The 72089-nt window shown below is 38.5% G+C and overlaps 2 protein-coding genes across 3 annotated transcripts; one reads left to right on the forward strand and one right to left on the reverse strand.

The window, feature by feature from the left end:
- Nucleotides 1-8193: 8193 nt before the first annotated feature.
- Nucleotides 8194-12826, reverse strand: LOC148845704 (cation/H(+) antiporter 15-like). The gene is made up of 3 exons (XM_088953459.1): nucleotides 12346-12826; nucleotides 11233-12237; nucleotides 8194-9668 (listed from the first exon to the last, which is right to left on the reverse strand). Exons 1-3 carry the CDS (start codon nucleotides 12580-12582, stop codon nucleotides 8508-8510), a joined length of 2403 nt encoding a protein of 800 aa, XP_088809585.1. The 5' UTR covers nucleotides 12583-12826; the 3' UTR covers nucleotides 8194-8507.
- A 2140-nt stretch (nucleotides 12827-14966) lies between these two features.
- Nucleotides 14967-57532, forward strand: LOC148845705 (serine carboxypeptidase 1-like). 2 transcript variants are annotated; one of them, XM_088953666.1, is made up of 14 exons: nucleotides 14967-15771; nucleotides 15866-16011; nucleotides 16906-16982; nucleotides 17167-17289; nucleotides 17610-17712; nucleotides 17796-17833; nucleotides 17917-18018; nucleotides 18182-18262; nucleotides 18374-18616; nucleotides 22805-22870; nucleotides 23008-23126; nucleotides 56110-56223; nucleotides 56495-56540; nucleotides 57209-57532. In XM_088953666.1, exons 1-14 carry the CDS (start codon nucleotides 15635-15637, stop codon nucleotides 57290-57292), a joined length of 1479 nt encoding a protein of 492 aa, XP_088809792.1. In that variant the 5' UTR covers nucleotides 14967-15634; the 3' UTR covers nucleotides 57293-57532. The 2 variants fall into 2 exon arrangements, with proteins under 2 accessions (XP_088809792.1, XP_088809793.1); XM_088953667.1 differs by lacking the exons at nucleotides 56110-56223; nucleotides 56495-56540; nucleotides 57209-57532 and adding an exon at nucleotides 31747-32039.
- The last annotated feature ends 14557 nt before the right edge of the window (nucleotides 57533-72089 follow it).

Genomic DNA, 72089 nt, shown 5'->3' on the forward strand with positions numbered 1-72089 from the left:
CTTTGTCGGACAAAGGTAATGATCGGGGATGCACTATCTTTGATGGAAATCAAACTGTCGACAATTGATTTCAATCGTTGGAATTTTGTTTTGCAAAATTTATATATATGATATATACTTATATATGGTTTCAAAACGTTTGCAAATGGTTTTAATTCCCGTAATCCATGTGAGTAGAGAGTGCATCACTGTTCCTTGCATCCGAGGGAGATGTCCTCTCTTGTCAGGCAGTGGTTGATCATTATGGGCTAAGAGGTTAAGTGTAATGCCATTTAGGATAATACTTTATGGGCCAATCTTGCATCTGCCTACAGTCCCTGGGTTTTTATACAATGGTTTGGCCCAGGGACCACTTAGTGTAAGTGTTGGGCCCCATAGGGTCCATGTGATGGGCTCAAGGGGTTCATTGGGCTTTCCATTGAATTCGGCTAGGCCTTCTAACAGAGGCTGGGCTGAATCCATGTGATTGATGTTTAGACCAATGCTTGGGTCCCACGCCATACAAAGAAACCCAATTGGGCAGCAAGTTGGAAGACTATTGAGCACTTAATAAATATTGGGCCTAAAGCCCATTTCGATCTGGGCAGATTTGATCAATCACTTAAAGGGGCGGATCTGAGATTAGGTTAAGCCCAAAAGTTGATCTAATCGGCAGATATATTAAGAGGAATCCTAATCCAAATACAGATTTGGATAAGGGCAAATCCTAATATGATTAGGAGGCTTCTTAATCACCAAGAAACAGGAGGAAACCCTAATTTTGAATTACTTGAATTCGAACCCTAGGTTTTTTAGTAGAACACTCTTTGCATTCTTGAGATAGGATTTCAGATAACCCTAGAGAAGAAAATAGCAGTTCGTCACCTTATTCTCTATTATTCTCCTCCAGCAGCCGCCACCACCTTTTCTGCCAGTTCGAGTTCTCAGTTAGAGAAGATCAAGAAAGGTTCTTGATTGTTCATGTGGTGCTCATAGTCTTCCATCGAGTTCTTTAGAAGAACCTGGTTCGTGGGACGAACACTGCTGGTTCGGCTCCATCATCACTGTGTCATCTTCAGTGGGAGCTGATATTGGGATCTTCTTTGGGCGTGAACACCAACGTTGGGAGATACTGCTTCTCCGGATCAGGTATAATCCCTCTCTTCTCTTTTGATTCAAATATGGTTTGGTTTGGTTCAAGTGGGATCATTGAATTTTGATTCTGAAATCAGGGAATACGCTTCCCAGTTGGAAGAAAAGTAGGAAACATTTGAATTTCGCCCACCCATTCCGCAACCCTTTTGGTGTCCATACGATGGATCCTACCATTCTTTCACAAACAAATAATAATAATAATCATAGTTGTAGTGCCCATAACCATAAATTGAATTTCTTGACTTTAAGCTTTATCAAATGTTTTAAGAATTGTATTGACCAGTAGTTTAGATTGATCCTCCTTTGATCTCAATTATTTGCTTTTTGTACTTGAAAACTTTCTTCCAATGAATGCTAATGGTCTTACACAATGCAGCACTTTCTTTTTTCATCCTCCTTTGATCTCAATTATTTGCTTTTTGTACTTGAAAACTTTCTTCCAATGAATACTAATGGTCTTGCACAATGCAACACTTTCATTTTTCATCCTCCTATGATCTCAATTATTTGCTTTTTGTACTTTAAAACTTTCTTCCAATGAATGCTAATGGTCTTACACAATGCAGCACTTTCTTTTTTCAACGATAGTTCTACTTAATCTCCTACTTGACTAGAGAGGTTACAGCCCTAATCTCCCTTTTTCAACAATCTTCTCTCATGCAATGATAGGTTCGATGGTGGTAGAATCGAATGGGGATTCTCCACACAGAAGATTGTTAAAAGGGAGGAAACCTATCTAACCTACTTCATGGGTAGTTCCCCCTGTCAAGGAACTTCCTCAACACTAGCCAATGAAAATTATACACATACCTACATTAGCTCAATAACACCTCAGTCTCTCTCTTATTCTTATCATTCAATTTAAATTTTAAATTAGAGTTAAAGAATGACAAAGAAAGTGTGAGATTACTGCACACCTCAATGTAGCCTAATTGTGTTATTGTGCTTGTCTATTACTATAATGTGCACAAGATAGACAAGTTTGATATTGCAATAGCTAGAAAACTTAATGATTGACATGTGATATTATATTGTATCAATTTTATAAAAGAAATAATAATTCCCATGTTTCTAACATGGATTCTAAACACATTAGGGGGCAACCCTTTAGTCATTGCATCTGTAATCATAAATTCAATTCTTATATGCTCGGCAAATGATTTTCTGCTCTTGCTCTTTGTTCCTTATTACTAAAGTATTTTAAGTCAATATACTTAGTTTGGCTACTAATTTTGTTATTCTTCAAAAAGAATAGTTGCAAAATTGTCAAAGAACAACTTTATTGGATTATCCACATAGTTGAGCACTAAGGTGTCAAGTCTTGTAATGAAATTCTTCAACCAAATTGCATTATGCCATGGAATCATAACATCCTATGAATTTTGCTTTCATCATGAAGGATGCTCTAATATTTTGTTTGGTATTTTTCCACAACATGACTCTTTCCTCAAGCAAAAAATATACCTTAATGTCGAACTTTTGTTGTTGAGGCACTCAGCAAAATCTGAGTCCATATAACCCAACAACTCTAGTTTGTCTACCTTTTTATAAGTAAGTGGTCCTTAGTTCATTGAAAATATTTGATGACCTTTTTGGTTGTTCTCAATGTTGTTAACTTCTTGGACTATGATGAGGCTCTTGTGCATACTTGTACATAAATGAGGCTCTTGATTAAAGATGCATATATAGGGAACTTTTTCCATGTCTTTCTTTTCATATTGGTTTTTTTTGGTATTCCATACCATGCACCATTAATAACTTCCCCCTTGACCCCTTTTTTCTCCAAGTGTTGGTTGGAACAAACTAGCTAACACACTAATGAGCTAGGTTTGTAGGTAGGTATTTATGCTCAGTTTGCCTCCTTTAGTAATGGGTACTACACTTGGCGTGCAATTTGAACCTCTACAAGATCCTTTTTTTTTGTAGAATCTACAAGATCCTATTAATGTATGCCCTTTAGGATAATCGCAATGTCTTGCAAACTCTACCTCTATGGATCCTGATGCCCAAGACATAGGATGCTTCTCCCATGTATTTCATGTCAAGTTGTTCGGTAAGGAATCCTTTCGTTTGATTAAGTAGGCCAATATTTTTATTAGCTATAAGTATGCCATCCACATATAACACTAGCAAAATGAAGTTGTTCCCACTAACCTTAAGGTATATACACTAGTTAATAACATTTTCTTTCAATCCAAATGATGTTATAATATTGTGAAATTTAAAATACTATTAACGATAGGCATACTTCAAGTCATATATTGACTTGTTTAATTTACAAACTAAATGTTCATCATTTCCTTTGGTTGTGAAACCCTTTAGTTGATCCATTTATATCTCCTCTCAAGATCCCCATTCAAAAAGGTTGTTTTACATTCATCTGATGTAGTTCCATATCATAGTATGCCACTAAAACCATTATGGTTCATAATGAATCATTCTTTAAAACTAGAGAGAAGGTTTCATTATAATTCATCCCTTTCTCTATGTTATATCCTTTTGCCACAAGTCTAGCTTTGTAGGGATGCAAACAAATTGAATCGGGGTGGATTCGAATTCGATTCAATAAAAAAAAAATCAAACGATTCAAATTCAAATTCGAATCCGTCAAATTTTGTATTCAATGGTTCGAATTTGACTCAAACCTTTTCATCGAATATCTGATACAGATCCGGTTCGATTCAATTGAGCATTTTCAAATCAATATGCATTATCGACAATTTAACACACTTCTAAGCATAAATTTAACCTGTAAATTTTCACCAATTTAACTTACACTTAAAACCTGTAACATTTCAGTAATTTAACCTCTTAATTATCAACAATTTAACATGGACATCTAACACAAATTTAACATGAAAATTTCATTATTTCAATAATTTAGCCTATGGATTTTCAACAAATTAACCTTTGAATTATCAGCAATTTAAGATAAACTTCTAGCACCAAAAAAACAATTTAATATTCATACACAAAAAAAAAACAAATACACTCATACAAAAACCTAAATGGATAAACAAAATCTGACTCAAACAAACCTAAATGGCTAAACCTATTCCACATGATAAAGCTCATAGAAAAGGGAATGAAAAAAAAATGAAGATGGGGGAAGAAAGATTACTGGCGGCGTTGTTGAGTCGTGAGTGGCTGAATGTGAGGCAATCGACAACTAGCAATGGTCATGATTGAACCAAACGGGCGAATGACAAATCGACAAGTCATAACCTACAACCAGTCACCGGTGATGGCAGCAGGCAGCAACACAGTGTCATGCGGCGGCTAGGGTTCTTCGCCTTCTTCTCACTTTCACTCTTTTAGTTGTTTAGAAGTTAGAAGAAAGGAAGAGTCTATGGAATTCAGACTCCAATTTTTAGTTAATAGAAGATGGGGGAAGAAAGATTACTAGTAGCGTTGTTGAGTTGTGAATGGATGAATGCATGGCAATCGGTGACTAGCAATGGTCAAGATTGAACCAAACAAGTGAACGGCAAGTCGCACCTACAACCGATCATCGGCGATGGCGGTAGGCAGCAACACAATGTCGTGCGAAGGCTAGGGTTCTTTGCCTTCTTCTCACTTTCACTCTTTCATCTGTTTAGAAATTAAAGAGAGAGGAAGAGTCTAGGGTATTCAGACTCCACTTTTTTTGTTAATAGAAGATGAAGAAAGATTACCAGTGGCGTTGTTGAGTTGAATGGATGAATGCGAGGCAACTGGTGATTAGCAATGGTCAAGATTGAACTAAACGGGCGAACAACAAGTTGCAACCAATGACTGGTCACCAGTGATGGTGGTACGCAGCAACATAGTGTTGCGCAACGGCTAGGGTTCTTCGCCTTCTTCTCACTTTCACTCTTTTAGCTATTTAGAAGTTAGAAGAGAGGAAGAGTCTAGGGTATTTGGACTCCACTTTTTAGTTTTTATTTTTGTTAGATAGGATCTCATTTTTAAATTTACAATTTTAGACCTATTTTATTAATTAAACTACATTATATTATTTTAAAACAAAATATTAAAATGGGGTATAAATGCCATCTTATAATAATTATAAAAATAATATATATATATATATATATATATATATATATATGAAGGGTTGGATTGGATCAGATCTTTTTGGATCAAATCAAGGGGTTATTTGAATTCGGTATGAATTCCAAACGGATCCAATTTTGTGATCCGGTTTGATTCGAAAGTCCGAAGAGGGGGTATCTAAATCCGCTAATTTCGGATCGGATTGGATCAGAATCTGATCCATTTGCATCCCTATAGCTTTGTTCCTCTCTACTATACGAGTAGGGTTCCGCTTAGTTTTGAATGCCCATTTACATGAAATTGCACTTTTGTCTACTGACAACAATACAAATTCATAGACTCCATTTGTAGGCATGGAGTCTAGCTCATTCTTCATTGGCTTCTAGCCAAAGCACAAAGTTTGAACCATCCATGGCTTCTTGAAAATGTGGTGCTTCTCCTTATTCTAGAAGATCTACAAGGAGGTACCGAATCTTCAGGTTTAAAAATGCCTTCTTAAACCTCATTAATAGCCTCAAATTAGTTTTGATTTTTAGCTATCTCAATGAGTGTTACTTCCCCATGACTGGAGAGTTGTTGTTCCACTTTTCATACAAGTAAGATATAATCTATACATGCAATAGCACTTGTCCCACTTGGTTGAGCTTTAGGAAATTCTCACCCACTTTCCTCATGATCCCCTAGAAATTTAGAATTTTTGGCTTTTACCATCCTTAAGGCATTATTAGGATAGCAAAACATATATCCTTTTGACTTTTTGAAATATCCTATAAAGTATCCACTTATGGTTTTCCCAACTGTGGGTTGTATAACCTTTCTTCGGCTTTATAACCCCATATGGGTACATGTTTTAGATTGGGTTCAAATTCAATTAGGATTGATTTGAGTTTGGTTCTAATTAAGCTCAAATCGAGTTTGAACCTTGGGGTATGCTCAATTAGTTATTCAAGCTTGAGCTCGACCAATAAAAAGTTTGGCTCGATTAACACATTCATACATACATATTTTTATATTTTATATAATATACGAATATACTATATATTATAAAAAATTATATATATACAATATACAAATATATTTAATTTCGAGCTTTTGAGCCAAACTTGAGCTCATTAAATATTTAATCAAACCGAGCTCGAGCCAAAAAATATAGTTCGAGTCAAACTCAAACCTAGTAGTATTTTAGTCAAGCCGGGCCAAGACATGCCAAAGTTTAGCTCGACTCAGCAAAATTGCAAAAAAAAAAAAAAAGGAGATAGCATCAGGTTTTGCCGAAGACAATTGGGCTTCAGGGCCTTCCAACTTTTGTCATTCGAGTCTCAACTTCTATCTACCATAGCAGCCATCCAAGCTTTTCATCTCTTGCTTTCTCTTTTATTTCCCTATGTCTCTTTTTTATTTTCATATTTTCAGGTGTTTTTTTTTTTTGCTTTTCATTTGTTCTTATTCTAGTCTTTTGAGTTTTCTTTTCTTTTTTGCGCACAAGTAATAGCAAAAGGGTTTTTTCTTGTCTAATATGATTTCTAGATTTAGGATTTTTAGTATTTATAGAATTAGTCAAATTCGAATATTTAATATTTTAAATGAATTCAAATTCAATTTACATTTTTGAATATTTGATGGATATTGAATCAAATTCGAATCAGCTACTCTTTAATCGGAATCAAATACGAATATTATATGATTCAATTCAAACTCACTTTATTTACAGGACTATCTAGTAGGGGTGTTAACAGTATTTGAAAATCTGATTTCAAATTCGAGATTCAATATAATTGAATTGAATTCAAATAATTTAAATATCATAGTCGGTCGAATTCGGATATGACCTTATTCTATTCAATAAATATCTAAATTCAATTGATTATTTAATTATTATATATGATATATAACATATTTAAATATTTTATATAATTTATAAATATATTGCAATTAAATTATATAAACAATTCATATATTTATATTTTTATATAAATAAAATATTTATTTTATATACTTATTAATTACCTAAAATAATTAATCGATCAAATTGAATCAAATTAAATATTTGAATATTTAATGAAATTCGAATTTGAATGTTGCTTTTCAATATTTGTCGGATATCAAATTTTCTAATTGGATTTGAATTAGAATATTGTCTAATTTGGTTCGAATTTGATCGGTTTACATCCTATGCACTTTGGGTTTTAACAAAGTAAGGCCCACCTAGTTCAAGTACGATGAGTTCCTATTTAATTATCAATGTTTTATTAGTCAGTATTTAATAATTTAATAATTATCAATGTTTTATTAGTTACTATTTAATATTTTCTTTATCAACATTTCTAATAGTTAGTATTTAATAAATTAATTATCAACATTCTATTTACATTTTTCAGTTAATTAACACTATTGTTTTCCTATTAAAAGAAAAATTACAGTAAAATAGAAAAAATAAGATACAATGAATAATAGTTAACCAAATTATTGGTATCTATAAAAATACCAACTATCAATGAAGTATCATATAAATTATAGTTAATAATTTGAATAATCAATTTAAATTTAAAAATCTTTGTAATTAAAAAATTAAGTAACATTAATTATAATTTAAAAATCACTATTATTGACCACTACAGTAAATATTGGATATATAAGAAAGGATATATCTGCTGAATTGAATTCATTGCAAGCAAGGATTGGAGTTCTGGATCTGCTGGCCACGCGCATCCAGCTACATATCAAGAATATCGGTGTTTTAAAGTATAATCAATGCGTCATTCCTGATGTGAGTGGCCTGCAATGTGTAGTGGTCAGTTTTCTAGATCTTGTATTTGCACACTGTATATACTTGTATTTTCACACTCTTTCCAAACTAAACAGCACAAGGATTTCAAAAACACACACCTAATTAAGAAAGGGATTCTAAAAATCACTAGTGTAGCACCTCATGATTTCAATTCTGTGCAAATCAATGCAATGGAACTTTTCCTTCTAAAGCCCACCAATGCTTGAATTGTTCTCTCTCATTTAACAAACACATGCACCAAGGATTAATGGAATTAATTCTGCTGAAGGGCCAATTCCATTTTCACCCCCCTTGAATTCCATCTATGAAACACAACTTCATAGCTTTACAAACCCTTGTTTCTTGCCTGTTTTTTCTTTCCATGGCTGAATTCATCATCATCTATCTGTACCTATCCTATCCTATAGGGGGAATTGAAGGATATATCAAACTGAAACAAAAAGGAAGAAAATTTGTACAGCGCTAATTAACTGGAATATATAGTAAAGTATACATACATATCTCTGTACATCTCTTCCCTGGATCGACCAGAATAATTAAATGTTGTGCTTCATCCTACTAGTAATCCATTGTTTCTCAAGTTCAACGATTCTTGAGATCCAATCATGCCCCACACCCGGGTCTGTTGTTGCACCACCAAGACAGAAGACCCACCCTTGAAATCTGGGCTAGCAAGTACATCACCAATTCTCCCTATCTCTGGGCACTCACTCCATTCTCCAAGCCCTGGCATATTCTGCCACTCTGCATGGTGTCTCCCCACCATAACCAGGTCGTAGCAGTTCTCCATGGATCGAATAATATTGATTATCTTTGCTCCATCTTTGACTAATTCCTCTGAGAACACAAGCCTCTCACTAAGCGCAGCGTTGTGTTTCAATTCATTCAACATTTCATTATCAAGGTTCCTGCTTCTGGCACTGCTATAGATGATATGATCAGATGCAGAGAATCTAAGCACCGTGAGCCTTGTCCGTGGGTTTTCCGCCATACGCTCGGCGTATGCCAGTGCTTCTCGGTCGTCGGCGCCTCCGAAGAACAGCACGGCGACATGGTATGGTGTGTCGGACATGGGCTTAGACTGTCTCAGGTAGGAGCGATTAATGAGCAACCCCACGGAGCAGGGAGCCTTGTCAAGCACATTGCAGTTCAAGTTCCTTAGCACACAGGATGACTGCACCGACCGCTCGTAGAACCATTGCTTGTGGAAGGGCATGATTATCAGAGACGTTTTCTTCTCTAAGGCAAGCGAGCATACATCATCATGCATTGTCAAGTAGGGTGCAATCCCCACGTAGGAATGTACACTCACCATGTCTAGGTTGTTTTGCTCAAAGGATTTGAAGTCTTTGAAGATGCGCTCGGAGGGGCTAGACCTTGAGGCCTCCTTCTTGCGCGGCCGGTAGGCGACGAGCAGGGACGAGGCGCGGCCGATGAGCTTGACAAGGTGGAGAACATAGACACCTATGGGGCTTTCCTTGGTTGGATTGGAGGCCTCAAGGAGGTTGATGATGGCGCGAACATTTTCATGACAATGGACGCAGGCAAGTATTCGGAGTTCTGCATCGCGTTCGTTGTGCAGGATGGTCCTTCTCTTGTAGGCTGTGTATCTCTTGGAAGGGTCATAGAGAAACCCTACAAGGGGTGACACGACCCCTGTTATAAGCACCACTGAAATAATCAAAATGGCGAAAGATTGATCGCTTAATACCTGCAAATGATCAACATATATGTCTAAATATTAATTAATTAGAGACATATAGTATTCCAAAAGCTACAGAAGATGTTAGCTTAAATTTGTAGCTCTTGTTTGTTTCATTGTATAAGGGAAGCGAAATGTTTTTTCTATTTGAAAAATTTCGGTTATCTTTCAGCCCCTTTCAGATGGTGACCGATGCAGATGCGCCCCGCCCAAAGAATTGATTATTTATCTCCTCTTTTCATTTGTTGGAGTAAAATTACAGACTGATGTAATGGCCGGATGAAGAAGTGAGATAATCTCATGCACAATTAGCTTTCTCTTGGTACGTACACAATTTTTTTTTAGCACAGGGAAACAAACAAACTGATTGATGGAAACACTTTTGAACCTCCGTTTTGAGTGTTAAATCTACAGTTAATTAACGGTGATTGACTTCTACATACTGATCCTGATCCTGCTCATGAGGCTCTACCTGGGGAACTTTTTATTTTGAAGAAGAGAAAGAAGGAAACAGTCAAGGAGAGAGTCAACTAATCTCATGCACAATTAGCTTTCCCTTGGTACCCATTTATTTTGAGTACAAGGAAACAAGCAAACTGATTTGTGGAAAGTGGAAACACTTTGAACCTAAGGGATTCCAAAACCAATTTGGACGGATTGGATGGACCAACAAGATATATTGGATTGGACCTGGTCTGTCCATAACAAATTTATATTGGATTGGGTTGGATTAAGCTAATATCTGATGTATAAGATAAGAATATGTGTGCCAATGGATTGGGTTAGGGTTGAAATCAATCTAAATCAAAATGAGTTTAAACAGATTGGACGGTCTAGACATTGAATTAGACCGATCCAAATTGGTCCAAAACATTTATTGGATTGGATTAGACCTGGTCCATTTATAATGGACTCACATTGGACCGGATCTGACCAATTGACACCCCTATATGAACCTCCATTAGTTTTGAGTGTCAAATGTACTGTTAGTGGTAATTAACTTCTACATATCAAATGTTCCTGCAGAAGCTCTATCTGGGGTACCATTTAATTATTTTGAAGAAGAGAAAAAAAAGGAAAAAATCAAAAGGAGAAAGGAGTGAGCTAATCTCATGCGCAACTAGCTAGCTTTCCCTTGGTTTACCAAAACCAAAAAAAAAAAAAAAAAAGAAAAAAGAAAACTTTCCCTTGGTACCCATTTTGTTTTGAGCACAAGGAAACAACTAAACTGATTTATGGAAGCACTTTTGAACCTTCATTTTGACTTTGAGGCTGCGGTTGGAAGCGGTGTAAAATATTATTGAAGTAAAAGTCCATCAATGACGTTTCATACCGAACCGCTTGAAAATGTGAATCATTGAGCATAGAAAAATATAGTTTTTACATCGACGATGTAAAACCTTATGACAAGTGATGTTTTACATTGATTTACGATATAAAATTCCACTCCATTCAAATGCCGATAAATCTGAATCAGAGTGAAATTTTATATCGATCTTGATTTACATTCCACACTGGGTACTACTTATTTTGAAGAAGAGAAAGAATGAGAGGGGGAGAAGAGTGAGCTTACTTTAACGTCCATCCACGCATTAAATATGGCGACTTCAACTATGCCCTTGGAGTTCATAATGAGAGCAAGTGAGAAAGCATCACGAAACGGCATCTTGTAGTAGAGAGGAGGCAATATGGTTCCTATGATCTTTCCCACAAACGCCACAAACACTATCGACTGTATGATCCACATATTCTTCAGCTTCTTTATGGCATAAACATTAGTCCTCAACCCACAAATGGTGAAGAACATGGGCACAAGCAGCACCGACACAAAGCAATCCAGCTTCTCTGCTAATGCATCTCCGAGGGGAGGTCCGTTCGGTATAACCAGGCCTAGCAGGAAGGACGTCAACAAAGCATGCTGTCCGATGAACTCTCCGATGTATCCAAACCCCATCACAGCGGTAAGAAACGCAAATATGTAGATCTCTTTCACAGTTTTCCCTTCTGGGGTGTTTCGGATTGTCCACAGCGCTACCGGGCGGATGGCAAACAGAATCACCAGAATCAACGTCACGTTGGATAACACCGAGTAGATCGATGTGGATACAGACTTGGTGGTGGCGATCCTTTCCGCAAACCTGAATGTCCTGAACGTCCAGCTGCATATGTCACAGATGATCGAAGAAGACGTAGCTATGCGACCCACCTCGGAGTTGTGGATGTTGAGCTCTGCGAGGAAGATGGCAATAACTGGGAAGGGAGACATGGAGAGAGTTGCTGCAATGTGAGTAAGCAACAGTTGTAAATCATCGTCCATGGCTATGAAAACCTTGAGGATCAAAGCTGTACTCCCGGCCATTGCGTAAGGAACCAGGAAACCTAATATGCCTATGGCAAAGGCCAGTCTTCCTGATCTCAGTACTCTGCCTGGGTCCATTTTGATTCCGATTTGGAAGATGAAGAGCACGAAGCCGAAAACTGAGAGGGTGTCGAGAACGGTTTTGCCCACCGTCGGGAACAACGCTTCTGCAAACCCCGGGCTTTTCCCAAGAACTGAAGGACCTAATATTATACCACCCTGCCGGATAGGAAACCATCGATCACCACAGATACAACAAATAATTAATTCAAAGCGGAACAGAAATGAAAGCTTGACTATAATCATGTTGAGGAGGAGGGAGCTTACGAGTATCTGAGAAACGATCATGGGTTGTCCCAGAGGCTTGAGTATGATGTAAATGCCGTGACTTATTGTTGAAATTAGAGAGAGCTGCGTCATTAGGAGAGGTGTTGAGAAATGCAGAGGGTTATCACCTAGCCATATGCCTCTTGATGTAATCCTATCGGAAAAATGACACACATATTTCTCAGCAAATTCTTCGTTTCTTGGGTCGTCGTCGCCACCAGAAATTGATTTCTCCATGGCTGATCGAATTCCAAGTTATCTTTTCATCGTCAGATAGTTCAGAAGGAAAAGCCAAAAGGGGATACAGAGGAGGGAGACAGAGGCAAACAGAGAGAGAGAGAGAGAATCACAGGATTGAGAGGTGGATGGACATGCGAGAGAATTGGGAAGGACAGCTGCAACTAGGGACATATGGACGACATTGGAGAGTGGAGCCAATGGAGGAGGAGAAAGGAGAGAAGCCTCCCACGCAAATTCTCTCAACCAAGACATTCGGTTTCTCGTATAATATTTAGAGTACTTAGCCAAATATCAGATATTGTAATAAAACTAAGGCTCATACAAATATGAACAATACGACTACATACAAAACTAGTCTAACGTCAATACAATACAAATAAAAATATAAGGTTTTGCACTCTAAGTATTTGTATTGTATTCGTACTCCTTTCCAACTTGAGTCTAACGTCAATTAAGAATGCGAAATTCCAGTTTGTAAGTTAAGCCATATTGATAAACCAAGCAGTGCAAAATTCCACAAATTTGAAAATCCACAACTCACTCAACACAAACATCATCATTGGGTGGATGTTAGAAAGTTACTTAGGCTCAGTTTGGAAAGAGTACAACAAATATGTACAATACAATTACGTATAAAATAATACAAAATACAAGGTTTTGCCTTTTACATACCCCTTCCAAACTGAGCCTTAATGTTGTTTTGCCCTCTACATACTCCTTCCAAGCTGAGCCTTAATGTTACCACGAGGGTTGAGGAACTGCTAAGTGTACCCTGGTTTTCAAACTATTTAGATATATCTTGTAAGATACCAGCCTTATCACACAAAGAGGCCCTCTGTACGTTAAAAGTAAACTTTTAGGGCAGTTTATATTGATTACAAGTATATGTATTTTGTATATGGCAATTTTAGATAATGATGATGATGATAATAATATTATGTTTTCAAAAATTATTAATAAATTCTTTTATATTTTTGTGTATAAAACTAATTTTTATTGGTTATTCTTATTTTTGTTTGATGTGATGAATGTATGATATTAGAGATGTGTCCAAATATTTTCTACATTAAGAATTGCAGATCTTGCTCAAAAAGTTAAGACATTGATCCACTGCCAATAGAAAAATAATTTCGTTTCTTGTTTGGTTTTAAATTTTGTATTTTATTTGTATAATCAGTCAAAAAATTCTTCTTTAATTATTACATTCGTTTTTCTTTAATATGGTATATGTGAAATGTTATAGATATGCCCACATGTTTTTTTACACAAATTATGTTTTTTTTTTGTAATTTATTTTATGTTTTTATCTTTTTTTTCCAATTTTATTTTTTAATTATGACATTAAGGGATGACATATTTGACATGAAAGGTTGAATTGTTGACCTATCGTCAAATTGGAAAATAGTTTCATAGGTTAATTTTAAATTCTGTGTTTCATTTTCAGCATCAATAAAAAAAATTCTTGTTTATCATACTTGTTTTTATTTCTTTTTTGTACTTTTTATTCGATGACTATATACCGTTAGAGATGTGCCCAAATTTCTATAAAATAGGGAAAGCCGCAATTGCATTTTTTGTGTCAATTTTAAATTTCATATTTATGATACTTATTTTTCTTTAATATAATTTATATAAAATATTAGTGAATTTCTGCATGTTTTATTTTTTGTATTTTTATCTTTTTTTTTATGGTTTGTTATTTAATTCTAATATCAAGAGTAGACATATTTGACCTAAAAGGTTGATCTATTGACTTGTTACTATATAGAAAAACAATTTCATTTTTAGGTCAATTTTAAATTTCGTATTTCATTTCCAATATCAGTAAAAGCAATTATTATTTATTACACTTATTCTTCTTTAATATGATTATTAATATAAAATATTAGAGATGTGCTCAAGTTTATTTATATATATTTTACTTTCTTGTATTTATTTATATTTTAAACAATTTATTATTTAATTATGATTTCTTGGGTTGATCAATTTGACCGAGATGGTTGAATTGCTTAATCGCATAAGAAACATTCTTGCATGGTCCTCCTACAAATATGATATCATTGCAAAAACTTTGCTCACATAGCATTGAAAATATTTTACGTATATGTAAGCTAAATTCATGGAAGATGCTCCCCATTATCCGATTGGATTCCCATGTTCAGAGTGTAAGTAGTAGTTTTGCTTAGAGAGCATTGTTTGGTAGTGATTCTCAATGGCCAATTATTTTGTATTGGAGTTATTATTCAAGTCCCCATGTTTGAAATTAAAAATTAGGAAATCATAAAAAAGGTGAGTACTGATTTCAAAAATCGATTTTTTGTCGATTTCCTAAAAATCATCAAAATAACAGAAATTCCAACGCCAATCACTACCAAACAATTGTACAGGAATGTAGTGATTTTGAAGAAATCATCATGGATGACCAACATACCATAAAACGGAATTGTACAGGAATGTAGTGCCCTGATTTCATGGCACTTTTATCCTCAGATGTGAGAATTGCAGAGATCGATGGACACTACTTCCCTAGCTTCCAAAGTAAGAGCATCGATGTGGACGTTATCCAATAAGAGAAAAAAAGAAAAAAAAAAAAATAAAGCAACTCAGTGCTCTATTTTCCTGTTCTGTTTCAAATAAATTCCGCATGACGTTTGTTTCATTATAATTATGTTATCCCACGCCGTCCTTGTGGATACTTTTCCACACTTTACCTTTGCACGCAAGACGCACCAAATTGGAGCGGATGACTGGATGAGGACCCAAACCCCATTATCAGCACTGAAGGTGCTTTGTTTCTGTTGCTTCAAAGTTCAGACTTCAGAGTGGTGCTCTGCAGCTTTGTTTTGGTCGGAAATTGCCTCTGAGGGTTCATTGATGACCTTAAATCTCTTGATCTTTCACATCAAATTGCCTCTTCTTCACTTTTCAGCAACCATCTGCTGAACCGATCATCGGTCATCGGTCTGTATCTACATAAACTGTCTATATTCTCTGAACCACCAATTATGCAGTAGTTTTGTTTTTTCCCCTCTTTGACTCGGCCACGGCTATGGATAAAGTCTTCCTCTGTCTTTTGTTAGCTCAGACGTTTGTGAGGTTTGCATTCATTAATGCAGCTCCTGAAAGTGCTCTCATCTTAGATCTTCCTGGTTTTAGCGGCACTTTTCCTTCCAAGCACTATTCTGGGTATGAGCACATTACTTCACCTGTTTTGTTTTATTGAGTTTGAAATTACTTATGTGTTTTGTTTTTTTGAGTTTGTCTGACCTGGGTTTTGAAGGTATATAACAATTGATGAGAGTCATGGCAAAAATCTGTTCTACTACTTTGTCGTTTCGGAAAGGAATCCATCTGAGGACCCTGTTGTTTTGTGGCTTAATGGTGGACCGGGTTGCTCTAGCTTTGATGGATTTATTTATGAACACGGTAATCATTATTTTACAGTCTTATTGTTTTCTAGTAATTGTTGAAGCTGTACCACTGTTTATCTGTCAAATGTGAAGGAGTTTGATGCCAAATAAGCAATTCCTCTGTCCATCGAGTCATTCATATTCCTAAGTTTTTGAAGGCTGTTCTGTTGATTCAGGAAAATTGGTGAAACTCCCTTTTACTGTTTAAGTCTTCATAGTTTGATGATGACACATGAAGAAAACAAATTTCTGATTGCAATTATTTATTTGCGAATAAGCTATATTTGGTTTTGCTTTTGGGCTGCGTAATCCAAATCTCATTTCGCATAGCTGAGGCATGCTGAGAATTTCCTTAAACTGGAACCTGGAAATTATTTGGCTGGTTTGGTTTACCCACCTGATTATGTTCTTTTAGGCTCAGTTTGGAAAGAGTACAAATGCAAATATGTGTAGTGTAAATACATACAAAATACATGGTTTTGCACTCTACATACAAGGTTCAAAATTTCGTCACGTATCGGCCGATACGTATCATATTGGGGCCCCTCCAATACGCCCCTACACAAGATGTTTCAGGGTCCCATCTATTTCAGTGGGTAGACGAGCCTTAAACCAATCCCCCCTGAACAAGTTTCGAAGAAAAAAACTAAAAAAAAGAAGAGCGAGCCAAGGTACAGCCCAATATGCCTCTACCGGCGTACCGGGCTGTATCAATATTTTGAACCTTGTCTACATATATGTATTTGTACTCATTCCAAACTGAGACTTAGAGGTGGGGAATTGAAAACTTATCTCTTCTCCTTTTATTTTACTTATCCTGTGGTCAAGTGCCAAGCATTTACTGGGTGAATCGAGGTTGTTGGATTGTGAACAGATCTGACTTGCAACAGTCTATGCTCCAATTTTGCAGGGCCATTCAATTTTGAAGCAGGAAGTACTCCTAGAAGTCTTCCAAAACTCCATCTCAATCCATACAGCTGGTCAAAGGTTTAAAAATTTTGTATTTATTGGGACTAATCTCATTGTTATCTTGTTTCATGAAACTGTCAGATATTGGAAAGTGCTCCATGCTTGGTTTTGATGATATGGAAAGAGAAGAACCCATCTTTTAGGAAAATTTCCCCTATGTAACAATTCAAGCCTTTTTTTTCTTCTCATGGATGAATTTCAGGTTTCCAATATTATATATTTGGAATCTCCTGCTGGTGTTGGATTCTCTTACTCAAAGAATGAGTCTGACTACAAAACAGGAGACCTAAAGACTGCATCTGATACACACACATTTCTCCTCAAGGTACTATGCTAGCACAATGGTGAAGCTTTAGTAACAAAGATGAATGTGTTGTGCCCTTGGGGTGGAGGGGGGGGGGGTAGATAGTGTCCATATTCTTCAAAATTTATAAAAATAGTTGACAAAATATAGATATTAGAAATAATGGGTGGTTGATTTTGTAAACACTTTTTACTGATATAAATCATACATAGCCTTGTCATTGTATCCTATATGGTTTGAGCATGTCAAATGCTTCTATCCATACGCATATTTCACACCTTTACTGCATATTAACATGGTGTATGTCTAAAATGTACTAATTTCTCCAACTTGGTCTGCAGTGGTTTGGACAATACCCAGAATTCCTCTCTAACCCATTTTTTATTGCTGGTGAATCATATGCTGGAGTTTATGTGCCAACTCTTGCTTCTGAAGTTGTGAAAGGTATGTTGTGCTTTTAAGCTGATTTTGTGAACTGCTTACATTTTAGAATAGAAACTTCTTGCATAACTTTGTCACTCTTGCAGGAATTAACAGTGGATCAGAGCCCATTCTCAACTTCAAGGTATGGCGTTCTTGCCCACCACACATCTTAGTTTGTAATTTAACGATGGCTTAGTCACCTTGATTGGGTTTCATTTGATACAGGGTTACATGGTGGGAAATGGGGTTTGCGATAGTGAATTTGATGGAAACGCTCTTGTACCATTTGCACATGGGATGGGCCTAATCTCAGATGATTTGTATAAGGTGGGTTGAACAACCATTTCAGTCTACTATCAGTATATGCTTTTCTGTTCACCTTCAGAACTATATTTAACCTATTAAAGTAGTTTATGGTGAAGTTCCTTGTTCAAACTTTATATCCTTCTTTTAAAGTATTATTAGATCATTCCTGGTAAAATTTTTGCAGGAAGCAACAGATGCCTGTCAAGGAAACTACTGGGATCAGGTTAATGCAAGCTGTCAAGACAAGCTTGATGAAATTGACAAGGTAAGGTGTCCAAGTTTACAGTTGTGAAAAATCTTCCATGAGCTCAAAACTCCATTTTCTTTCCTTGAGTGTTAAGGGTTTTTAATGGCATAATTCCTCATTTACATCCAGGATATTGGTGATTTAAACATCTACGACATCCTTGAGCCCTGTTATCACAGCCCAGAGACAACAGATAATGCAGCTGGTAACATCAGGTTACCATCTAGCTTCAGGAAATTAGGTGAGACTGAGATACCTCTTGCTGTGAGGAAAAGGATGTTTGGTCGTGCTTGGCCACTTAGAGCTCCTGTGAGAGATGGTTATGTTCCAACATGGCCGCAACTGATGAACAGTGGAAGTGTTCCATGCACTGTAAGCTTCTCAAACTAAATTCCTCTTGGTTTCTTGAACATTTATGAGACTGTAGTTCTTCCAAATCACTAGAATGTAGTCAAAATTAAGAAGGGGATCCCAAGATATAAATGGTGTTCTTCACTTCTGCCTTATTCTTTTAGTTATTTAGCACAACATTGCAAGTAAAAAACATGTAGTTGATGCACTTGATGCATGCTTTTATAAGAGTTGTAAGAATCCATAAAGTGCTAAACCAGATTATCGAACTTTTACTTCACTTACCATTTGCAATTTATTCTGCAGCATATATACAATTGTCATTATTGAAGTTAATTTTGCTAGTTGTCTTTTTTTTTTCTTTTCTTTTTGTTAGCGTAGGGGTATTTCTGTCTTTATACCTTGATTGATGTTGCTGATCTGTAATGTTGTGTTGAAACATGTGCTCTTAACTTAAGTAAGGGCACATAGGTCTTTTCAGCTATGTTTTAATAATAATATAAATACTTATTGGCCGACTGGGAGAAGTCAAGTTGACTCTTTCAGTTCGAACCAGCATTCTCTCTTCTCTCTTTCTTTCTCTCTTTCTTTATCACTCTTTCTTCTTCTACATAACTGAACTCAGTCAAGCCGAATTCTAAGGCAAACCTGAATTATAACATGGTATCAGAGCAAGGTTAAATCTGCCTAAATTTCTGCTTGCCTAGGGTTCATTCTCTGCGCACCCTATCTAGGGTTTTCTTCTTTTTTTTTTTTTTTTTTTTTTTTTTTTTCTGTGTTCGATTGGAGATAAGGGAAAAGGGCTGAAAAGGAGTGATCACCCTCTTCCTTTAGGGGGTCTCTATGCCTCCAGTCAGGTCGTATGTGGTTGGTTGCTGTGATTTCTGAGACCGCTCTCTCCTAGTAGAGGAAGAATAGAGGGCCAAAGTATGGGATTAACCTGTGCCCTTGGGGATAGAGGTAGCGAGATCCAAGTATGGGATTAACCTGTGCCAGAGGAAGTATGTGCTTGATTTGCTAGAAGAAACAGGCTTGTTGGGTGCCAAACCAGCTGAAACACCCATGGACACAAATACCAAGCTAAGCAGTGATATGGGTGAAGTGTTTGAAGACCCTGACAGATACCGACGACTTCTGGGCAAATTGAACTACCTAACCATTACCAGACCAGGCATCTCATTTGCAGTTAGTGTGGTAAGCCAGTTCATGCAAAAACCTTTGATTCCTCATTGGAATGCAGTTCTGAGAATTGTGAAGTATCTAAAAGGGGCCCCGGGTCGCGGTTTGATATACAAGAGTGGGGGAAAACTTGAAATAGAAGGGTATTCTGATGCTGATTGGGCCGGTTCTATGTTTGATAGGCAGTCTACTACAGGCTATTGCACGTTTCTGGGAGGTAACCTGGTGACATGGAAAAGTAAGAAGCAGACGGTTGTGGCAAGAAGTGGTGCAGAAGCAGAATATAGGGCTATGGCGCGTACCGCTTGTGAATTAGTGTGGCTAAGGAACCTTCTACAGGAAGTAGGGTACAACATTAACACCAATGAAGATCTATTGTGATAATTAGGCTGCAGTTCATATCTCCTCTAATCTAGTGTTTCATGAAAGAACCAAGCACATTGAGGTTGACTGTCACTTTGTGAGGGAGAAGGTGTTGAATGGAGAACTAGACACTACACATGTTAATACAGGAAATCAGTGGGCTGACTTATTTACAAAAGGCTTGAGTCGGGGAAGAGTGGACTACATATGTAACAAGCTGGGAGTATATGATATATACTCACCAGCTTGAGGGGGAGTGTTAGCGTAGGGGTATTTCTGTCTTTATACCTTGATTGATGTTGCTGATTTGTAATGTTGTGTTGAAACATGTGCTCTTAACTTAAGTAAGGGCACATAGGTCTTTTCAGCTATGTTTTAATAATAATATAAATACTTACTGGCCGACTGGGAGAAGTCAAGTTGACTCTTTCAGTTCGAACCAGCATTCTCTCTTCTTTCTTTCTCTCTTTCTCTCTTTCTTTATCACTCTTTCTTCTTCTACATAACTGAATTCAGTCAGGCCGAACTCTAAGGCAAACCTGAATTATAACACTTTTCTTTTACTTTTTTTTTTCTGAAAAATACTTTACAATTACTATTTTTATCTTTAAGACACTTTCCCATGCCATTATTTAATGTTTCAATACTTGGAATCTCATTTGACAAGCATCCATATTATCTTTTCAATCAATGGAAAAGCTATCTTTTGTTTGTACCTGATGCAAGGCTGGTATGACAAGGGATAAGACTAAAGGGTAATGATGGGCTTGGTTTAGGGATGATTTTAAAACTAAAGAAAGGATTTATAAGGGGTTACAAAGGTTTTGGTTCAAAGCACTAAAAATTGTTTTGCATAGGATGCTTGAAAAGAGAAAATTCAAAAAGTTATTGTAGGGATAGATTTTTTTTTAATGAAACATTGTGGTGATGTTTAAAATGATGGGATTGCATTGATTGATTTAACTTGAAGGCATTCTGGGTAGGTTTTGAAGAAGAAAGGACAAAAAGATTCCATTCATGAGAGAAAGTGCTACATTTTCAAAAACTAGGGTTCTGGATGGAGTGTTGGGATGAACTTTTGTAGGTTGAAAGGAGATGAAGAAGGCCTATAAAGAGGCAACCTAATGTGAGAGCACTTGAAGATGGTCTGGCACAAAATAACATAGATGACTGGAATGAGAAAATTTGGGATTTGATGCAACAGAAGAGAAACATAGTTAAATCGATTTTCCTTTGGGATGTCTAATGAACTCCTTTGGTGAAGAATTTGGGGGTTGTTGAGAATCAGGGAAAACCTAGCTGAATCAATATCATTCACCACTCTCAGCAGAAGTTATAATAACTCAAATAAACTTAATTCTTTGACACCTAAAGCATTCTATACATATTTATAGACTATAGATCAATAAAAGTCCTAATAGAACTAAGAAACAAAAAATTACATAAGTGCTACCATCCTGCTTTGACTCAAAGAAGTAACCCCCCCAAACCAATGTTGCATGGACCAGTTTTTTCAACCATTGTTGACCCAGCCATCTGGACTGGTGACCCGTTCACAATACTTGTTTGGGTCAACATCTAACTGCTATTTTACAAAAGACCATTGACTTGAACAATACCTAAGTGGTTGAATCGTTGACCCATCCATCTGGTTACTGGGTTCTTGTATTAGATTTTTTTTTTTTTTGAATTTTTATGTTGATGACATCATGGGTTGTTGACCTGTTGGCCTAGAGAGGAGAAAGGTTCAAGTTCCAGGTGGGATTTTAAAATAATAGCATGGACACAGACGTGGATCAGAGTTGTACATGTGTCTCTGATTCAGCAGGATGAGAAACAAGGACTCACAGACAGTCAGACTATAAAAAAGTATAAACTATTAAAATAGTTCATATTTACCATTACATATCTATAGAAAAAGGATTAGAAGTTTATCTATGTTGCTTAATATTGAGAATAAGCTAGTTTTTGATAATGGGTATTTATCATGTTTTGTTTATGGTCTGTTATTTCTTTATAGTTCTTTTATCTCTAAAGGGAAGGATCTTTTTAACTGCTCATATGAATAGAGGAAGAGGCAGCTGATTGCTACTTGTTATGCTTTTCTCTCTACATCCATTATCTCTTTCTCTTCCTCTCTTTGATCTCTTCTGTTTCTCTTCTTCTATATATAGCTCACAGCCATGCATCTGTACAGCCTGCCGGTATCATCTTATGGATATTATAACATCAGCCCTCAAGAAAGTTCTCCAAAACACCTAATAAAAGATCTCCCTGCTCTGATACCAACTTGTGAATCACTTCAAGTTAAGAAGTAAAATCGAAGAAGAGAAGAATAAGAGAGTAAGAAAGGAGAAAAGACAAAATAAGAGGAAGATTTGGGGCAACAAAAGTATGGCCATATGCTCCATAACCATGACTAAGCAGAGGGTTAAAATTAGACAAGATGAAAAGACAATAATGACCTTGATTACATTCTAGAACATCTTTCAACAGTATTGCTGGTGAACCAGATAACTCTACATCCCTATTACATTCTTGAGTCTATGATTAACTTATCTGTGGTCACTTGATTATCTTGTTGAGTAAAATAATTATTGGATTTGTTTATTTACCCTCTATATTTTCTTAAAACTAGCCATTTAATCAATTACTGGGAAAATGTAGGATGATGAAGTTGCAACTTCATGGCTAAACAAGGAAGAAGTCAGGAAAGCAATTCATGCTGAAGAGGTGGATTTAAATACTAATTTATCTCCATTCTGTTATGTCATATGCACTTCAATCTTAAAGCAGTCGATCTGTCCAGTTATCAAATATTGCCTATTTACATCGGTGATTGGTGATTTCATTTTTTTTTTTTGGCAAAGGCGTTGGTGGTTACTTGGGAGTTATGTGCATATAAGATCAACTACTATCATGATGCTGGAAGCATGATCAAGTATCACAGAAGCCTCACTTCCCAGGGATATCGGGCTCTTATATTCAGGTATCCTGTCAAGAAAACCCAGTTGTTTTTTGATCAGTAAAGAAGGATAAATTATATTAAAATGAAAAAAAGAGATTACAGCCAGTAGGAGAACACAAACACAACAATCGGAAAGAATTACAAAACTGCCCAGAATAGATTTTGTCTACACTCCTTGTTTTATTAGTGAGTCAGCCATTCCATTTGCAGTCCTTCTAATCCAAGTGAAAGTGTAATTGAGCTCCCTTGCTAAACTTTCAATCTCTCGCAAGGAATGTCTATAAATCCAGGGAGTGTTACCTCTGAAACAGGACCAAGAAATCACCAGTTTTGAATCTCCCTCAACCTCCAAATTTTTAAAATCTGCTTGTTTGGCTAGTTTTAATCCCTGCAAAAGAACATGAAACTCAGCCTTTATGGAGTCACCTGCCCCTATAGGCCCTGAATACATGCCAGAACTTTGTTTGTTGAGTCTCTGAACACACCCCCTATACCTGCAAATCCCGTATTCCCTATGGAATTGCCATCAAAGTTCAACTTTAACTTATTTGCAGCAGGGGGTTTCCATTCCATCACCATCTTTTCTTTCCTCTTAGTTGAACATGCCACTTCTTTCCAAGCCCGCAGGATATCAGCCACAGGGAAGCTTTGGAACAGCTCAAGTGTTTTTATCCAATGGGAAACTTTTATCTTTACAACTTCCACCAACTCTTCTTTTGGTCTGCACTTGCCATTGAATATTCTTGCATTCCTTTCCTCCTAAATCGTCCATGCCACAGCTTCCCTCACTGATTTCCACATTGTTCTTCCCCTCTTTGTCGGCTGCCTTAGGAAGTTTGGGTTGAAGAGGCTCACTACATCCTGTGGGGAGCTCCACCCGCAACCAAACAGAGAGTAAATAGACTTCCAAACAAAAAGCAATAAGGACAAGTGAGAGAGGGATTCACCATTTGCAAAACAAAGAAAGCACACATGAGGGGAGAGGCACATATGAGGCCTCTTTTGAAGCATATCACAGACTAGAAAAGCTGAATTGAGGTTATCAAAAAGGCTTAATAAGCTTTCACACTCATTATCCCTTAGACCTCTCCTAAACCCAAAGTCACAACTCACAATGGATTGAGATAAGGCGATGAAACTTGAGATAGGTCTCTTCTTATAGTCAGAAATCAAGTAAAGATCGGGGAAAAGAGAATAAAAAGGAGAGTCACCCCACCAAAGGTCTTCCCAAAACAGAACCCTGGAACCTCAACCCACATCATATCAAATGAAGTTAAGAAAAGTTGGATATACCTCTTGAATTGCTTTCCAAGGAGAGTTCAAGGTAGATGTCGGAGTGACCTTTGCATCCTAGCCATTATCCCTTAGCCCATGAGTGCTTTCAATAACATTGCGTCATAGCCTGTTTCTTTCCAATAGAAACCTCCAAAGCCATTTTCCTAGCAACGAAAAATTCCTGTGAATTAAATTCCCCCACCCTAAACCTCCCTCTTCTTTTGTCTTGCAAACTTGTTCCCACTTTACTAGATGGTCTCTCTTTTCATCCTCAGGCTCCTAGAGAAAGTCCCACATAAGCTTCTCTAACTCCCTTGCTACCCTCACCGGGACTCTAAAAGTGGACAAGAAATAAATTGGGACGTTCGCTAATGTTGCTCTAATTAAGGTTATCCTTCCACCAATGGATAAGTAATTTCTCTTCCACAGCCAATTTCTTCATAAATCTCTCCACCACTGGTTTCCAGAAAACCTTTGATCTAGGGTTTCCACCCAAGGGTAAACCTGGGTACTCTAAAGGCTATTGTTTGATCTCACACCCCAACATCTTTGCTATCACCCTTAGACTTTCATCATCCAGATTTATTCCTGCTACAGAACTCTTTCCCCAATTTATCTTCAAAGTGGAGACTAATTCAAAGGAACTAATGACTTCTTGCAGATTTGAAGTAGATTCAAGGTTGCCTTCCTCACAAAATAAGATGGTATCATCAATGAACTACAAATGAGTTACAACAACCTCCAAGCTTCCTACCCTCTAGTCTTTAAACATATTATTCTGATCTGCCTTCAAAATCATCTTGGTTAGGACGTCTGCAATTAATGCAAAAAGGAAAGGAGAAAGGTGGTCCCCTTGCCTCAATCCCCTTTTTGCTGGAAAGTAGTCTCTTGCCACACCATTAATCAGTATCAAATACTAGGAATGGCAGTGGGACGGGGATCATGTTCCCCGTCCTCGACCCCGACTCTGAAATTAACCCCCATCCCCGTCCCTGATCCCCGTCGGGGATAAAATTTGTCCTCCATCCCCAATCCCCCCCGATGGGGATGGGTTCCCTGTGAGGACCCAAATCCCCAAAATGTTTTTAGATAACAGTATTTTTTTTAAATAAATTTACTTTAAATAAATAAAAAAATTAATTTATAAATAATGTTTTAAATATGTTTTGATATATATATATATATATATAATATAAATAAATAATATATATATAATCGGGGTCAGGGTGGGATAGTGACCTCAATCCCCATCCCCGACCCCGACTGGGGATTCCTATTAATCTCCGTCCATGTCCCCGCCCAGCCAAAGCAATCCCCATCCCTAGCCCCATCGGGTCGGGGAAGTCGGGTCCCCATTAGGGATGGGGAAAATTGCCATCCCTATCGAATACTGTATAGACCTTAGACAACCCTTCATCCACTTCCTCTACCTCTCCCGTAACCGCTAACCAAATTGTTTTTTATTGTTAGTTTTATTTTAATACACACTACCAATATTTCCTTGCTAGCAACAATATCTTCCATCTTAATGGCTCTAGGTCTATGCATGAATGCTAGCTTACTTATCCCAAATAATTTAAGCTTGTACTAGAGCTGAAGGAGAACATCCAGTTGGAATATATAAATGGTTATCTTATGAGTTAACCATGTTACTAGATGAAATCGTAGTTGTCAAGGCAACACCTAGGTGACACACTAACACCTAGGCAACAAGGTGCCCTTGGAGGCTCACCTCGCCTAATTGCCAAGTAGTTTTGTGCATTGTGTTATAACATACTATATTCTTAATTTTTTGATATTATAATTATAAAATGGATATTATTAAACTAAAAAATTCATTTTGTGCATTTATATACTGATTTCTTTTTATTATTTTCTAATTTGTTAGGGTTTAATCAACAAAAATATTGCTAAATGTTGCGTTTAACCCTCAAAGACTTCAGAACCTGAACCAATAAGTATGGAAGAACTTAAATTTTGTCTAATCAACACATTATCTTCTTTTCCTATAACAAAATAGGGGTTCAACATCTATATTTTTTTTTTGAATTTTCTTTTCTTTCTTCCTTTTCTTATGATTATGTTGATTTTCTGTTCTTTAACATGAAGTTTATACTTTTCTTATGAAAATTATGGATAATCATTGAGGAAATATAGTTATGAAACCTAGGGAACTACCCTAAGATAAATGTTTTTTTGCTTAAAAAAATCCATCGCATAGGTGATGTCTGGTGCCCGCCTAGGCAACTAGGTGATAAGGCACCCCCCTGTTGCCTAGCCTTGCCTTGGTGCCTTGAAAACTATGGATGGAATCTATTCCAGATGCCGTACCATGCTTTGGGAAGAAGAATTCTGAGCCAAATATCTATATGGGCAATAACTAGACTTTTAAGAAGTATAACAATTGTTGTAATGTGTAGCGGCCTAGTGGGGGCATTTCTGCCTTTTCCCATTGTATTTGTTATAAGCTGTCGCGCTAAGTATAAATACTAACTTAGGTGCTGCCAGCCACTGATTTGAATAGGTTTTCTTTTCTCCTCTCTCTTTTTCCTTTCTCTCTTCTCTCTTCTTGTTCTATCGAACTACATGGTATCAGAGCACTGATCTGGGTGCAGCCTTCTCAAATCGTGTTTTCTTTCCTTTTTTTGAAATCTTCTTTTGATTGAGGACTCCATCACATTCTTCATTTGGGCGCAACCTTCAGCCCTTGTTTTTTTTCTTTCTTCTCTCTTGGTCACTGTACCAAGAAGAAGGGTATGGTGGCAGCTGAATGCAGTAAAGGTTCTCTCTAGATCTGTGGTGGCAACCAAATGTAGTAAGGTGTTTTTCTGGGTTTGTGGTGGCAGCCGAGTGCCTTTGTTTTCTGAGGTTTCTCTATGTTTTGTTGGTTGTGGAAGCAAGGTATGTACTTTACATTCATGCGTAAACATTTGACCACTGTGAATGTCACAGTTTGAGGTTGTAGGGGCTGGTTGTCTCCTCCTCTTATAAACTGAAGTGTTTCAGCTAAGAGTTATTGACCTACAGTCCTGTTGAACCTATATTTTGGAGCCTTCTTATTTTTCAGAAGAAAAAATCCTCTATCTCATATTGGTTTTTTGAAAACACAGCAGTAAATTTTTTTGTGGAAATAGCTGAGAGGGTACTCGGGTATCTGAAGAAATATCCAGGAATTGGGTTACTTTTCAAGAAAAATGGTCATATGAAAGTGGAAGTCTACACAGATGCAAATTGGGCTGGAGCAGTTGATGATAGGAAATCAACTAGTGGATATTGTACTTTTGTCGGTGGAAACTTGGTCACTTGGAAAAGCAAAAAACAAAGTGTAGTAGTTAGATCTAGTGCTGAGGCCGAGTATAGGGCCATGGCACATGAAGTTGCTGAAGTACTATGGGTAAAGAATTTGATTGGAGAGTTGGGCCTCTCTATTAATGGCCCAATGTCTCTCTACTATGGCAACAAGGTAGCCATTAATATTGTAGCCAATCTAGTTCTTCATGACAGGGCCAAGCATATTGAAGTTAACGAGCATTTCACAAGGGAGAAACTTGGAAAGGGGGAAGTTTGTACTCTTTACATCAGTTCCAAGGAACAACTAGCTGATGTTCTTACAAAGGGTCTTTACCATTTGTGACATAATGAACTGTGTGACAAGCTTGGCATGATTGACATATATGTTCCAACTTGAGGGGGAGTGTTGTAATGTGTAGCGGCTTAGTAGGGTCATATCTGCCTTTTCCCATTGTATTTGTTATCAGCTATCACCCTAAGTATAAATATTAACTTAGGTGCCGCCAGCCACTGATTTGAATAGATTTTCTTTTCTCCTCTCTCTTTCTCCTTTCTTCCTTCTCTTCTTCTCTCTTTTGTTTTCTTGTTCTATTGAACTACAACAACTTCATTATTTTTATTAAAATCAATTAAGGTTCTGAATATGCAGTTTAAATTATGCTTGATATCTTAATCTTCAAATTTAACACCTGATTAAACAATTGTAGGCCCTATAAGGAGTTCAGAAAGAGGCGTTCTATGCATAAGCTTGCTTCTATGACATGAAATGCATATCTAGACATTATAGAATACCATATATGAATAATTAGCAATTATTATGTGATAATGAGAAAACAAAGTTGTGGACTAATGTCTGGCCTCTTGACTACAAGTCTACAAGAGAAGGAAAGAACCTACCATCTATTTGTGTAGATAAAAGCTTCAATACAGTAACTTGTAAAAAGTTAAAAGAGATTTCAGGGATCATTTTCATGGGAATTTGGAATTACTAACTGATTTTCAAAACCAAATCAAGGTGCAATAGGCTGTATTCTTTGTCTATGTAATTATACTTCCCTTGGCCAGATGCTTTTTGACTCTTCAAATACATGAAAGTCCTGCTCAAGCTTCATAAATAAATTTCTCAATAAATTAATGCAGATCTATTAGTAGGTGCTAAGAAGCTGCTCTTCTGTTTAGAAAGCTTATCTATCTTTTAGAAATCCATACTGGAATTCTGTTGAGTAATTTCAGACTATAATTGGTCATTAGTGGAAGGGGAATAATGTGCTCTCGACAGTTTTCAGACTGACCACACATTGTAGGTTTTTGGTTTTAGGTATTTGCACTAAAAAATGGATACATTTTATTCTTCAAGACTTGCAAGTTCCTTTAGGTTGTTATAGATTGAAAGAAGATACTTTAGAATGATATAGTGTCAGCAAAGCTGATCTACTAGTATTTAAACTTGAGAAGTTATGTAAATACCCCTATTGGCATATATCTCAGAATTTCCATACTACCCCTCAAGTGGAGCATAGATATCTATCATGTCAACTTGCTTAATAAAAGATCAAGGAAGTTTTTCTTTTGTCCAGTTTTGTTGTGGACAGAAAATGTGGGTTTTTTGTAGGTAAGGCATTAAGTAGTGTCAATGAACCAGTTTTGGGTTGGATTCTGTCCAAATCAAAATCAATTTGGACGGATTGGAGGGACTGGGACCATTCCAGGCATAATGGTCCAAAGTATTTATTTTGGATTGGATTGAACCTGGTCCATCCACAATGGATTTATATTGGAGGTTGAATTGAAGATAAGAATATAGGTGTCAATGGACCAGGTTTAGGTTGGAACTGTTGAAATAATTTAGTTATTTGTGTTAGGGTCTGTTTGTCTAGTTAAAACATTTTTTATTTTCTGTTATTTCTGTTATTGTACTCACTTACAGCAGGGGCACAAGAGTCTTTTCCCTTCTTATTTCTGCCGCCCTATAAAGCCACCAACACATGTTCCATTGCTCCAAACCTTTTCTTCTTCCTTCTTATTTTCTCTCTTCTTCCCATCTCTTCTCTACTTACTCATATTTCAATCGGATTTATTGCCAAGATGGTATCAGAGTAAGGCTGTTGAATCTGGGCGACCAAGTTTTTTCTCTTCAAGTTGCTGAATCTGGGCGGAACAGGGGACCGAATCTGGGCTGATCAAATCAGATCTGCCACTGGTACAACCCTAAAGTTTTCTTTCTTCTTTTATTTCTTTCCTTGGTCGTGTACCAAGTGGAGAACAAATGAATCCAAACCTCTGAATGTCGATAGACTTTTGTGAGGGTTATACCTTTTTTTTTTATTTGTTAGATCGTGTGATCTTGTACTTGTGAAGAAGTGACTGTAGGTCATAGATGACCTGTTTTCTCTGCTCATTAGTCTGATTTCATGTGTGTTAGGATTTCTCTTATTGATTAATGTTGTGGTGGAACTTACTGGAAAACCAGTAGGCTGGGACTGTTCTTCATGCAGATCTGAAAATTAGTCTCGTCATAGTTCTTCTTTGAAAATTGGTGTTGTTTTTTGTGCTCAGGTTAAGTCTAGAACTGAATTGTTGTGTGTGGAGCTTTTGTCGATATAAGGAGGGATCCTAAGTTGAGAGTTTAGATAAAAAAACCGTGTTTACCATGTCGTCTGAGAATTCTGCTACTTCAGAGATTTCAGGGAGCCACAATGGAGTGAGTGGGGGAATGGATATGAATTTCCCCATGGCTGTTATTTCCTTTGATGGTCTGAACTACCTTGAGTGGTCTAGGGGAATAAAGCTCTACATCACTGCTAGGGGGAAAATAGGATACATCAATGGGAGAGTGAAGGAACTGAAGAACGGAAGTGCTGAATATGATAGGTGAAACCAAGAGAATAGTATGGTGATGCCATGCTGCCACAGGTAAGGAAGACTTTTATGTGGGTTGAAACTGCTTGTGAGATATGGGAACAAGCAAAGTCCACCTATTAAGAGCAGAGACACTTTGCCAAGATATACCAATTGCAAGCTGAATCCACTACTTTCAAGCAGGGGGAGAGGAGTCTCTCGATGTACTATTCTGATTTGACATCGATATGGAAAGAATTTGATCACTACCAGAATGTGAATTGGAAGTGTGATGAAGATGTAAAGGCGTATAAGTCACTTGTATCTCATCAACGGGTCTTTGCCTTCCTCCTAGGGCTGAATTCTTCATATGAGTCTATCAGGGTGCAGATCTTGGGTAGTAAAGATTTGCCATCAGTTCAGGAGGTGTATGCCTTAGTGCAGTTAGAAGAGAGTAGAAGAAGTGTGATGAATTGTGTAGAGGGGGAGTCGGTTTCCCTAACTGTTCGGGGAAATTCAGATACAAATGTCAGAGGTGCTTTTAAGAAAGGTGACACTCTCAGAAGAGAACAGATGATAAGAATAAACTTTGGTGCACTCACCGCCAGAAGACAAGACACACTAGAGATACATGTTGGGATCTCCATGGAAAACCTAATTAGGCATAGGATTTGGGTAAGAAGTCAACACCTGATCAGGGCAAGAAACCAAGTCAGTAGAATTAGAAAAAGTATAACTCAGCTAATATGGCATCTCCAGAGACTAGTCCATTGGTAACTCAAGAGAGGCATCCCAGTTCTGATCCCAAAGAAGAAATAGCAACTCCTGTCGTGACCATTTGGAATTGTATGATAGGACTCTCCGCCAGATGGATTCTGGTCCTACTCCCTCTACCTCTTTTGCGTCTACATCAGGTAACACTGCCACTGCCTTCCATATGTCATCTCATACCACTGATTCTCCTTGGGTTATTGACTCCGGAGCTTCAAACCACATGACCGGTAAGTCAAATTTATTTCAGACATATAACCTTCTCTCTGGGAGAGATAAGGTGAGACTTGTTGATGGTTCTTTCTCTACCATAGCTGGCCAAGGTACCATACCTCTCCCACTCGGCCTTACCCTTTTTAATGTACTGCATGTTCTGAAATTACCTATAAATTTGTTGTCCATTAGTAGTATAACTCTCTCCTTGAATTGTTCAATCACTTTTTTTCCGTCTTCATGTGTGTTTCAGGATTTGGCCTCGGGGAAGACAATTGGTAGAGGAAGCATGGTGGATGGTCTCTACGTGTTGGAGAATAAAGCTGGTTTTGTGGCTACAGAGTCCATGAGTTTGTCCAGTGAGAGTCAAGCCTATTTATGGCATAGTCGTCTTGGTCATCTTTCTTTTGAGTCATTAAAAGTTATGTTCCCAAAGTTGTTTGAGTCCTTGTCAGTGAGTCAGTTACAATGTCTGACTTGTCAATTGAGTAAACATTGTAGAAGTTCTTTACCTTTGAGAAATAAAAGATCTGAATTTCCATTTCATATTGTTTATTCTGATGTTTGGGGCCCTGTTACTCTGCCCACTGAGGTTGGATATAAGTACTTCATTACCTTGACAGATGATTACTCTAGATACACTTGGGTTTACCCTATGCGATATAGAGATGAAGTGCCAAAAATTGTGAAAGTCTTTCAACGCATGGTGTTCACTCAGTTCCAAACCGAAATCCATATCTTCCAGTCGGACAATGCGAAGGAATACTTCCATAGTGATCTCATTGAATTTTTTGCTTCGAGTGGATCACTTCAACGAAGCTCTTGTGCCAGGACACCCCAACAAAACGGTGTTGTTGAACGAAAGAACCATCACCTTCTCGAAGTAGCTCGTGGCTTATTAATTCATATGAATGTGCCAAAACGTTTTTGGATGGATGCAATTTTGTGTGCTACATATATTATCAACCGTATGCCATCTCGGTTACTAGAGTATAAGGCCCACATCAGCTTTTTTTTCCTACAGCTCCGTTGTCCATCATTCCGTGTCTTTCAACGTCGCGATAAAAGCCAGCAGAGTTCAAGTGCCGTGGAATTTGACACTATGCAATCAACATCATCGGATTCGCCAGAGGCAGATCTGTTTATCAGCCAGGTACACTTGCTCCTATTGATATGCTTGTTCCTCTCAATGTTGATTCCCCTGTCATCAATGATCTTGATGCTTCTATTGTTAAGAGAAAGGGTGTTAGATCTTGTACCACTAATCATCTTATCTCTAATTTTGTGTCCTATGATCACATTTCACCTTCATTCCGTGCATTCCTCTCTTCTGTGGACAGTGTCCCCGTTCCTAAGAATGTGGCATAAGCTTTATCTAAACCTAAATGGATAGATGCAATGCAGGAAGAAGTTGATGCATTACACAAAAATGACACTTGGGAGTTGGTGGATCTTCTTGAAGGGAAGGAACCAGTAGCAAGATGAACTCTATCAGGATTCTTCTTTCATTGGTAGCAAATCTTGACTGGGAACTTCACCAATTGGACATAAAAAATGCTTTCTTGAATGGTGACTTGGAAGAGGAAGTGTACATGACCTAACCTCCAGGTTTTTGTGCCAAAAGCAGTGAACAAAAGGTGTGCAGGTTAAAAAAATCTTTATATGAGTTGAAACAATCACCTCGGGCTTGGTTTAGTAAGTTCCACTTAGCAGTTCAATAGATGGGGTTCAAACAATGCCAGTTAGATCACACTCTATTTGTGAAAAAAGGTGAAGGGAAAATTGCAGCTCTAATTGTGTATGCGGATGACTTAGTGATCACAGGAAATTAGGAGGCTGAAATACGGAGACTAAAAAAATTCTTAGCCACTCAATTTGAGGTGAAAGATCTAGGCCCCTTACATTATTTCCTTGGAATTGGAGTTGCCCACTACCACAATGGCATCTTTATTTCCTAACGGAAATATGTACTAGATCTACTAGAAGATACAGGCAAGTTGGGGGTAAAACCAATTGACTCACCAATTTAATCTAATCATCAGCTGGGAAACAATCAGGGAGAGTTTTTGAAAGATGTGAAGAAGTTCCAGAAACTCGTAGGGAGACTCTTGTATTTGTCTATGACCAGGCCTGATATTGCTTATGCAATGGGTGTCCTTAGTTAGTTCATGCACAATCCTAGGACAACTCACTTTGAAGCTGTAGAGAGGATCCTTAGATACCTTAAGAAGATTCCCGGAGCTGGTTTGCTGTTCTAGAAATATGGACACTTAAAGGTGGAAGTATATACTGATGCTGATTGGGCAGGAGCAGTTGATGACTGAAAGTCTACCAGTGGGTATTGTGCCTTTGTAGGAGGAAACCTGGTCACATGGAAAAGTAAAAAACAAAGTGTGGTGGCTAGATCTAGTGCTGAAGTAGAATATAGAGCGATGTCTCATGGGGTTGCTGAAATCATGTGGATAAGAAATTTGTTAGGTGAACTGGGTTTTGTAGTGAGCAATCCTATGTCACTCTACTATGACAATAAAGCTACCATCAATATTGCTGCTAATCTAGTCCTGCATGATAGGACGAAACACATTGAAGTGGACAAGCATTTTATTAGAGAGAAACTTGTAAATGGAGAAGTGTGTACTCTATATGTCAGCTCAGAAGAACAACTTGCAGATATTTTCACCAAAGGTCTTCATCATGTGCGGCACAATTATTTGTGTGGCAAGTTGGGCATGATTGACATCTATGCTCCAACTTGAGGGGGAGTGTTGAAATAATTTAGTTATTTGTGTTAGGGTCTGTTTGGCTAGTTAAAGCATTTTTTATTTTTTGTTATTTCTGTTATTGTACTCACTTACAGCAGGGGCACAAGAGTCTTTTCCCTTCTTATTTTTGCCACCCTATATAATATAATAGAAGCTGGCGCCACCAGCACTGTTCCATTGCTCCAAACCTTATCTTCTTCCTTTCTTTCTTCCTTTCTCTCTTCTTCCCTTCTCTTCTCTACTCCCTCATATTTCAATCGGATTTATTGCCAAGAGGAACAAATCTCAATTGAAATCAATTTGAACAAATTGGATGGTCCTGACATTGAATTGGACTGGTCCAAAATGGTCTGGAGTATTCACTGGATTGGATTGGCCCTGGTCCATCTGTAATGGACTCATATTGGACCAAATCCAGTGCAATTGACACCCCTAGGGCCATGTTTTTTGCAGAATCCATATAGTATTACAAGAAGGGTGGAGCCAAGAAGAAAGTCTTTTGACTGGTATAGGGATTTGGAAGTTTGTATGCAATCTGTTATGAAACCACCTAACCTGCAAACTGAAGTAAAAAGAGAGGGAAAGAATTCCACAAGTCAAGGCCAAGTTTTTACCGAACTCAAAGATGTAAATCAATCCTCAAAAATTAGGTGTAAATTTGAAAATTAGAGAGAAAAAGGAAGAAGAAAAGTAAGAGCAGCATTACAAGAGAAGAAGATGGTGAAAAGAGGAGGAAGAAGAAGAAAGGTTCAAATTATTCTTCCCTTTCTTCTCTAATCCTTTTTATTAAGAATTAATGTTAAAGTAATTACAAGCATGCCCTTAAGTGGGCGGCCAGCTAGGCAGTAACATAAAGAGATCAAACAAAAAAGAAATAACAGGCCCATTAAGAGAGGCCCATTAGCTAACAAGAAAACGAAAAGATATTACAAGAGAAGATACTAGGACCCATTCGGCCTAGTCTCTTTAACTCCCCCTAAAGCTGAGCATAGATGTCAGTCATGCCCAACTTGCTTATATAGTGTGTCATTTTCCCTCTCGGAACTCCCTTGGTTAAGATATTAGCCAATTGTTCGTCTTTTGATGATTTATGGAGAGAGAGAGAGAGAGAGAGGTACGATTGAGAGAAAAAGCTCATACTGGCTGTTGCCAGTCTTCTATTTATATTAACTTAATGAAGGAATAGAAATTACAAATGCCCCTGGTGGCATACCCTAGAACCAAGATAATAAGAAAAAAAACAAGTAACTAACTGACAGTATCCTAAGAAATCAGCCTACTAACAACAACTATAAAGTAACAATTAAATAGGCCTTACAACACTCCGCCTCAAGTTGGGCTGAATATGTCTATCATGCCCAGCTTGTCACATAACTCATTGTGCCGCGAGCATGGAAGCCTCTTTGTGAGAATATCAACAAGTTGTTCCTTGGAGTAAACATAAAGAATGCAAATTTCCCTTTTTTTCCAATTTTTCCCTTATTAAGTGTTTGTCCACCTCAATGTGCTTGGTCCTCTCATGTAGGACAGGGTTGCTGGCGATGTTTATTGCAGCCTTGTTGTCACAGTAAAGGGACATAGGACTATGAACAACAACTCCAAGCTCCCCTAGAAGATTCTTTAGCCAAAGGACTTCAGCCACCCCATGTGCCATAACTCTATATTCAGCTTCAGCGCTTGACCTTGCTACCACACTTTGTTTCTTGCTTTTCCAGGTCACCAGATTTCCTCCCACAAATGTGCAATACCCACTAGTGGACTTTCTGTCATCTACAGCTCCTGCCCAATCAACATCTGTAAAGACTTCCACCTTTAGGTGATTGTGTTTACTGAATAGTAGGCCTGTTCCTGGATATTTCTTCAAGTATCTAAGAACTCTCTCTGCTTCCTCCATGTGTGGTTTCTTAGGAGAGTGCATAAATTGTCTTAGGACCCCAACGGAATAGGCAATGTCTGGACGGGCCATGGACAAATAAATCAGCTTTTCCACTAACCTTTGGAACTGTTTCACATCTTTCAGAGGTTCACCAACAGTCACCTAACTTGTGGTCCGCATCCATAGGAGTATCTACCGGCCTTGCACCTAATTTGCTTGTATCCCGTAATAGATCAAGGGTGTATTTCCTTTGAGAGACAAAGATACCCTTTTCTAAGTGAGCAACTTCAATCCCAAGGAAATACTTCAGGGGGCCTAGATCTTTCACTTCAAATTTAGATGCAAGGAATTGTTTCAAGTTTTGTATCTCTGAGCTCCAACTTCCTATAATGGTGATATCATCCACATATACTATCAATACAGCAACCTGTTCCTGGCATCTCTTCACAAAGAGTGTATGATCAGACTGACATTGTTTGAAGCTCATCTGTTGAACTGCCATGTGAAACTTACTGAACCAGGCTCTAGGAGACTGTTTTAAGCCATAAAGAGACTTTCGCAGCTTGCACACCTTATTTTCACTCCCCTTGCCACAGAATCCAAGGGGTTGAACCATGTATACTTCCTCCTCTAAGTCACCATTCAGAAAAGCATTCTTTATGTCCAGTTGATGCAATTCCCAGTCAAGATTAGCAACTAAGGACAAGAGAACCCTAATTGAGTTCATCTTAGCCACTGGGGCAAAAGTCTCATCATAGTCAACCCCATATACTTGTGTGTATCCTTTGGCTACTAATCTTGCTTTATACCTTTCAACTGTTCCATCTACCTTGTACTTAACCGTGAACACCCATTTACACCCCACAGGGTCTTTCCCCTTTGGAAGATCCATCAATTCCCAAGTCTGATTTTTGTGAAGAGCATTAATCTCCTCCTTCATGGCATTTGTCCATTCAGGGCATTTTAAGACTTCTGCAACATTTATGGGAACAGGGATGCGATCAACTGCAGATAGGAAGGCACGGTATGAGGGGGAAATGTGATCATAGGAGACAAAATGGGCAATGGGGTGTTTGGTAGTGCATGACCTGACGCCCTTTCGTTGGGCAATAGGAATGTCAAGGTCATCCACAGTAGGAGCAGGGTTAGGGGGTGGACTTACTTCCTGGGAGTCTAATGGTGTCGGTTGCTCAGTGTTTGGCTGCTCCATATCTCTATCACACCGTTGATCTCTATGACGTGTACGTTGGAAGACACAGAAGGGAGTAAGGTCCGGAATAGAAGGAAGAGATACCTGAACCTGCTTCTCCTCTTCCACACTACAACTCTCCCCCTGAGGAGAAGAAGGGAAGAATGGCTCAGACTCAAAGAATGACACATCCATAGACACAAAAAACTTACGACTAATTGGATCAAAGCACCGATACCCTTTTTGAGAGGAAGGATACCCCAGAAAGACACAAGGAATGGACCGAGGATCTAACTTACCTCGGGATGGAGACAAATCATGGACAAAGGCACGACAACCAAAGACTCTCATGGGGATGGAAAATAAAGGAGACTGAGGGTACAATAACAGATGAGGGGCCATGTAGTTCAGCACTTTGGAGGGCATGCGATTGATGACATAAGCGGCTACAAGTATAGCATCTACCCAAAACCTTTTTGGAACATTCATGTGTAACATCATCTCACGAGCTACCTCAAGGTGTCTGTTTTTCCTTTCTGCAACACCATTTTGTTGTGGTGTTTTAGCGCATGAGCTCCTATGAATAGATCCGTGGGAGGCAAAGAACTCATTGAGCTCCCCATGGAAGTATTCCTTTGCATTGTCGGATTGGAAGATCTGTATTTCAACATGGAATTGCATAAACACCATCCTTTGGAAGTCTTTCACTACTATCTTTGGAACTTCGTCTCTACTACGCATAGGATTTACCCATGTATAGCGAGAGTAATCATTGATCAATGTGATAAAGTACTTCAATCCGCCCTCAAAGATTAAATTGGTAGGCCCCCATACATCAGAATACACAACATGAAAAGGAACATTTGATCTTTTATTACTTGAGTGAAAAGTTGTTCTACATTGTTTGCTCAACTGATACATTTGACACATGAACTCTGACACTGAACGTGACTTAAATAAAACTGGAAACAAAGACTTTATTATTTCGAAAGAAGCATGACCTAAACAACTATGCCACAAAAAATTTGACTCTTATTTGACTGACTATGTGACTCTGAGGATGACACCGAGAGACCAGCTTTGTTGTCGAGAATGTAGAGACCATCCATTAGGCTTCCTCTATCAATCGTCTTCCTAGAAGTTAGGTCCTGAAAAACACGAGTCAGCAAAAAAGGTCACACTGCAGTTCAAGGAGCTTGTAATGCTACTAATTGAAAGCAAATTTATAGGAAGTTGAGGGACATGCAATACACAATTCAAGTTAAGGCCATGGGGAAGAGATATTGATCCTTGGCCTGCAATGAAGAAAAAGAACCATCTGCAAGTCTCACTCTATCCCTTCCTGACAAAGGGCTATAAGACTGAAACAAGTTCGGCTTACCGGTCATGTGGTTGGAGGCCCCTGAGTCAATGATCCAAGGGGAATCCGTGGGAGTGACATGGAATGCAGAAGTCGTATTACCTGAAGTAGATGCAAATGAAGTAGAGGGAGTACCAGTGACTGCGTTGTCCATTTGTTGCAAAGCTCTACCATAAGATTCCAGGTGCTCTCTGAAGGAATTCATTATATCTTCCTTGGGGTCAGACTTATTAGGGTGGTCCCGGGTACTACCGGCAACCTGAGTATCTTGGGTTGCCACATGTGCTGTGCTCATTTTCTTTTGACCTTGACCTTTACCCTGTTCTTGATTCTTTGCTGCCCACTTGGGTTTCCTGTGGATGTCCCAACAAGTGTCACGTGTATGTCGTGAATACCGACAGTGGGTACAGAACAACTTATCTTTATCATCAGTCTTCTTAGTGTCACTTTTCTTTCCCACGGAGTTATTATTCATCGCAGCCAAAGCAACTTGTTGCTCCCCCTCAGCTGTAACCATTACATTCCGCTTGCTTTCTTCCGATTGAACAAGGGAGTATACCTCATGAACTGTAGGCAACTCTTTGCTTCCTAGGATCTGTACCCTCAATGGTTCATATGCAGGACTCAGTCCCAACAAGAAAGCAAACACACGTTGTTGAGAGACCAGCTTCTTGTAGGCCTTAGCATCATCATCATGTTTCCACTCTATAGCTTGATAATGATCCATTCCATATGGAGGTAAGGGCTGAATAATATGAAGACAAACTACGGTTTCTCTGTTTACATGTTGAAGATTCATCTTGTAACTGGTAAACCTCGGCATAATGCCTTTGCTCAGAATAGGTAGTTCTGGCCTGTTCCCAGATCTCACTAGCGGTGTCTGCCCACATAAAGTTCTTCTTCACATCAGGTTCCATGGTTGCGAGGAGCCAAGACATCACCATACTGTTTTCTTGGTCCCACTTATCATGTTTAGCCGTCTCACCCTTGGGTTCTTTCACCCTTCCATTAATGTAACTAGCTTTACCCCTTGCCGTTACATAGAGTTTTACGTTCTTTGCCCACTCCAGGTAGTTTAGATCATTTAAAGGGGTAATTGGCATGGGAAAAACCATGTTTTCACCTCCCATACTCGCTGTGTTGCGGGTTGGTGTAGCCCTTGATGAGGTTGATTCATAATTTTCCATCGGATACTATTGAAAAACAATCCAAACACCACCCAACTACACAACAGCCACAATCAGAATACCAACCCTCAAGGAATTTACTTTTAGGATGTGAGCAAGAGAACAAAAAGCACTGTTGAGAACAACTCTGAGAAGGTTCAGTCAACACAACCAGTCATTAAACCAGCCCGGTAATCAGTTCAACACCACCAAGACAGACATTACTATCAGTCTGACTGTATTTCATACAGTCTAACCATCCAACATCCAAACAAATACCTATATAACCGAGGAATGAGCCCTACACACCATCGGCCAAAGAAGACTGAAACCAAAAACACACCTGTTCAACACTTGTACGAAGGTGCTAACCTGAACTTGACTTCACATCATCGAACAGAGGAGGAAGGGAGTCTGTACCAGCATCGCCCTTCTCCGACTAGGGTTTTCTTAGTATTACGACCAAGGAAAAAACCACAAAAACTGCTGCCAGAAAACTGCTAGAGTTTCTGCCAGTAACCTACTAGGGTTTCCCTGTCTTCCACGTCCAAAACTTTTAAAGAAGGAAACCTTGCTCAAAACAGGAGGGATCGTAGATCTTTTACAACCCAGAAAACCTGCTATGATACCATGTGATGATTTATAGAGAATGGGAGAGAGAGAGAGAGAGAGAGAGAGAGAGAGAGAGAGAGAGAGAGGTATGATTGAGAGAAAAAGCTCCTTCTATTTTGTTAGAATAATGTTAAAATAACTTAGTTGCAGATGTTAGGGCCTGTTTGGCTAATTAAAGTGTTTTTTTTATTTCATTTTTATTTATGTTATGTCTGTTATTGTACTCAGGGGCACAAGGGTCTTTTCCCTTGTATTTTCTGTCGCCCTATATATAGTAAAATAAACACTGGCGCCGCCAGTACTGTTACATTGCAAACCTTCTCTCTTCTCTTCTCTTCTTCTTCTTCTCTTCTCTTCTCTCCTCTTCCTCTTATCTCTTGCCGGCCACACTTCAAGATGGTATCAGAGCGGGAATGCTGATTAAAAGAGAGCAGATCGATCAACCCTACTGTCAAGAGAAGATCGGCCAACCCAAAGAACAGATCGAACAGACTGGTAGAACAAAAATCTGATTCTGGACTACAGAATAGCTACAACTGGTACAATTCTCCCTATTTGTCTCTTCTTTACTCTCCTTGGTCATGTGCCGAGTGAAAACCCTATGAATCTGGGGTGGCTGAATGTTGTCGAACCTGTGTAACCCTAGTTTTCTTGGATCGTGTGATCCTGTTCATGTGTTAAGACAACTGTAGGTCAATGATGACCTGTCTTCTCAATGGTTTGAGTTGACTATAAGTAAGAAGGATCTCTCCTGCTGATTAGTGGCTGTTATACATTCTGGAATTCTGGTAGGTGGGGACTGTTAAAACTATACAGGTCTGAAATCTGTCGAATATTACCTCAGTTTTTGTCTGGAATTTGGTACTGTTTGTGCTCAATCTGGCTGGTAAACCCGAGTGTGTGGGTGTGAACTGAGTGGAGCATTGTTTTGTGGAGTAAGGAGGGGTCCTAAGTCCGTTGTTTGGGACTGATTAACTACTTGACCATGTCGACTGAGAATTCTGCTACTTCAGAGATCTCAGGGAGTCACAATGGAGTGAGTGGGGGGAATGGATATGAGCTTTCCCATGGCTGTCATTCCCTTTGATGGTCTGAATTACCTTGAGTGGTCTATGGGGATAAAACTCTACATCACTGCTAGGGGGCGAATAGGATACATCAATGGGAGAGTAAAGGAACCGAAGTATGGAAGTGCTGAACATGATAGGTGGAACCAAGAGAACAATATGGTGATGTCTTGGCTCTTGGTTTCAATGCTGCCACAAGTAAGGAAGACTTTTATGTGGGTTGAAATTGCTTGTGAGATATGGGAACAAGCGAAGTCCACTTATTCAGAACAGAGACACTATGCCAAGATATATCAACTACAAGCTGAATCTTCTACCTGCAAGCTGGGGGAGAGGAGTCTCTCGATGTACTATTCTGATTTGACATCAATATGGAAAGAACTTGATCACTATCAGAATGTGAATCGGAAGTGTGATGAAGATGCAAAGGCCTATAAGTCACTTGTATCACAGCAACGAGTGTTTGCCTTCCTCCTAGGGCTGAATCCGTCATATGAGTCCATCAGGGTACAGATCTTGGGTAGTAAAGACTTGCCATCAGTCCAGGAGGTGTATGCCTTGGTGTAGTCAGAAGAAAGCAGAAGAAGTGTGATGAATGGTGTAGAAGGGGAGTCAGTTGCCCTAGCGGTCCGAGGAAATTCAGATACAAATGTCAGAGGTGGCTTTAAAAGGGGTGACACTCAGAAAAAATCAGAAGATAAAAGCAAGCTTTGGTGCACTCACTACCAGAAGGCACGACACACTAAAGATACATGTTGGTATCTCCATGGAAAACCTAAATGGGCACAGGATTTGGGTAAGAAGTCAACACCAGATCAGGGCAAGAAACCAGGCCAACAGAATAAAAAAAGGTATAACTCAGCTAATATGGCATCGACAGAGACTAGTCCTTCCGTAACTCAGGAGAGACATCCCGGTTCTGACCCCAAGGAAGATATTATCAACTCCCGTGAACATTTGGAATTGTATGGTAGGACTCTCCGGCAGTTGGATTCTGGGCCTACTCCTTCTACCTCATTTGCGTCTACATCAGGTAATGCCACAGCCTTCCATGTGTCATCTCATACTACTGATTCACCTTGGATTATTGACTCCGGAGCCTCAAATCACATGACCGGTAAGTCAAATTTGTTTCAGACATATAACCTTCTCTCTAGGAGAGATAAGGTAAGATTGGCTGATGGCTCTTTTTCTACCATAGCTGGCCGAGGCACCATATCTCTCCCACTTGGCCTTACTCTTCCTAATGTCCTGCATGTTCCAAAATTACCTATTAATTTGTTGTCCATTAGTAGTATTACTCACTCTTTGAACTGCTCAGTCACCTTTTTCCGTCTTCATGTGTGTTTCAGGATTTGACCTCGGGGAAGACGATTGGTAGAGGAAGCATGGTGGATGGTCTCTACGTGTTGGAGAATAATGCTGGTTTGGTGGCGACTGAGTCCACAAGTTCGTCAAGTGAGAGTCAGGCCTATTTATGGCATAGTCGTTTAGGTCATTTTTCTTTTGAGTCATTAAAAGTTATGTTCCCAAAGTTGTTTGAGTCCTTGTCAGTGAGTCAGTTATAGTGTCAAACTTGTCAGTTGAGTAAGCATTGTTGAAGTTCTTTACCTTTACGAAATAAAAGATCTGAATTTCCATTTCATATTGTTTATTCTGATGTTTGGGGCCCTGTTACTCTACCTATTGCGGCTGGCTATAAGTATTTTGTTACTTTGATTGATGATTATTCTCGATACACTTGGGTTTACCCTATGCGATCTCGAGATGAAGTGCCACAATTGTGAAAGATTTTCAACGCATGGTGTTCACTCAGTTCCAAACGGAAATTCATATATTCCAGTCGGACAATGCAAAGGAATATTTCCATAGTGATCTCACGAAGTTCTTTGCTTCAAGTGGGTCACTTTAGCAAAGCTCTTGTGCCAGCACACCCCATGGTTTGGCTGAACGGAAAAACCATCACCTTCTCGAAGTTGCTCGTGGTTTGCTAATTCATATGAATGTGCCAAAACAGTTCTGGATTGATGCAGTATTGTGTGTGACATATATCATCAATCGCATGCCCTCTTGGCTACTAGAGTATAAGGCCCCACGTCAGCTCTTGTTCCCTACAGCTCCGTTGTCCACCATTCCGAATCGTGTTTTTGGGTGTCGTTGTTTTGTCCACAACCTGTCACCTACCCGTGGTAAACTTGACCCTCGGGCTATTCCTTGTGTTTTTCTTGGTTACCCTTCATCTCAAAAGGGGTATCGTTGCTATGATCCCATTGCCCGCAAGTACTATGTTTCCATTGATGTCTCATTCTTTGAGAGTCAACCGTTCTTCTTGGTTTCTCCTAAGGGAGAGAGTAGGGTTGAGGAGAAACAGGCGATGACTCAGATTCAACTACCTCCTTTACCCAATCCTCCTCCGTTCCGGGTTTTTCATCGTCGCCATAAGAGCTAGCAGAGTTCAAGAGTCATGGAGCCGGACACTATGCAACCAACATCATCGGATTCACCCAAGGCAGATCCGTCTCATCAGCCAGGTACACTTGCTCCCATTGCTCCTTTAAATGTTGATTCACCTGTCACCAATGATCTTAATATTCCTATTGCTAAGAGAAAGGGTGTTAGATCTTGTACCACTAATCATCCTATCTCTAATTTTGTGTCCTATGAGCATGTTTCACCTTCGTACCGTGCCTTTCTCTCTTCTGTGGATAGTGTCCCCGTTCCTAAGACCCTGGCAGAAGCTTTGTCAAAACCTGAATGAGCAGATGCAATGCAGGAAGAAATTGATGCCTTACACAAAAATGGTACTTGGGAGTTGGTAGATCTTCATGAGGGGAAGGAACCAGTGTGGTGCAAGTGGGTGTTCACAGTGAAACACAAAGCTGATGGAACTGTTGAAAGGTACAAGGCTAGACTGGTAGCAAGAGGCTTCACACAGGTATATGGAGTAGACTATGCTGAGACTTTTGCTCCAGTAGTGAAGATGAACTCTATCCGGATTCTCCTTTTCTTGGCAGCAAATCTTGACTGGGATCTTCACAAATTGGACATCAAAAATGCCTTCTTGAATGGTGACTTGGAAGAGGAAGTGTAAATGACCCAACCCCCAGGGTTCTGTGCCAAAGGCAGTGAACAAAAGGTGTGCATGTTAAAAAAGTCTCTATATGAGTTGAAACAATCACCTCGGGCTTGGTTTAGTAAGTTCCATTTAGTAGTCCAACAGATGGGATTCAAACAATGCCAGTCAGATCATACCTTGTTTGTGAAAAGAGGTGAAGGTAAAGTTGCAGCTCTTATTGTGTATGTGGATGACATAGTGATCACAGGAGATTGGGAGGCTGAAACACAGAGACTAAAAAAATTCTTAGCCACTAAATTTGAGGTGAAGGATCTAGGCCCCTTACGATACTTTCTTGGAATTGAAGTTGCTCGCTCTCACAAGGGCATCTTTATTTCCCAACGGAAGTATGTACTAGATCTATTAGAAGATACAGGCAAATTGGGGGTAAAACCATCTGATTCACCTATTGAACCTAATCACCATCTGGGAGACAGTCAGGGATAGTTTTTGAAAGATGTAAAGATGTTCCAGAGACTCGTGGGGAGACTTCTGTATTTGTCTATGACCAGGCTTGATATTGCCTATGCAGTGGGTGTCCTTAGTCAATTCATGCACAACCCGAGGACAACTCACTTTGAGGCTGCAGAGAGGATCTTGAGATATCTCAAGAAGTTTCCTGGAGCTGGTTTGTTGTTCTAGAAACACAGTCACTTAAAAGTGGAAGTATATACTGATGCAGATTGGGCAGGAGCAGTCAATGATTGAAAGTCTACCAGTGATTATTGTGCCTTTGTAGGAGGAAACCTTGTCACATGGAGAAGCGAAAAGCAAAGTGTAGTGGCTAGATCCAGTGTTGAAGCAAAGTATAGAGCGATGGCTCATGGGGTTGTGGAAATCATGTGGATAAGAAATCAGTTAGGTGAACTGGGTTTCGCAGTAAGTAATCCTGCGTCACTCTACTGTGACAATAAAGCTGCCATCAATATTGCTGTTAATCCAGTTCTACATGATAGGACGAAACACATTGAAGTGGACAAGCATTTTATCAGAGAGAAACTTGAAAGTGGAGAAGTGTGCACACCATATGTCAGCTCAGAAGAGCAACTTGCAGATATCTTCACCAAAGGTCTTCATCATGTGCTGCACAAAGATTTGTGTGACAAGTTGGGCATGATTGACATCTATGCTCCAACTTGAGGGGGAGTGTTAGAATAATGTTAAAATAACTTAGTTGCAGATGTTAGGGCCTATTTGGCTAATTAAAGTGTTTTTTTATTTCGTTATTTATTTCTATTATGTCTGTTATTGTACTTAGGGGCACAAGGGACTTTTCCCTTGTATTTTCTGTCACCCTATTTATAGTAAAATAAACATTGGCACCACCAGTACTGTTACATTGCAAACCTTCTCTCTTCTCTCCTCTCTTCTCTTCTCTTCTTCTTCTCTTCTCTTCTCTCCTCTTCCTCTTATCTCTGGTCGGCCACACTGTCAAGATATTTATATTAACTTAATGAAGGAATAGAAATTACAAGTATGCCCTTGGCGGCACACCCTAGAACCAAGATAATAAGAAAAAAAAAAACAAGTAACCAACTGACAGTATCCTAAGAAGTCAGCTACTAACAACAACTATAAAGTAACAATTAAATAGGCCTTACAACACGTCTGATGTGATGAATGGCAAACAAACTTCTCCTGAGGAAATTCTTTCCCTTATAAAATGCCTATCAACCTCAATGTGCTTAGTCCTATCATGTTGAACAGGATTATGTGCAATATTGATAGCTGCTTGGTTGTCATAGTAGAGCATCATTGGTTTCTCGTAGTCAACCCCCAATTCCTCTAAAAGGGATCGTAGCCACAGTAATTCTGACACACCATGTGCCATTGTCCTGTATTCTACTTCAGCTGAGGATCTAGCTACTACAGACTGTTTCTTACTCCTCCATGACACAATGTTCTCAGTGACCAGAGCACAATAACCTGAGGTGGATCTTCTATCATCAATACATCCTGTCTAATCAACATCAGTGAAAGCTTCCAGCTTCATGTGTCCATGTTTGGCAAATAGAATACCTTTCCCTGGAGTACCTTTCAAGTAACACAGAACCCTTTTTAGCAGCTAAATGAGTATCTCTGGGAGAATGCATAAATTGACTAATAACACTTATTGCATAGAAAATGTCTAGCCGAGTCATGCAAAGATATAACAACTTCCCAAGCAGTCTCTGAAACACCCCCTTATCAGATAAAAGGTCACCATCTGTAGCTGAAAGCTTATGATTGGGATCAATAAGAGTGGAGATTGGTTTAGCTTCAAGTTTACCAATCTCAGCAAGGAGGTCAAGGACATATTTACGCTCAGAAATGAAGATACCATCCTTAGATCTAGCAACTTCAATGCCCAAAAAATACCGAAGATCTCCCAAATCTTTGATCTCAAATTCAGAGTTAAGAAACCATTTTAGTTTACTGACTTCTTTAGCGTCATTACCCGTGACCATAATATCATCAACATAAACTATCAAGAAGGTCACCAGAGAGCCATTTCTCTTAAAGAATAGGGTATGATCAGATTGAGTTTGTGTGTAACCAAAGGAGACAAGAGCATCCCTGAACCTCTCAAACCAAGCCCGGGGAGACTATTTGAGACCATAAATAGATTTCTGCAGTTTACACACCTTGCCTTGCATTTCCTTCCCATACACCCCTGGAGGCAAAGACATATAGACCTCTTCATGTAGGGCCCAATCAAAAGTAGCGGCTAGAGATAACAAAACCTGGACTGAGGTCATCTTAGCTACAGGAGCAAATGTCTCAAGATAATCAATACCATACATCTCATTGTAGCCTTTAGCAACCAACCTAGCCTTAAACCTCTCAATAGATCCATCAGAGTGATATTTAATGGTAAACACCCATTTACGACCCACTGGTTCCTTCCCTTCAGGCAAGTCAACAATATCCCAAGTATGGTTCTTATGCAAAGCATCCAATTCAGCCATCATGGCATCCCTCCATTTAGGTTTAGATAAGGCTTCCGGTTCGGACGTGGGTATTACATGAGAAGAAACATAAGCAAGAAAAGAGTAGTAGGAAGGAGATAGAAGGTTGTAAGACAGGTGTTTGGAGATACAATGGGCTGTATACTTCTGCTTGCCCTTGCAGAGAGCAATAGGAAGGTCAAGGTCTGGGAAAGATGTAGATGGGTCAGAAGAAGGCTGACATGTTACCTCAGTAATGATGGAAGGAGCAAGAGGCTCTTCTGTAGGAGTGTAAACAACCTGCCCATGTCTGAATCTATGCCTTTGGTACCACCTTTGGAGAACAGGATGAGGAAGAATTATAGGAGAATGAGGTGGAGGAATAGGAATATCGGAGGTAGGTCTAGTGGGAGAAGTAGACACCTCATGAGAGGACTCAAGAGGAATGGGAAGAGGAACAGCTGGAGACATAGCAAAGGGCTCTTCAGATTTCTCCCCCTTAGGAGAAATACTAAAGAAAGGAGTCAACTCAGCAAATGTGACATCTCGAAATACAAAGCGGGTGCCGCTAACTGGATCAAAACAACAATATCCCTTCTGTGTGGAAGCATATCCTAGAAAAACACATTTATGAGCCTTAGGTTCAAATTTGTGCCTTTGATGGCTGTGAACATGCACATAGCAAGTGCACCCAAAAACACGAAGAGGAAGAGAAAAATATCCTCATTCGGAAAGAGAAGGCTAAAGGGGGTTTTGAAGTTAAGAACCTAGGAGGGCATACGGTTGATCAAAAAGGTAGCAGTAAGAACATCTCCCAAAATTTTATAGGAACATGGGATGCAAACAGGAGGGATCTGGTAACTTCAACCACATGTCTATTCTTCCTTTCCACCACTTCGTTCTGTTGTGGAGTGTAGGAATAAGAACTTTGATGAATAACCCCAAAAGTTTCAAGATAGGTGGAGAGGGTTTTCTCAAAATACTTAGCATTATCAGAACGGAATATTTTGATCCGAGTGTTAAACTGGGTGAGGATGAGTTCATGAAATTTTTGCACAATAGCTGGTACTTCATCCCTGAATTTCATGAGATAAATCCAAGTGTAACGAGAGTAGTCATCAATAAAAAGGATAAAGTACCTGTAACCCCCCATAGTTGGCAAATGATATGGCCTCCACACGTCTGAGTGAACAATATAAAAAGGAGAAAGAGATCTTTTATTGCTTACTGAATAAGAATGTCTACAATGCTTTGCCAGTTCACACGACTCACAATGAAGACTTGATAAAGACACTCCCTTAAACATATCTAGAAACAAATGACTCAAAGCAGAAAAAGACAAATGACCAAACCGAAAGTGACATAACAAAACTTTGTCAATAGACTCTGACAAAACTGACTCTAAGGCAACTCCATGAGGTGGTCCAAAAGCTCTATCCGGTGTGTCTAGCAAGTATATTTCGTTTGCCTCATGGCCATTCCCAATCATCCTCTGAGATTGTAGGTCCTGAAAAACACAATGAGTGGGAAAAAAGGTTATGCTACGATTCATGGATTTAGTTAAGTTGCTAACAGATAAAAGGTTTGTATTAAGTTTAGGGACATGAAGGACAGATGATGGATAAAGGGTGTTAGAGGTCTTTATATCCTCTTTACCAGAGATGGGAGCAAGAGACCCATCAGCAAGGGATATTTTCTCTTTACCAGAGAGAAGGTGGTATGAGCAAAAGAGATTAAACAGGCTGGTCATATGGTTTGATGCACCGGAATCAATAATCCAAGGGATTTTATGATTACCTGAAACTGAAGCATGATTTGCAGAAGCACGAATACCTGAGTGAGCAAATGTAGATGAAGATGATGTGTTGTTGGAAGAGTGAGATGAAGAAACAGTAGCTTCCAAGTGATTTAGCATTCAAAATCCGCCTTCATTCCTGCCAACTGCTCAATGGTTGATTTTTCTTCACTCTCTTTATTTCCTCCTTCAGGTACTGTAGCAACATTAGTTGTCTTAGGCTTTCCTACCTGATTGCCCTTCTTAGAGTTGTTGTTATTCTTAAACCTATTAGGAAGAAGCTCAGGGTGAAGCTTCCAGCAAGTGTCCTTTGTATGCCTCGGTTTCTTGCAATATTCACATATCTGCTCCTTTTTCTCAATAGGACCCTTTGGCTTTATTCCAGCGTGTGCAAAGTATTTTGTAGGTGGACTTTGCAACTAAACCTGCCGCCTACTCTCCTCACTGCTTATCATAGCGTATGCCCGGGAAAGAGTAACCTCATCTTTGGCCAGGATATTTTGCCTAATGATGTCAAACTCAGGGTTGAGTCCAGTGAGAAATTCAAACACCCTATTTCTCTCCACCAACTTCCTATACATTTTAGCATCATTCTTACTCTCCCATACAACTATCTCCATAACATCAATTTCTTGCCATAGGGACTTTAGTATAGAGTAGTAGATTGCTACACTCTTCTTCCCCTGTCTTAGGTTCTTCACGACACTTTTCAACTTGTAGACTCTGGCTACATTCAACTTTTGTGAATAGGTTTCAGTAACACTGTGCCATATCTCCTTAGCCGAAGACATCCAGAGATAATGCTGACTTATATGAGGTTGCATAGAGTTGACCAACCATCCAATGACAATATAGTTATCTTGCATCCATTTCTCAAATTTAGGGTCTGTCTGTTCAGGTTTCACTTTACTACATGTGAGATACCCGAGTTTCCCTCTACTACAAACATAAATTCTTATAGATTATGCCCAAGCAAGATAATTTGTCCCATCTAGCTTGATTGTGGTCACACCAGTCAAAACGGAATCTACTGAGCCAAGGCCGGAAATCGACACTTGCTTGAACTCACTTCCGTATGGCCCCATTAATCAAACAAAAATCAAAGAACCAGAAATTTGGTCTATATAAACATACTTGAAGTCAAACCAGAACCCAGATGCTTGAAAACTAGGGTTTTACTCCGTCCAACTGTTGGGGAGGAAGAGAGAAGATGTAGCCGCTCCTACCAGAGCTTCCCAATCTCTTCCAAATCTGAACCGCCCTTCCAAGCATAGAGTGCCACACCCAAGCTTCACCTTTACCTATACCTTCGAAAATCTCTAGTCGGCTAGGGTTTTGGGCAGCAACAGAACAGCACCACTTCTTGGCAATATCCAACCAGATTTAAACTCTCCAAACCCTCTACCAACTAGGCCAGAGATCCTCTGAGCTATAGAGAACCTATCTCTCCATACACTCTCTTAATCTAAGGGTGTATGGGAAAAGAGGAAGAAGAAAAAAAAGGAAGAAAGAGGCATGCTCTGATACCAAGATGTAAATCAGTCCTCAAAAACTAGGTGTAAATTTGAAAATTAGAGAGAAAAAGGAAGAAGAAAAGTAAGAGCAGCAGTACAAGACAAGAAGATGGTGAAAAGAGGAGGAAGAAGAAGAAAGGTTCAAATTATTCTTCCCTTTCTTCTGTAATCCTTTTTATTAAGAATTAATGTTAAGGTAATTACAAGTATGCCCTTAAGTGGGCGACCAGCTAGGCAGTAACATAAAGAGATCAAACAAAAAAGAAATAACAGATCCATTAGCTAACAAGAAAAAGAAAAGATATTACAAAAGAAGATACTAGGACCCATTCAGCCCAGTCTCTTTACACTCAGATAGTCTTATTTCAAGAAGGTTGGAGCCCAGGGGAAAGTCTTTTGATTGGTATAGGGATCTGGAAGTTTGTATGCAATCTGTTCTGAAACTACCTGACCTGCAAATTGAAGTAAAAAGAGAGGGAAAGGATGAGATATAAGAAAAGATGGGGAAAAGAGGAGCCTGAGAGCTAAAGAAGTCACTTCCATTGTCTCATTATTCATATTAATAGAGTTCTCTTACATATATATAAGGGAGGAGACAGACCACACTACTCTAGTAAACCCATAGTTAAAAGACTAAACTGCCTTCCAGCTTCCAGATAGTAAAACAGTTTAATAACATAACACTTCCCCTCAAGCTGATGAATGTATATCATATAATCACAGCTTGCAACAAATAATATTTGTCCAAGGACAACTAAAAGCCTTTATTTAAAAAATCAGCTAATTGGTTCCCAAACTTCACATATGGAGGAATCAACTCTTTACTAAGCAAATTATCAATGGCATTCAACTTCAATGTGTTTGGTGCTTCCATGAAACACTGAATTAATTGCAATAGCTTGATTATCACATTGCAATAGGTAGAGTCACAAGTATTCCCAATTCCTATAAAAAGGTTCAATCCTTATTAGCTTGCATGTTGTATGTGTTGTAGCTTAATAATCAGCTTCAACACTTGACCTTGCCACAATGATGCTTTGAGGGGTGCAACTTGGGTGGGCTTTGGTTGGGAATTTGTAAAAAATTTGAATGGGACAAGCCTGAAAACCTGGGTCCAGTGCAATGTAAAATATTCAAATCAAGCACTCAACTTGCACTCCTAGATGTTTCTCACTCTTCCAGGTGGCAGATTATCTCCTAGCAAAGTACAATATTATATGGTTGATCACCTATTTAAAGGTGAGCTTACCCAAGGAACATTTGTAAACCTAGAAACATTCAGATTTCCATGATCCTTATACAACAATCCACAAACAGGAAAACCTTTCAAATACTTCAAGATATGGTTACATTGTCTCCAAGTGGGGTCTTCTAGGTGCATTCATGAACTGACTAACAACAGACACCCTAAATAAGATATTAGGGTGAGTTATAGACAAATGGTTTAGTTTCCCAACTAAATGTCCATACTTGCTAGGATCCTCAATTAATTTGTTGATCTACAACAAGTTTATCATTGGGATCCACAGGTGTAGAGTATGGATTATACCTCAACATGCTAGTCCCTTAAAGCAAATAAAGGACATACTTCTACTGTGAGCAGCTAATTTCTAATTGTCATTGATATACCTCAATACAAAATATCTCCACTTTCCTAAGTCCTTGGTATGAAACCTCTCTTAAAGAAAAGACTTAAGCAGCATCAATCCAGTCTTCTCATTGCCTATAATAACAATACCATCAACATAAACTATAAAGATGATTTGACCAAAGAAGAGCTCCTATAGAAAACTAAGTGATCAAACTGAAATTTCTTAATCCAAAGTCTACTACAACGGTACAACCTCACTAAATTTATCAAACCATGTATGGGGCCATTGCTTAGAGAGCTTTCTTGAGATCACACAGCTAGCAGTAAGGAAAATAGATAATAGGAAAAAGGAGAAAAAATATCAAGATTTAATGTGGTTCGACTCAGTAGCCTTCATTCATGAGAAGAGAGGGGAAAATATCCATTATGAGAGTAAGAGATGCATAGCCAACCTCTCTGCAGTCTTACAACAAAATATATACTCCAACTCAACCCTAATCCAACAGAACCAATGGATTAAATGAGAACAAGATTCAATTATATCAGAATTTATAGATAGGACCCTCTTTCTCCCATAAATACATAAAAGCCCCCAAAAGTTTATCAGCATTACAAATATACCCCTATAACCTCCAACACCCTCCCTAAAAGGAAACCCAAATACAATATATCTCTCTATAAACTTACCTTCAAAGACTCCTCTTGAGCAACAAACTTATGAGGTTGCTACATATACTCTTCATGTAATCACCATGTAAGAAAGCATTCTTTACATCAAGTTGAAGAGGAGGCCAATGACAAGTAGCTGCTAGGGTAATGATAATTTGGACATAAGATAATTTAGCAATTGGGGAGGAGGTCAAAGCATAGATGATTCCGTAGGTTTAAGTATTCCTTAGCAATAAGATGAACCTTAAACCTCTCAAAAAAAACCATCTAGTAGATACTTGATAGCTTCATAGTGTACACATAATGACACCCGGCACACTTCTTATCAGGTAGAAGCAAGACAATTTACTATCTAGCATTCTCATATAAGGTTGATATTTTCCTCCATTGCTGTCCTCCAACCTGAGTCTGATATAGCTTCTTGAATATAGGTATCAAAGTAGATGATTAAGAAGAAATAAAGCTACAAATTCTGGGAGATAGGGAGGCATAAAAAAAAGAAAAAGATTGACGAATAGGAATACCAGTACAGGAAGACTTACCTTAGAGGAGAGCAATGGACAACTTCAACTGAATAAGTGTAGAAACAGGAGATGGATTTGTAGTTTATTGATTAAATATAATTCTGACCATTTTTAGTTTTATTCATTGATGGTATAAAATATCCAAATCTAATTCAAGTCTGATTTTAATCTGATGGATAAGATTTGATTATAATTTGAATATTAACAGATCATATTTGGATCTAGGTAAATTCCAATTTGAATCCAATCCATTTCCAGCTGTATTGGCTCTTACTCAATCAAGAGTATTTTTTTTATTGCCATCAAGATCGGGAATGTCCTAATTAGTTAAAATGTTGTGGGATGAGAAAATTTAATTGATGGTATACCACTAGGTATCTTGTCTTAGTGTTTATTTTCAACAGTAGGAATGCAAGTTGAGTGCCCACATTGAAGAACGTCAGTTGCATTGGGCCAGGTTCCTTATAAAATTGGCAAATGCTCATTCAAGGCCCACTCAAATTGCACCTTAATCAAGGATAACAAAACCTTAGGATGGACTGGATGTGGGCATTATGTTTCTCTAATCCAGGTTTCTAGCCATGCTGTTCAAAAGAATCTATGCAGATTTGATTGATTTATTGGTTCAAAGGTGTCTAGTTCTGACTCGATTTCAAATTTAATTATCAGGCTACTTTATCATCCTTTTTGCTTCTTTGTTTGACTTTCTTTGGTGGAAACTGTAATGTTTCTGCGAGTTTCTGAACTCCATTGACATTTTGGTGGACTTGTGGCTCTAAATACTCTAACCTTGTTGAAACTTCAGAATATTAATTTCTCAAAAATTTTAGCTTCTACCATATTGATAATTTTAGTTCTGGAACAGATTTTAAGCCAATTTCTAATAGCATATTTGCGCAGTTTATGCCAGATTGTTGCTATTCCAGATAAGCATTTGGCATCAAATTCCTTACATTATTTTTTTAGCCTTTCCTGATATTTTTGGTTCACTAGTCTAATCTGATAATTTTGGTTTATAAGAGTACAATTGTGAAATTTTTACATTAATACTATAGACAGGTTGAGAGAAAAGAGGAGAACAGAAAAAAAGATATAAAGTTTCAAGGCTTCAAAGTGGGTTTGGTGGCACCCACTTTGTTATTTATGTTAGGGTGTCATAATGAAAAGTAATTTTACAAGTAAATCCCTATGTACACTTGTATGATAGAAAACAGCATTATAACATTCCCCTCAAGTTGGATTATATATGCCATTCATCCCCAACTTGTTACAAAGTTCAATGTGATGCATACTAGTTAGACCCTTGCTATAGACATGAAGTTTCTTCTCAGTGTGGGATGATTAGTAGTAGATAACAGCCATGATATCAACATGTAGTTCTCTTACTCGTGCTTATCATGTGCAGGTCCACCATCTTTAGGCTCAATAATTCTGGCAGCTTGATAACCCAAATTTTCTCTCTACCTACAAGCAGCTTTATATCCTTGGACCACTCTTAAGTAGTTTAATCCATCAAGAGGTGTGATGGATATTGGGAAACTCCTATTATCCTCACCATTGCCAAATACAGACAATCCTTTCAGATACTGCTCAATCTTCAGTTGAAAGTAATTGTAACACACTAACACTTCAAGCACTGACAGTTCTGGCTAATCAAATTAGCATCCACCTGCTACTACTGTTGTTACTTTTCATAAGCAAGTCTGAACAGATCAAAAAAGGTGGCAGATTTAATTCAACTGAATCCTTCAGCAATCAGTCATCTGTTGCTCCTTATACCCCAATTATTATGAGATCTACACAGAGAAAAGTGATCGGTTTTGTTCAACAGCAGTCACTCTTGGACCTGGAAACAGTCCACTACAGGCTCATAACCTATACAATAGATTCAACACATGTCCTATAGCAGTACTGTCCGTCCAACAGGAATACCCCTTAGATCAGATGTGAAAAAGTAATGAGTTATTATTTCCATAGTATGAGAATCATCCCTTTTACAGGTCCTGTTACACCACATGAACGGAGGAAAACCATATTGGCTCCTTATATATCCAATAACAAACAACTATAGACCCCAGAGAAATATTTCTTTGGTGCTACAACCAAAACAAAAAAAAGAATAGGAGGTTTATTTTTCTTATTTGATCAGTTAAGTCATATTTAGAAAGACTCCTTCCAAACACCAGCTGAGAATGTGTGAGAGTCAAAAATAGAAACTAAGAGAGAAAAGAGCTTCAAAACTGCTGCCAATCCTGCTTTGATACCACGTAAACAGGCTGAGAGAAAACACAAGAAATCAGAAGAAAAGAGACAAGTTCCAAGGCTTCAAATACTTACCATATCATTGAGGAAATGATGAAAATAAGAGTTCTGCTTTTCTGTTCATTTTGGTTTGCATTTTCTTAACATGTAAATATTGTACTTAGATGGTCTTGCTTATTTCTGACAGTGGTGACCATGACATGTGTGTGCCATTCACTGGGACTGAAGCGTGGACTAGATCACTTGGATATAAGATCATAGATGAATGGAGACCTTGGACTTGTAATGAGCAAATTGCTGGGTAAGTTATTTCACTTCCTGTTTATAAATATTTGATTTATCCATTCATTAGTTGATAAGGATGAACATGGTACACAAATTATGGTAACCTTCATATTGAACTACTCTATCATACCATTACCACTACATTTTACTTTACATATATGATCACCAAAGTAATAGATGCTCATGATAGGAACTTTTAACGTACTTCATACAACTAAGTTATTCACAATTAGATTGTTTTATTTCTTTTTTTTTTCTTGAAAGAAAGATTATTTTATTTCTTTCAGGTACATTCAAGGCTATGATAAAAACCTCACCTTCCTCACGATAAAGGTTTGCACATGCTATAACTTCTTGCTTAATTATCTTTTTTTCTTTAATTTCAATAAGCATAGAAAATCAAATCTACATTTGATTATTCTTCCATGGAACAAAGATTTGTCTACCTTCACTTTAGAAGTCGGGGTTTCTGTGGAACTTTGGATAGAAATGTGGATTTTCTGTTTTTAGAGGGACTGACAAATGGATCACTGATTTTGAAATCCTGAACATTCTTATTAGTTGATATTGCCACTTTTTTCTTTTAAAGTTAATATTTCTGATTGGAACTGGTGCATTAGTTCTGGTATTTTTTTCACTGGTGATGCTGATTACAGGACTTCTCTAGTGAATCAGTGATTTCGCTGATTCGTGGAAAATTTTTTTGAAGAAATATAATTATAGAAGACTTCCATATTTACAATGAATGGACAATTTTTCTGGTAGGGTTAGGGGCAGACCTAAAAGGACATGGGTTGAAGTGCTAGGAAATGATTTAAGTGCTCATAATTTAACAATAGATGTGGCAGTAAACAGAATGGAATGGCGAAACAGGATTCATGTAACCAACCCCGTATGGTTGGTATTACGGGGACATACTGAAATAATTGAATATTTTTTTCTTCCAATTTTCAGCCTTAAATTTAATATTTGTGATTCTAACTTCCTTTTCGTTGGTGCAGGGAGCTGGACATACTGTCCCTGAGTACAAGCCACAAGAAGCACTAGCCTTTTATAGCCGTTGGTTGGAAGGAAAAACAATATGAAATAAATTTTTGAAAGAAAATAAATTATGTCAGTAAGCGAGAGCAGGAATGCAGTGTATGTGTGTTTTCTTTCTTTTTTTTTTTTTTTTTTCATTCACCGACTTTACCAGCTGATCCAGCTAGAGCCTTGTTATTATTATCTTCTTGCTTTCCATTTTTTCTTTTTATCCATTTCCAGTAGTGTATTAACAGAACTTTGTTAATAAGAATATAAGAATAAAAGCATTCTCTTATGATAAATTAACTTTTTTGTGCATCTTATAAATAGAAGAGATGAATATTTAAACCACTCCTAAGGTTTTTGACAAGGGAAACATTTTGACTTTTTGAAGATGACTTTGATAGGGATGCAACTCAGGCCGATTTGGACCGGGTTGAGGTCAATCCAATCCCAACCCAAGGCAAGGGTACTTTAACCGCAACCCAACCCTTAACCTTAGGCTCAGCTTGGAAGGAGTACAAATACAAATGTGTAGAGTGCAAAACCTTACAGTTTGTATTATTTTGTATGTATTTGTATTGTACATATTTGTATTTGCACTCTTTCCAAACTGAGCCTTACTAACCTGATTTTTATCAGAAGGTTCATTGGATTAGACTGAAAAATGCATGACAAAAAATTCAATAAAGACTTTTTAGGTCTCATTATAACTAAAATTACCTAAATATTCAATAATATTTTAAGAGGTATAATAGTTTATACATTAAATATAAAGGATTAAGTTGTCTGGAACCTCAACCCTGATTCAGCCCATTTAAAATCGGGTTAGATTCAACCTGATTTTCACCAGTTTGATTTGTAAACACCCAAACTTGGGTTAGGCACAATCTGGTTTCAAGTTGACCCATGCCAGTTGCAACCTTAGCTATTGGCATCCTTTATCTGGTGACATCAAAGAAAATGACTATCCTTTGTGAATTGTTCATTTGTCACTATTTGCATATAGTGGCAGAATGGCACATCACCCATTCTTTTTTTGGTAAAAGAGAATTTCATTGAACCCAAACAGAGAACAAACACAGACAAACAAAACAGATAACTACTAAAACTAAAGCTAAACTGAAAACAAAAAGATGAATCAAAGTTTAGAACATTTGAAAGACAAAGAGGAACGGAAGAACTGGATTTAAAACTTAAAAAAAAAAAAGAAAAAAAAAATGAACTTGGCCGCAGCATGAGCTACACCATTAGCCATCCTCGGACAGAACTGAAACCTGAATTTCTTTCTAACAGCAAAAATGGATATCGGGATCTTCACTATCATCATCACTAATCTGTAACAATCAGATTCAAAAAGGATGTTTGCCGCACCAAGTTGGTCTGCAAAATTAACAGCTTCCAATAAAGCTTTAGCCTCAGCAGCTGAAGGTGGTGAAGCTTTCGTCGACCCAAAACTTGCATCCCAACAAAGGCCCATGTGGTCTCGCATAATAAAACCAAAAGAAGCCTGGCTACCTAACAAAAAACCACCCTCAACATTAATCTTCAGCATCCCCTGATCCGGTGGCATCTAAAAAATAGCATTACTCTTCAGATTAGCTTTGGAAGAGCCTTCCAATTTCTGCTGTAAGTGAAGAGATCTTTCCGTTATTAACCTGTGAATAGAAGAAATAACAACCAAAGGGCTTATATCTTCCTTGTCAAAGCAAAAGGAGTTCCTATCTCTCCAAATACCCCATAGAATCAGAACTATGTTTGCTATCACTTCCAATTGATCTCTCCCCAATTGAGAAATGAAGCTCATTATCCAGTCCCCAAAGGACGGGAAAAAATTACAATAATCTGGGCTAATGCCAATACCTGACCCCCAGCCAGATACATCTGGCTTTATCCCATAACAAGAGAGAGTGCAAAATATTTTCAGACTCCTTACAACACCTATCATAGAGGTCCGGATCCACCAAACCTCTTCGAAACAAATTTCTTTTAATTGTTATCTCATCAATATTGCGTCTCCATAGCAAATGCTTAATTTTTGGTTCAATTGGGAGGCTCCACATCAGGTTCCAGTAACTTTTATCAAGCCATGGACCAGCAATGACCTCGAAAGATCCCTCCTGCATTTGTATTGCAGACCTAGCAGAGAATTTTCCATTTTTCTACCCACCCAAACTAGTTTATCACACCATGGATTGGATGGGAGATCCAAATCTATGATTTTTTGGGCAAAAGCTAGGGACAGAAGTGAATTTATTTTTTTACTATCCCAACTCCTGCTATCTTGATTAATAAGGTCAACCACTACTAGATATGATGAGTTTTCTTGTCTAGGCCCACCAGCTTGAAACAATTTAAACTTGGAATCCAGGGATCATCCCAAGCTCTCACTTCTAACCCAATGCTTAACCCTCCAATAGATGCCTTTTTTCCAGAATTTTCCTTCCTTCAAGAATACTCCAACTCCACGAAGGTCTATTACTTAACTTTGCATGGATAAAGTGAGACTCAAGGAAATATTTTGCTTTAAAAACTCTAGCCCACAAGATATTCTAGTCAGAACACAACCTCCAAGCTAGCTTTGATAGCATGGCCAGATTGAAAGAGATAGGGTCTCAGAAACCCAGCCCACCATTGAACTTATTTTTACACACTTGAAAATAGCAAAAAAAAAAAAAAATAGAGCACAACAAAAAAAAAAGGAAAGGAGATAGAGGGTTTCCCTATCTTAAGCTTCTATGGGGGTGGATTTTCTTTAAGGGGGAGCCATTTATCAAAATTTGGTAAGAGACTAAGGAAATACATGCCACAACCCAGGATATCCATTTACTACCAAAACCCATTTTTTTCATAGTTAATTTTAAAAATTCCCACTTCACTCTATTATAAGCTTTGCTTATATCTAGTTTAATTGCCATAAATCCACTCTTGGCTTTTGTATGAGTCATGAAGTGCATTACCCAATTAGTTACAAGGATATTATCTGATATAGCTTTTCCCAGAATGAAAGCACTTTGATTTTCTAAGATAATTTTATCAAGGATTGGTTTCAATCTATTGGCAAAAACTTTTGCAATTATCTTGTACATTGTATTACACAAGCTAATTGGTTTAAAGTGGAAGGCACTTTTAGGGTTTTTTTTTTTAGTTTTGAGATTAGGGTTATGAATATTGAATTCAGATTTCTATTAAGGATTCCATTATTAAAAAGGACATCATTTCCTTCACCATATCTTGAAACATTCTTTTGAAGGAAAAGATATTTTGGAAATGATTCTCAAGGATGGTCTTGATATTTTCTTGTGCCTCGATCTACTCTCTATTCTCATGGGTGAGCTCCTTAATATGGAGATAAAGTGATTGACTTGTTGGAGACAGAAAGTGATGGATGGGGCTGAGTGGTTGACTTGTTGATTTGCCCACGCCTCCTTAATTACCTCTACACATTTATAATGGGTGAGCCACATCTCTTCAAATAAAAAATGCTTCTTAGTCCTAAAATTTATAGGATTGGTGTCAAGGCAAATTAGAAGATGTCTTGACCCATAAGTAGAAATAACAAGTTCTTTTCCATCAAGAAACCATTCTTTCCATTCCAAGTTACATAGACCCTTGTCAAACTTGACCTTTATGTGGTTTTTTTTATCCCTTTTATTGGTCAAAGTATACTTAGGACCCGAGCTTTGGATTTCCTCAAGTCCCCACACATGCAAAAAACCTTTATTCTTTCTAATTTTCTTAACTCTGAATTTTCTTCCCTTGACTTTATCACCCAAGTTAAAAATCATATTAAATCTCCAATGCAACACCAAGCCCCGGATGTTCTGACTGCTAAAAAGTTAATCTTTTCTACAAAATGCAGCCTATTGCTTTTCTCAAGCTCTCCACAGATGAAAGTACACATTGTTCGAATTCTCAATTTTAGAATGAATAAGGTTTTTGTCTGCTACCAAAATTTGAAGATTCATGCTCTTTTCCCAGGAAAGAGCCAAGCCCCTTGCTAGCCCCACTAAGTCCATAGTAGTTCCAATCTCTCAAACAATTAAACTTCTTTCAACAATTTAACAAGCTACACTTTGTTTCACTCAAGAAGAAGATTTCTGCCTTTATTTTTCTTTGTCTCTTTTCACTGCATGAACTGTCGAGGGGAAACCTAACCCTTGACAGTTTTAGCAGAGAACTTTCATTGTCACGGTGGGAGTTGCATAGGGACAACTCCCACAAACCTATTTATTCTAGATGTTGTCAATAAGAGAAATTTCATATGGTTTGAGTACACTATTGAAGGAGGATCAACAGAATTCTTAAAATTCATCTCCACTGTGCAACCACAACCTATAGAGAGCCAAGTTTTGACTTTGGCGACAAGAATTCTAGTATTTAAACAACACAATGCTATAGGATTTGAGATTCCCTCACCTTTGAAGTCGGAAAGGAATAACATTTCTCTTACCACATATACCACCCTGCCAGATATCAGAAGACACCCATTTTTGAAAGGAGAAACAAAAGTTTTCAAAAAAATTATTTTCCATGTATATCTTCCAATTTTTTCCTTTTGGTTTTCTAATAACTTCCACACCAAACCAACTTATTTTTCTTGAAATTAACATAGCAAAGCCTTTGCCTTCTTTGAAATGGATATTCCCATAGTTTTTTAATAGGGGGTCAAAGGGATCCAAGCAGGCTTACTCTCCAAAGAAGGTAATTGAAAATTCTAGGTTTATATATTTAATAGGAGCACCTTTTTTAAGTACACACACATCAGAAATAGAAAAGAAATCAGTTGACAACAAGCACAGTTGGATAGGGATTTCCGGTGCCAGTTGAGCAATATCGCATTTGAAATAGCTTAAAACCTCCCCTTTGATGCCATCAATATCTACGTTTTCATTGGATTTTGGTTTCCTTCGCCATTTTTGAGTTGCTTCATTCTTATCTTCTATGAGCACTAATCTCTCTTTTGGTACTGCAGCCCCCATCCCCAGTAAAAGGGAGAAGCGGTTTTGGGTTACTCCGCAGCCTGACCCCCTATACTTGAATCCACAACCCGATTATGCTTGTCTTCATTTAATACTCCCTCTGTTTTTTCGTTTTTTTCTGAGACAAAACCTAGTTCTTAGATGATGCTTCTAATTCTTCATCAGATAAAATTCCAAATTTGGATGCCTAACCTAGCTCTAGATTGATCGGCCTATCCACTTCATTTTTTGTGTAAGTGTGATAGAAAGCATGCTCGATCCACTCTAGCGTCATAGCTTGGAAAGGTGAAGCTCGACAAGAACGATCTAACTTCTCAATGATTCCATGATTCCTCCACCCTGATTGTTGGTCTTCGCTGGAGAAAAGTCATCGGCGACAAGATTACACTAATGTTTCATTTGAATCCTTCAGCAATCGCCGACAAAGCCTCTTCATCTCCCTCCTCTTGAAACAACTTCTTCTTGACTGACTGTTTTACAATACTAAGGTTTAGATTTTCCTCAAGCTTCTCCCCATTGTTCCACTTCTGGTCATCTTCATATGGCTTTTGATTCTCTTCTCCTACTAGCTCGTTCACTTTCAAAGTGATAGTAACCTTAGATCGGCTCTCCTTAAACAGGCTTCCTATTTTTTATTTCCTTTGCCTATATGACTTCCAACTTACATATGAAAAATGATCTCCCTCATTTCCCACCTAAGCTCTAAACCAAGCGCCATAACTACCTGGCTCCTCCAAAACATCCATTTTTTTTCTTTATCTAACCTTGCAACAAGACGTTCCACAATTTTCTTGCTATCCTTGTTCTCCCCACAAGTTCTTTCTACATGACCTAGCAAGCCACAACAAAAGCAGAAGGCCAGTAGGTTTTCATATTGGAAAGAAAACCAGCCCTCACCATCTTTGAGAACACCTTTCGATCCCATTGCTAAGGGCTTTCTCGCATCCACCTTAACTCTTACTCTTACTCCTTTGTTCCATTCTACTTTTTTCTTTTTTTCTTTTCCTCTTCCTCAAGACTAAGGTTCATCACTATCTCACTAGCTTCTTGGGTTAACAAAATACCAGATTCCTTGGTTCTGTAATCTATTGAGACATTTAGGATTCTAATCCACATATCAATCGTATTTATCTGCACCTCCAATGTCAACGCCTCATCAATGTGTTCTTTTAGGAGTATAGGGTGGTCCTTAATCGTCGGTGGCTCCTTCTTAAGAATATTAATTCTTCAAGTCTTTCTCTCTAGGAAAAGGATATCCGTAGTTAGATCATCGTTAGCTCTTTCTATCTGCAACTCCCCTTTATCCACCACCACATGTTTTTAATTTGATCCATAACACTAGAGAAATTCATGGGTTTATCGAACAAAACCTTTTCATAGAGTCCATACTTCCTAATGGCGTTCTTTGTCAAGACCTTCCTCAGATCTTCCGACTTTTCATCTCCATGTATCTCCATTGCCTTCCTCCATAAACAAAACCAAGCACCCTTCCCACGAAAGTAGAGATCTTGTTAAATGGTTGAAGATTGCACTGAGAACATCGAAAGACTTAATTTCACAACACAACTCTCTCATAGAGCATCAAAAGAATAGTTTGTACACGTCATCCTTTCAATTTTTTAAAACATGAAAAGTGCCACTTTATAGGCAAAAAGAATATCAATAAATAAAAATTTTACACCATGCACAACCCTCATCTTAATTAAGACTATGTTTGGTTTGACAAAATGAGAAATTCCTTATGTACTTTTCTTCAACTTTCTATTTCTATCTTATTTTCTTTCTGTCAATTGTGTCAAATAAAACACAACGCAAGGAACATCAAAATGGTTAATTATCAAAAAATAATAATAATAATAATAATAATAATAATAATAATAATGAACATTAAAATGGCCTACTCATTACACTAAAATCTCAAGGAGACCTTACTTTTTGCCCTCACCAAACCCAAAGGGCACCTGTTTTGTGGAGTCCGGACATGTTGACCACAATACACTTCTATCCATGTTCACTCAATTGTTAGGGGTGTTCATATTGAATTGCAAAGTGATCAATTTGACCTGATTTGGTTGGTTTTTCAACATCAACAGTCGGTTTCGATTTGTGTAAGTAATTAAACCAGTATTTCAATTCAGCTTCGCTTTCACACATAAAAACCAAAACTAAACCGAATATGTACTGTATACACTAAAGTAGAGTGGTTCCATTATTAGCTAAATGGCTAATGGCCTTGCTCCGTAGTCCCTACTTCCTAGTCCTTCCCTATCCTACTTAGCTTTAAGTTTAAGTAACATAATAACACTACTAAATGGAGAATTGGTTTTGGGGGTGGGAAGTCATACTTTGAGTCAATTTCAAAAACTAATTGAAATAAGAGTATAAGACCCACACTTTATTTCATAATTTATTGATTACCTTTTTTGGATCAACAAGCATTACAGAAAAGATTCCTAAGCCTTTAAAATTGCCAAACTTAGAGAATTTTTTTTGTCATTGAGTCTTAGACACATTTTCCTCTTCATTTTCATTCTATCCTGAAGAAGCATTAAACTGGTAATGTACCTCCAAGACTCCCCCCACCCAACCTTAAAGAGGCTTGACTAGCTCTTAATATTATTTGTGATAGGACAACAAAGGAAACCTTCAAACCGATCGATTAAACTGACAAGCTGACCCAAACCGAACCTTGAAGTTTGAGTTGGCTTTACTTTATTGTGGATCGATTCTGATTTGATGAATATGCAACCCGACTAGGTTGGGTCGGTTGAACACAATCACTGAAACCGACCCAACCCAACTCATGACCCTTATCAGTTGCACTTTAGGAACATCTCTTATACTTTATATCACTAATATTCTTGTATATTCCTTATGTGTAGTTGGTGAACGTGGCTAGCAATGTGTTGTGGTTAGCATATCCAAACTCCATTGCCTATGCCCCCTTATTGCATAGGGGTGCATCTCAAGCACATTTGATTGTGTTAAAGGTCAACTCATGCCCAACACTAAACACAAAGCTTGGGTTCAAGCCTGGCCCAATTCAAGCTTATGCCTGAGTTTATCAACCTAAGCCCAACTTGAATTTAACCTAACACAACTCAAGTCAGGCTCATGCTCAAGTTGGGTAGGCCAGGTATAGTCAAGTTTGGGTGGGTTTGAAAGAATTTATGAATATATTTTCATATAACAATCTTTTATTGGATTTTATGGCCCAATTTAGGAGTATAATTGATTGAAAATATATGCAAATTTCATTTGAAAATTTACATATATAAACACACACACACATATATATATGGTTATTAGAAAAAGAAAAAATATTTTTATACAAATAAAATACATGTATATATGTATTTGTTTGGATAGACTTGGGGTTTTTCTACTCGAGGCCCCAATCCAGCCCCAACCCAAAATTTAAGTGAAACTTGTGTTTTTTTGTCTAGGTCCAACCCATGCAAAAACTTAGGTGGATTGGATCAAGCACGAGTTGGGCTAGACCTATTATTGCACCCACCCCTTTTTTTCTTTAGGGCATTCCATTTATGCACTGAAAATATGTAGGCATGTTGCAATAGAGTGTGCATGGGGTGCAAGAAAGGTGCATAGTAGGGATTAGACAAGGGGTGGCCTATGGGTATATGAGGTGGTGCAGAGGGAAGGGGGATATATACTGGGGTGCAATTAAACCTATTCATGGCCGACTCTAGTTGAGCTTTTGCCAAAATTTGAATGGGCTCAATCCAAAGCCCAAGACCAAAGCAGTCTAAAATGTTCATGGACCAAGCCCAAAACTCAGCCTATAAACAAGTCTAGGTAGGGGTTACTGAACTATGGGCTATTTTTTGAAATTGAACCAACACTATTGGTTTTTGAAAATCTTTGAATTGAAACCAAACCAAATCAACTAGTTAACTAGTTGACCAATTTTAGATTTTGATCAATTTAATTCTTTTTGGTTATATACTAGTTAGTTTGGTTAACCACCAGCTATTTAGGTTAACCAAAAACTGAACCGATCCTCCAATTTTTCGAAAATACTAAACAAAACCAAACTGATTGGTTTAGTTAATCAGATTTGTGATGCAAGAAAGATAGTTTTGGGTGTAATGGTTTAACAATCTCTTTGTTTTAGGAACCAAGCAACACTAATATGCTTGGAAAACCCATGAAAACACAATCAACAATACAATGGCATCTCACCATACTCTCCAACCAAGTAGCACCATAGGGTTATGTGTTTGAGGGATGGGCTACCCCACCCCACCCACCCCACCCCCTGGTTATTTAGTCCCATCTAAAAAAAATCCATGACCAAGTTGTATCCTTGTGTCTTTTTGTCCCTTGATTTTTATGCTAAAGGAAAAATCTATATTGCTAGAAAGACATGGTATCAGAAAGGCTTTGATCAATCAAACCCCCACTGTGAATCTAACAAATAACCACCTGATTGTTTATCACTTTTATGATATTAGTTGATTGGTTACAAGTTTTTCCAATATCATATATCCGTGAATCTAGCAAATAACCACTTTTATGATATTAGTTGATTGGTTACAAGTTTTTCCAATATCATATATTTCTGGTGTCATAATTGAACCCTATGCTAAATACTAAGACCTTCCTCTCTTTCAAAATGGATTAACATCTCCTCCCTTATAGGCTTAATGTTGGGTTAGATGGATTTCTTAAAGGTATATTATGTACCCTGTATGTTTATGAAACTATTTAAATGTATCTTGTAGTTTAAAAAATTATCTATATATACCTTATAGGATGGCCCCACATAACACAAATAAACCATCTGTTGAGAAAATGTTTAGGGTCATTTTATATGGTCATTATATTTTTTATAATCCCATTTTTACCCTCTTTTTCTTTGCTTCCTGTCTTCTTGTGATTTAACCCAAATTTCTGTTTTGCCTTCTTGGTAAATGTTTCTACCCATCTCATGTGTGAAGCCAATGGATTGGTCTCAGTGGTGTCAGTACTAATTGTTGTTTTGCCTTATGAACCATCGAGACCAACAAACTGGTCTCCATATAATGTCTCACCATTGCCTTCCGCCCAAATTGTTGTTTTTAGTCAAAACCGAACTAGGTCGGTGAATTGGATTTGAGATACTAGGTTGACTGGTTGAGCAATTTAGTTCCTTAGTTTTCATTCAAAAATCAAAACCATCTTTATCACCACTGTTTTTCCCCAAACATCACAACCACTTCATTGCCAACTTTGTAGCCATTTCCCACCTTTGTAGTGTTTGCAGCATGGAAATAAAGAGGAAGGGAAGAAGAAGAAGAAGAGAAAGCATGGCATGTTTTGAAAATATAATGAACATTTAAGGACACTTTTGTCCTTTACATTGTATCGGTTAGACTTAACCTTTGAAAGTTCAACAAGGTATATATAAGTGGTTTTTGAAGCTATAAGGTACATTTAAGTAGTTTCAAGTATGTAAGTTATTATCCCTTTATTAAATTATAGAGAAAACCTAATGGAAATCTTATTACAATCATGACCTTGGCATTGCTCATATCACCACTGCAATCTATGCCTTTCATTGAAGCAACCAATGAGCCTTTGATTTTGAAGAAGCACCACCTACTCGTGGGCAAGTTATTTCTCAATGAGATTTTTCTTCTTTTTTTTTTTCATTCAGTAGTCGTAAAATGGTAGGTAAGAAAGTCCTGGAACCTACTATGGTTCTCAAGTAGAGGTCTATACCCAGTTTTGCTTTATCCTCAACCCACCACACTTTTGGTAAAGGTTTGTGTCTTTGGTTTTCTATTTTGTTGCATGAAATATCATCTCTACCCTCCTAGCTAGAGTAGCCTTATGACAAAGGTGAATCCTTAGCTTTAGAGACTTTAATACCAAAGGTGACGTGAAAAATTGAAGCCTAACTAGTATTTGTCATTCTAACCTCTATAAAGGAAGAAGAAAGTATGCTTCATGCATTTAGATTTGTTCGAATTCCAGTAAGCAAGGGTCGAGTTCAAAGGCGAGTTGCAGATCCAAAAATTGGGTCACATATTTCACAAGTAACTAAAATTCATGGCCAGAGCAATGAGTTTTGTTCTTGAGAGATTCTTCATGGTGTTCTATTACATTAATCTTTGCATTCATGCAAAAACAATGGCTCTGTTCTTCTCCTTGAAAGCAGGCTCGGCTTTTCAAAGAGTAGCTTTGATGTTGGCCTTGACAACTGATGCTGCTCGAAATCTACTTCCCTGCTGGAGGACAGTTGGGACAATGAGTGCTGAGGTTGACGGACCGGTCTATAAGATAGACAGAATCAGAGTGTCTGAAGTTTAAACCCGGGGTGAGCACTCAAATGCTTAAATTAACCTAATTAATACGAATAAGAAAGAATCGACAGCTAGAAGAGAGGTTATCAGCATCATCAACAACATAGAGGTGATCAAATGATTAGCCTCTTCCACCTCCATTATCAATTGTAAGAGTTATGAAACACAACCTTCCTTTTTCTACCTTTTCTTTCAAACAAACACAACCTTAAGGTTGCCTAACCTTAATATCGGGCTGCCAGTGAGTTTCCTCATCTTTTTGTTAAAGGTCACCACTTACCTTAATATTGCAATGCAAGTATGGTGAAGTCTTTAACTACTCAATCAAGTAGGAGGAGAAAAGAGAAAAGAATCCTAAGGGTTATTATTTAAGTTTACTCTGATGAGCTCATAAATCAATCATTGATTTCTGATATCACTGGTTTCTAAGAAATTAGAGAAATTGTTTGTTTGGTATCATTGATGTTAACTCAGCAAAATCCAAATGCGATCTAATTAGTGAAAACTTGCATTCGAATCCGATATGAAATCTGATTGAATTTGAAGATTTCATATTTGAATTCATATTTAACGGACTCGAATCAGATTTGAATTTAATTTGACTCTGCTTTAATTTTTTAAATACAAAAAAGATAAAAAGTTAATTATTTTTCAATTTTTATATATAATAAATTAATATAAATATTCGTATATAATATAATATATGGAATATATTTTTTATGATTTTAAATATAATATATAAAATTTATATATTAAAATTAAAAGAAATGATAATATAATTGGATTTGGATTTTAATTAGACTGGATGGAGTCAAATCTGAATCCAATTCGATTATTAATCAAATGTAGATTGCTAAATCCAAATCCAATCCAATTATATAAATGCATCATCTTAATATGAGATAATCGGATCGGATGCTGGATTGGGCCGCGTTTGTCTTGGATATCATTGGTAGGCCTAATTGATGCTAGGGCTGCAATAGGGGTGCTCTCTCCTTTCACAAAATGGAATCTAGTCGTGGGAGTAGATTCCCACGTGAGAGCACCCCAGTAATTACTATTATTATTATTGTATTATAAACTATTGTTATTAATTACTATTACTTAAATTACTATTATTATTATAACAGTTATATTAATTACTGATGGTGCGTGATCTAGTCAAGTCTTAGTCGTCGGTTATCTCGCCTCCGACAGAGCTGAAGTTGCCTGAAATAAGGAAGGAACTGGAGACTTCCGGGGAGCAACCCGGTTCGAACACTCTGAAGCTCAAGTTAGTACTCTTGAGAAGGCAAGAAGAAACAATGGATTTCAAGACTAGAAAGCACAAAATATCACATACTCGGTTCTTTGGGAGATGGGGGTTTTATAATCACCCTGTACGCTTACTTCCATACCTCTGCCAGTTCGGGTATCATTACCTCCGCCAGATTGGGTATCATTTCCTCTGTCAGATCGGGTGTCATAACCTCCATAGCCAGTCGCCAGTTGCTAGTTCGGGTGCCATAACCTCCATTGCCATTTGACAGTTCGGGTGTCATAACCTCCACTGTTCCTTGTCAGGGCCGTCTCTGCCACGTCTGAGATGGCGGTGGCAGGTGGCCGTTGGAGAGCGGCTGTCATGTCAGACCCCTAATCAGTCAGGTGCGCCGCCTCCGTGTACGGGCTTCCTGGGCGTCAGGTACGGTTGTTCAGTCAGGCGACTTGGAGCCGAAGTGTTGTGCGAGGTGAAGTCTTGAGTTCGGAAAAAAGTATGGCCCGAACTGCTTCTGGGTGGGCAGTTCAAGTTTTTGCCTTTTGTGCTCCTCGTAAGGCTCAAGTCCTTGAAGAGAGAGCTCGGGTTCCTCCTTGGGGAGCTCGGGACTCTTTTTCTTGGGCCTCGGGTTGCGGGCCCGATGCCATGCCGAGCTGGTGCTTCTGCCAGGTCACTCTCGGTTGCTTCCACGTGTCGCGTGGCCAAGGGGTTGGGCCAAATCTTCTTCCATCAATTGCCACCCACTCCCTGTGCCCGGGGTCCTGACCCGTTGTGGGGAGTTCACAGGATGACGGGTGGATTTGCCTCGTGATGCCTTCGCCTTGGTTTGGAACTTCTCCGGTTTGACCTGCTTGTGTTCTTGGCCCGATCAGGGTCAGCTTGGTTCGACCAGGGGTCAATCCCGGGTTGCGTGCAGCTCACGCACGTACGCCAAAACGATTTCAAATTTTTGAATGTCAAAAACGCGCGCCAAAACTGGCTTCCCCTCAGGGGGTGCACAGTCGGTTTCGCGGGGAGCCGTTGGATGGTTTCGAACTTGGCCGTTGATGTGCGGGTACAGTGGCTATAAATAATGGGGGGCCTCTGGTCACTTTTCCTTCACCATTCTTCAGCATTCACTCCTTGAGCTCGCGTCCCAAGTTGTCATCTCGTGTCACCTTTCGTAGCCTGGTAGCTTTTCCTGGTGAGTCCTCAGCCTTCTTTGTTTCAATGTCTAGCTCGGATAGTTTAAATAGTCTCTTGGGGGGGTCCGATGCTGGCTCTATGAACCGAGCTGCTGCCCCTAACAGTCTTAGCGAGTCCGAGGTGGGGCCCAAGGTAGAGCTCGAGTTCGAGCCCACAGGCTGAGTCACTTCGGGTAGCTTGGCATCCACCTCCCATCGAGGTCGGGTGCCAGATAAGTTCGGACCTTCCACTATGATGCCTGAGAAGCTTTGGTCCCTTATCGCCCAGTACAACCTGCCCGGGGAGTATACTTATATTTTACCCTCGGGTGACTTTCCTTGGGAGCATGGTCCGGACGAGATAGTGATATTACGGGAGCAGCTTGTTGCAGGTCTACGCCTTCCCTTCCATCCACTTATCGTCGAGGTCATGAACAACTTCGGCGTCACTGTAGGTCAGATTCACCTGAACTTCATCCGTAACCTTGCCGGGACCATCTCCCTTTGCTTTGAACACTACCTTCCCTTGGACCGGGAAATTTTCTCCGCTATTCTCATGCTTAAGAAACAAGCGGGTCCCCTGCCCAGGCGTAGAAGGGCCTACTACTTGTCACCTTTCGAGCTTCAAGCTCTTACACGATCTCCCAAATAAGGTCCCTGCATGGAAGTAGGATTACTTCGTGGTTCGAAGTGCTACGGGGTGGCCGTTTCCTACTGAGTGGGGGTTGGCCGTTCCTGACCCCAGGGTCGCATTAGACAAAGATACGGTGTAGGGCCTCCAGGACTGGGGGCTCGAGTGCAAAGTCTACCTGACGGAGGACAAGCTCATTCAGGCCAATCTGAGTTCGGGTAGATTTCTTGCTCAGACGATACTTTTGCCTTTGTTTTTGTTCTCGTCTTTTGACGTCAAGCTCTTTTTTTTTTGTAGGTGTTATGGAGGCGGAGAAGATTCGAGGTGCGAGTCTACTCGATGGTATGAAAAGGAGGAAGCGAGCTGCTAAGCGGGTCCGCACCGATCCTTCCCAGGTTGCAGAGCTCGAGGCACCGAAAATGGAGCCTCCTAGGGAGCCTGAGGTGGCCCCTCCAGTTCAGGAAGCGGCAAGGGGTTCCCTATGCCGACACTGCTTATACCCGGGTTGTGCCTTCAGGCT

This window comes from Nelumbo lutea, chromosome 7, assembly GCF_056320005.1.
Source record: "Nelumbo lutea isolate HS-2025 chromosome 7, American lotus-T2T, whole genome shotgun sequence".
Lineage (NCBI taxonomy): Eukaryota > Viridiplantae > Streptophyta > Magnoliopsida > Proteales > Nelumbonaceae > Nelumbo > Nelumbo lutea.

Bases quoted from the DNA above. Each gene is read 5' to 3' on its own strand.
- LOC148845704 (XM_088953459.1), bottom strand. From the start codon at position 12,582: ATGGAGAAATCAATTTCTGGTGGCGACGACGACCCAAGAAACGAAGAA. The intron at 12,238-12,345 runs GTAAGCTCCCTC...CCTATCCGGCAG, and splicing joins TGATCGTTTCTCAGATACTC to GGTGGTATAATATTAGGTCC. The intron at 9,669-11,232 runs GTAAGCTCACTC...GATCATTTGCAG, and splicing joins ATGCGTGGATGGACGTTAAA to GTATTAAGCGATCAATCTTT.
- LOC148845705 (XM_088953666.1), top strand. From the start codon at position 15,635: ATGGATAAAGTCTTCCTCTGTCTTTTGTTAGCTCAGACGTTTGTGAGG. The intron at 17,290-17,609 runs GTACTATGCTAG...CTTGGTCTGCAG, and splicing joins CACACACATTTCTCCTCAAG to TGGTTTGGACAATACCCAGA. The intron at 18,019-18,181 runs GTGGGTTGAACA...AAATTTTTGCAG, and splicing joins TCTCAGATGATTTGTATAAG to GAAGCAACAGATGCCTGTCA.